The following is a 72089-nucleotide window of genomic DNA, read 5'->3' as shown; positions in this document are numbered from 1 at the left end:
AGGAATTTTTCCTATGTTGTTGAGCAAGCCATTCAAAAGAATACAAACATTAGGTTGGAGTGGATTATTTTTTCCTATGCTTTTCCTTCAAAAATGGAGGAATGGAAAACTTTCCTATAGTTTTCCTATGGTGCATTCCTATAAAACGAATGGTAGTTTAAAACCCATTCCTATTCCTATGATTTTCCTTTGCAATTCAAACGAATAAGCCCTTATCCAAATGTCCTTCTTAGGTTTGCACTAATTTTTTTTTGCCCCTTTTAAAAGGTGGTCCCTTAACTATTTGCCACTTTTGCCCATGTAGCATGCCAGCGTGGTAAACTCGGGTGAAAAATGTTGTGGGACCCACTCGTTAGTCTCTCACTACCCTTCATCTCCCCCCGCGTTCGTCGCCGGCTCACCACCGCCGCCCCTCTTCTCCACCGCATGGCTGCGGCCGCCCCATTGACGCTGGTGCTGCCTCTCGGGCAACCACCGCCAGCACCGCTCTGTAACCAACGCTAGGGCCCTCATCGCCGGGCGGCGTAGTGGAGCCAAAACCTCGGCGGCGGCGGCGGCAATGACGGTGGAGGCAGAGGGCAATAGGGTGGGCAAGGGCAGGGTAGTGGAGCCAGAACCTCGGCGGCGGCCACAGTGGAGGGCAGCAGGGTGGGCAAAGGCAGGGGCAAGGGCCGTCGGAGGGGAGGAGCCGAGGTGGGGGACTGGAGGCGGCAGTGGAGCCCGCGGCGAACGGCGGTAAGGGCGCAGGTGGCAGTGTGCGTGGGTGCTGGCGCTCTGGTTCAATGCCATGGCGGGGCTCTTCGCGTGGAAGTTCGTGCAGTACCGCTGCACGCCGGCGTTCTGGGTGATGGGGTACGCCGCGAAGGGCATCGCCGAGACGCTGAAGCTCAACATAGCGCTTGTCCTCCTCCCCGTTAACTGCAACAATGGGGCGGCGGCTGCGGGACGGTTTGTAAGTTCAAGTGCCTTAATTTGGTTTTGGTGATTAATGACAAATCTAATTATATGAGACTAACGTTTTTATGAGCCTTTCTTTGACTAGTCTCATTTGGATATGAAAATAAAAATGATGAGAGGTATGTATTAAACTTCACATATTCTAACTTGGTCTCTCTTGTGGATCCAAAATATAGTGTGAGCTCCCTCATTGATCTTGATTGATTATGTGCATATGTGTTCCTTTATATCCATATGTATGCACATCTTGATGGGGAGCTTATTCTATATTTTGTTTATTATAAGATTTCTATCTTGATTTGAAATCATCTTTCATCTCATCTCTCTATATTGTTTATATCGGGTTATTATCCATCACCAAAGAGAGAAAAGATTGAAAGATCTTGGATTAAACAATTTGTGTAATTGTTACTTTGGTGATAGATGATAAACCGATGTTTATGGGATTAACCTCTCTTTTGCATAAGTTGTCTACTAGGTTATTTCCCGATAATGAGATGTGGAAGACATGCATTCTTTTGTGATGGAACTTAATCATGACAAGGATGAAATGCATGAAGATAAAATGATATGTACCACTTCTCATCTCCTACTTTTTGATAGGTTCATATATATGATTTCCATGTTATTGATATATAAGTATGAGACTAATGTTTACTTGAGTCTTATCTTATTTAGTCTCATTTACATTGAGAACATGTAGATCATGAAGGTATATGTTTTATGTTGGTCTACATCATTCCTACATATGCCTTCTCTATGTCTATAGGATAAACCTCCATTGGTCATTCTCTAATTATGCATACACTTTCATCTCTTGTATATTTATTTGTATGCATATATTTAGGGGGAGCAAATCCTATACATTTATTGTGCATGTTCTAGATCCATGTTGTTCACCTATTATTTATATTGGATCTTTGTATTTGAGCTTGCATACGAGTATATGACACTTGTGATGTTAATGAATACTCAACAAACATATCCATATCTTTCATATGCAACCGGTTGGTCACCGAGTGGAGGATGACAACCGATTTGTTGGTACTAATGTTCTCCTTTGAGATGTGCAAAGGAATAGGTCTAATTGTGATGAGGCTAATGGATGACACCATGGGTTGATGATCACCAAGCCAAGGACATCGCCATGTCGACAAGAATGAAGTTAAGATTGTGATGAGAAGAAAGCCTTAACAAAGGATGGTCAAGACCTCGGCATAAACATGGTTCAAGTGAATGGTCACGAGTGTTGATCTTGGCTCAAGCATTGACCCCAAGTTGGATGGCACAAGGCAAAGGTATAATTGAACTAAGAATGTTTTCGTAGTCTTTTCCCGGTCTTGGTGTTTGGTGTAGACCGGATTTGCTAGATAGGCACCGTACTATCAAGAGGGGTCTATGAAGCGAGCACGTGGATGATCTTGTGCCATATTAGTTCATATGCATGTAGGTGCATTTGGTGGTCTTGTCTAGCCAAGTGTGATGAGTTTTCTCATGTCCCAAACAAAGAGAAGTGGGTATGTCCAATAGGAGTGAGTGACATCTTGTGGGTATGTCCGGTGGATATCCTTTGGAGAGTGAGCCCTTTCTCCCTGAATTAAGTTGTGTTTCTTGGATGAATTGTTCATGGGTTGGATAGCCCTTTGAATAAGCTTTCCATAGAGTCCAAGAATATCAAATTCCGAGACCCGAGTCAAGAGATATCGTCGTTTTACTAACGGCCAGTTGAGCTGAAAAGTGACCTGCGGTCTGACCGCAAACCTTATGGCGGTCTGACCGAAGTATGTTTTCCGGTCTGACCGCCCATCCCATGGCGGTCTGACCGCTCATCCTAATTTTGAAGGAGGTCTCGTCTTGGCGATCTAGAGCCGCTAGAGCCGCAACCGGTCAGATCAAGCCCCTGGCGGTCTGACCGAGCCGTGGACGGTCTGACCGGCCACTACACTGCGGTCAGACCGGCCAGGTTGAGTGGGCTCAATGATTGCCTTGTAACGGCAACTAGCCGTTACAAAGTAGTCCGGTCTGACCGGCCACACTATGGCAGTCTAACCGGAAGAGCACAGAGTTGGGGGATTTCAACCCCAACGGCTAGTTTTGGTGGTTGGGGGTATATATACCCACTCCCCAGCAGTAAGGGTAATGTTTTGGCACTCCATTGCATTATCTTGAACCCTTGCAAGAGCTCTCACACCCTTGTGTACTTAGTTTATCTCGTGAGGTGTTAGAGAGTGAGTTAAGCCAATCCAAGTGCATTATTTCATTGTTATAGCTAGTGTGGCACTTGATCATCCTCGGCAAGCATCCTAGACTTGTTACTCTTGGAGGTTGCCGCCTCCTAGAAGGCTTGTGGAGGTGTTGTCCGGTGACCTCTCCGAGGAGATTGTGGAGGAGGCCTGGCGCCGTTTGTGAGTGGTTTGGAGTTCACCACCTTCGCAGTGAAGGAAGAACTACCCTAGTGATCGAGGCTTGGATAGTCCTCTCCGTGGGCCGGCTCCCACCTTGCGGGACCCTTGACGAAGGGGGCGTGCGGTGGCTTTGTGGTTGAGCGGTAGAGTTGGGCTCGCCTCAACGGGAATTAGGAAACCGGCGAGTTTCCGAACCTCGGTGAAAAATTCCTTGTCTCTTGTCTCATTTATTTGTTGCATTTACATTTGAGCAAGTTTACATACTAGAGATTATTTGTGCTATTATCACCCTAGGCTTGCAAATCTTAACATAGGCTAGCTTCTTTGTGTACTTACTTGAGACTAGTTGTTTTAGGTTTTGAATTGTGCAAAACCGTTTTGATTTACGCTTCCACATACAAAACTCGGTTTTAGCCAAAAGTTTTAAAACCGCCTATTCATCTCCCCTCTAGTCGGCCTCCTTGATCCTACACGGTTCCCGGCGGTGGTCGGCCACGAGGCGGCGCCGGCGTGGATGGGGCACGGGTGACCGGGTGGTGCAGAAGAGGGGCGGCGGTGGCGAGCCGGCGACGAGCGCGGGGGAGATGAAGGGCAGTGAGAGATTAACAAGTGGGTCCCACAATGTTTTTACACGAGTTTGCCACGCTGGTATGCCATGTGAGTAAAAGTGGCAAATAGTTAAGGGACCACCTCTTAAGAGGAGAAAAAAAAAGTGCAAACCTAAGAAGGGTATTTGGATAATTACCAAACTTAAAAGTGGCAAATAGTTAAATTCCCCCTTCTTGTTCGGTGTCAAATCGGTAACGAGAACAGGTTATCGCGCGATTTCATGTCCTATTTCTCTGTTACTTTGGATCGGCGCGGAGGCCCGTATAGGGTGAACGAACACGTATAGGGTGAATGAACACGATTGCATACGAAAACGCTCTGGCTCAGGCACCAGATTGGAAAGAGAATATCGGGCTTTTTGCATCCCACTGCCCTTTTCTCTCCTCTCTCAATCTTATCCATTCCCCTTCTCTCTCTACACTGTTCTCTTCTCCTCTCACTCCTCATCCGTACGACGACATCGCCGAACAAGTCCGCCAGTGGTTGCAGCGACGATGACAACAACCAGATTCGTAGCCTTGACCCGACAGCCACCGTAGCAGCCATGGCCGCCACCCTCACGACGCGGCTCGGGACGACGATCTAGCTAACCACTGGAGAGAAGGAAGAAGTGTATATAGCTGGTATTTTTTGGGTGATTTTTCGATAATTCCAATCTATGTATATAGATGTTTTATTAGTTAGATCGAAGTGATTAAGGCCCGGTTTAGTTCCCAAAAAATTTTGTTTTGGGGTGTCACATTGGATATACGGACACACATTTGAAGTATTATACGTTATCTAATAATAAAACAAATTACAGATTCTGCCAGGAAACTGTGAGACGAATTTATTAAGCCTAATTAGTCCGTCAATAGCAAATGTTTACTGTAGCACAACATTGTCAAATCATGGTGCAATTAGACTTAAAAGATTCGTCTCGCAATTTACACGCAAATTATGTAATTGGTTTTTTGTCCATATTTAATACTCCATGCATGTGTCCGAACGTTCGATGTGATGGGTAAAAAGTTTTTGTTTTGGGAACTAAACAATGCCTAAGTGGAGTTTTTTTTATGGTGTTTCATTTTTTTTCTCAATTTCACTCGGATCTTGTTGATATTTCAATGACTTTAATCATTTGTTTCATAGGTTGAAGAAAATTATTTCATCTGGCGATCAAATTGTGTTTCACTATTTTCAAGAACTGAAATATTCTTTCACTAAGCGCTAAAACATTGTTTTACGAGGGGTGAAACGATGCCTGAGTTATTTTGGGAAAAATCGGGCGTCTGAGTCGTAGTTATTTCCCGATTGCATATGGGCAGGCTTTTTTACCTCGTCGCAGGCAGTCCCCCGCGGCCGCCAGCGCTGGTACACGCCATCAGGTTCATCCTCCGTTTCCCCTCTCTTTCTCTATCGCACAAATTTGAGCGAGCCCTCATCAGTTGATCTGAATTTCTGCTTGCCCACAAGTATACAAGTTTCAAGTATGACTTCAACAAAGACAAAGATGTGAATTTGCTTGTTCGAATAATTGCATCATCAGTACACGCAGTCTTGGGAATATATTGCTGGTCGTTTGCGTCATCAGTACTTACTGCGGTCTTATGAGATATTTTTAGTGATGCTGTTGTATTTGACACAACTACATCGATCGGTTGACTACTATGATATTCATGTGATTATTTGCTTCTTTGGTTGAGCCAACGGAGGAAAATCTGCAATATTGTCTATAAACCAGGTAGAGAACTCTTTTTAACTATTCAGTCTCATACCAAGTCTTTCTTTCCTTTTTTTCATGAAAAACATTAGCTGCAAGTCTTTCTTTTTTTCTAGGGTGTAAGTCATTTTTTTAACAAGTACTCCTACGTACTATTTCTCAAATTCATGAATAGAAAAGCTCCATATGCAATATTGACAGACGACAGTATGTATCTCTAGGAGGCAATTCAAAATGAGCTTTTAGGAAGTTCAGAGAAATTATCAGGTTGGCTTTCATTTATTCATGTTAAAGGGCAATGATGTTTGAACACTAAACCTTTTTTGAATTTTCAGTTCTACCAAAATAAAGACATTTAATCTTCATGTTCAAAGAGGCTAAACATGTTCGATGAAGAAAATATATTCGTTACAACAAGCAAGGCCAATGTAGTATGTATTGCCTTGCCCCTGTTTAGCTTCAAAATTCAATGCATAAGGTTAATCATGCCTACATTTTACCACCATAAAGTTCAACAGGGTAAAGAACATCTATACGTAGTGCTTGCGGGTGTAAAAGATGTTTTGCTAGATTTTACTCTGAATTTACAGGGTAACCTACTAACAGAAAGCATGCAATACAGTCTAGAAAATCCTCTGATTTTAGGATTATCCAAAATTGCCATTGTAGCAGTAAAACATGAGCACATATGTTCCGGATTAACCAATCAGAAAAAGAAAAATTAAAGCAACAGAAGATGCATGCTTGCAATGATTTGTAGATCGATTAAACTACTAATGCCATAAAATGCCATAACTGTGATACCATTGTTGTATAAGTTGTCTAAACAGATCTAGTCTTGAAAAATAGACAGGCTATTCACAGAATCAACTTGGCCTATATGGGATTCACATATTGATCTTAATTTCTACGAAGCTTATTACTAACCTTCTCCAACACATCTATCAAGACATAAGGACAATTTCTCTTGAGATTATCATAGCCTTCAGTTGCCATTACAGCATCCATCCCTTTTGAAGTAGCCATAAATTTAACGCAAACATCCTTAAGGTTGTTGCAGCTATGCTGATCAGCTAAAGCTAGCGTAGTTCCAACTGTCTCCGCATCAAGTAAATCATCGAGGACGCTTTCGCACAGCAACTTCATCCTATCCATGGCATATCTATCCGCGGCCACGAGTAGAAGCCTGATCATTTCAACATAGTCGGCATCTTCAACGTCGTCCATGTCGGGCAACGAGTCGGTGTACATGAAATATAGGAGAGCCCTGAAAACGTCAGGCTGCGTGTCATCCACGGTCACGCTACGGGCCTCCCTCTCCTTCATCCCTCCGTAGAGCTCCGCCTTGAAGACGGGCGAGCACGCTTTTATGCGCCGCAATCTTCGATCCCCCAACAATGAAATCCACGTCTGTGGTTTCCTCTTCCTCCAGCAATTTGCCGAAATGATCCGATAAATCGGACGGCGGCACCTCGATTTCGGATCGTCCCTTGGCGTTGGACACGATCGGTTTATGGACTACGGACAGGACACACTCGATTTTCAGGCAATCGTCCTTGATGTAGCCTGATTCTTCCTTCTCCAGACGATATCTTTGCATCGGATTTGAGCGCTGAGGCTTAGGGCATCTGGTGCTACTGAACATTCTTGGCTCTGATAGCGAAGAAACACTCTCTCGCTGACCGGTGGCGTGGCTAACGAATCGCAGGTCATAGGCGGCTTGCACCTTGCAATTCTTGGTCAAGAGCTCCAGGGAGAGGGAGGTGAGCCTTTGGATGGTCACCGTAACGCCGTTGGGGTAGAAGCGGATTGCCCAGTCGTAGCCGCCGACGGCGAAGGCCGGCGACCGGATGAACTCGCCGGCGGCCATGCCCTCGTTGAGGCTGTACCCAACGACGTCGAACTTGAGCGTGGCCTTCTCGTGCTTCTTGGCGTACCTTGACATCCTCTTCTTGGAACCCATCCTCTTCAGTTTCTGTCTTTCAAGTTCCAAGAACTGATCAAACCAGGTCGGAATCGAGCCAAATGAGGGGAAAAGAATTGAACCAGATTAATCGAGGAAAGAAATTAAATTCGTCGGGGGCAGAAACGAAACGATGGGCAATGTAAGCGGAGGATATGTTTTGTGATTTGTTCCTGCAAATGTTGAAAATCGTATTATTCCTTGATGAGGAGAAAAGATGGAAATAATTTTCACGTGGTAACCGCGGACTATGCCTATTTGAGAATTCAGAGTACGTACGCACTACAAATCGGATCAGATTATATTTTTTGGTCGTCAGGATGCAATTCCGTCGGGTACGGATATGGAAATTCGACCAACTTATTTATAGTTTTAGTTATAGCGTGCCCATCTCTATCGAAACCTCTAAGGGCATATACAAAGGTAGAGTCGGATATGAGCTCTGCGTTATCTAGAGACTAGCAACCTACAACAGTTAGAGACAATATGGTCTCTAATCATTAATATATCAAAATACTTTTTCTTACTTTTCTTTCCTTTCTTTCACCACCATGCAACAAAATTTGCTCTAATAAATGCTAAGAGTCGACTCTGAGCCGGTGTCATGCATAACAACCATACTCTTTTCTCTTTCCTCCATGTCACCAAATTTACTTGCATGGCAGTAGAGAGAGACCACTAATAAACACCGTTGTACATGCCCTAATGGGCGATCGATCGCCCAGCCCATGGGGTAGCGATCGGGTCCACCCCCTCCCTCCACCTGGTTTTCTTTTTTGGCACCGCATTATTTTCCTATCTTAGTAAATTTATGCACCTAAAGTTTATACACCTCAAGTTTACACATCTAAAGTTTAGAGACCAAAAGATTATAAGTCAAAAGTTTATATATCCGATTCAAATTTGAATTTGAATTCAAATATTTTCTATATATAGTATTTCTATACATCTAAAGTTTATAAACCCAAAGTTTATAAGTCAAAAGTTTACATACCCGATTCAAATTTGAATTTGAATTCAATTTTTTTATATATAGTATTTCTATACATAAATTTTTCTAAATTTTTGTTTTTTTAAATTTTTTTTATGGTTTACTGTAGTAAGAAGAGAAGAAGGGGAGGAGGAAGAGGGGAGAGAGAGGGGGAGTAGGGGGATGGACGGGTGATCGCTGGGAGCGATCACCCGCCCATTAGATATGCCCCATCTCTATCTCTATCTCTTCTCTATCTCTACTATTATAAAAATAGGTCCCTATAAAAATTGAAGATGTTTTTGTCGGTATTTTGGTACGTCATCCATGTATGAGTCGGTTTTTAAGTTCGTTTGCTTTTGGAAATACATATTCGTATTTGAGTCAGTTTTTAAGATCGTTCACTTTTGGTAATACATAGGGAATCATCAATTATATAAGGAATCTGTTTAAAAATACTCGCATGCTAACTTAAGACGATCGGACTCCTAACTACATCTCATGATTTTCTAAGAATATCTAAGCGAACTCCCACGGTGAATTTTATCTTAACTAAACCATATAACAATAATAATATTAAAATAGACTTCACCCGTTGTAACGCACGGGCATTTTTTCTAGTCACTATAAAAATTGAAGATGTTTTTACCGAGATTTTGGTATAAAGATATAGATTTATTGAATAAGTTATGGTATTAGGAAACACTCTATTTGTATTTAACTGAAACAGATGAAGCTAGCTGCAAGGTTTCTTCACGTTTGTCACGAGAACGTGCATGTATACAAGTCCGATTGTGTTCCGTGAGAGAAAAAGAAAGATGTACTGCTGATGAAAACCGAGTCAGTCTCAGTGTCAACACATATGCATGCATAATTCACTATAGATTACAATTGCAGAACACTTTAACGAAAACCGAGTCAGTCTCGATGTCAACACATATACATGCATACATACATACTGCGAGGAGTAATTTTTCAGTTGCTGCCAAAAATTTTTCTCTATTTAACTAAAAAAAATATTTGAGCGTGTTATTTATTTTGGATCGCAAATAAAAAAATTTTCTTCATGCTAAAATATAAAAAACTTTTGGATTTCAAACTTTGTTCCAAATATAGCTAAGAACCAACAAGTTCACTCCAGAGACTAGGAATTATTATACCACATTAATAAAAAAAAAAGAAAAAAAATATACACCATTAGTAGCACTCTTCCCGATTTTAATTTATCTACATCAAACATAAAAATTGAAGATGTTTCCGCCGATATTTTGGTACGTCATCTGTATTTGAGTCGGTTTTCAAGTTCGTTTGCTTTTAGAAATACATAAGGAGTGATATAAGAAGTTCTTTTAAAAAAACTCGCATGTTAACTTAGGAGAAGAGTCAGACTCCTAATTGCTTCATAACTCTTGCCAAGTCATAAGAAAGCAACGTACAAGATATGACCATCATCCCAATAAAAGTTTCAAACTAGATATCAATACTATCAAATTGTATAACACCGTTGTCTTTTCCCACAATATTTGACCATTCGTCTTATTCAAAAAATTAATATAAATATGTAAAAGTATATGTTAAGATTATATTTTATTTGATGATACAACAAGTCACAACAAAATAAATGATATCTATACAAAATTTTTAATAAGATTAATGGTCAAACGTTGTGAAAAAGTCAATGGCGTCATAATTTTGAAATGGAGGATGTACTTTTTAGAAAAAAATTAACAATAATATGATTAAAGTATCATTCACCCGTCGCAACGCACAAGCATTTTTTCTATTCAAAAGTAATACCTATTATAAGATATACACAAATATGAATAAGTATACAGGTAAAGAATGACATTAAAGGATTTGTAGTCCAATCCGAAGACGCGATAAACTTACTTTTTTTGACACGAGACGACAACCTTCCTTGAACGTATCCAAATGAGGTCAGAAGCTAGGGAGAACCGGGGGAGAGAAAGTAATCGAGCCATAAGTAGGGTGGAAACGGGTCGGGTTCGGTCAGATCTCACCCTTCCCATATCCTAACCCACCTTTTATAACCGGAATCGGGTTGGACACGGATAGTGCATATGGATACAAACTCGGATTATGTCGGGAAAAAATACGGAACGAATACGTATCAAAATGGATACATACACTATCGGTTACAAATATTTATTCGGATATCAAGTCGAAGCAACAATCTTATATATCACGTAGACAATAACCATTTAACAATTCATATACATAATACGATTATATTAGGCCATTAGGACCTTAGGAAATAAATAGGGTACAATACATCATGGTAGAACCAATACATAATACCAAAAAGTGCATCATAAAAACATAATACGAGTAATATCTGTATATTTATCCGGGTAATACCCGAATTTTTTACCGGATAACCTGTATCCGTCGGTTAATACGTTCCCGAATCCGGTCCCATATCCGCCATAAAATACCCATATTTGGACCCGTGAAAAGTCCCGGGTACCCGAATATTCGACCCGAATTTGTCCCGAAATAATGCGGGCGACCGGGCGAGCGAAAAATACCCGCCTCGAAATTAAAAGTTATATGACTTGTGGCTCATATAACTTTTTTTTAAAAGGTTTTTGAACTTTTTTAATTTTTAAATTTAAAAATAAACTATTTCAAAACTTATTTCCAAAATCAGAAACTTTTGACACGCCTGCTCGCCTTGCATGGTAAAACACCACTGACAAGCTGACGTCTTGCCATATCAGTGAGGTAGTGTGACCAAAAAAACGCCGTCAAGCTAGGCAGACCAGTATGACTATGGTTCATATCTTTAAAAAAAAAGTTTTAAAAGGGTTTATTTTTAAATTAAAAATATAAAATATCAAAAAATAAAAAAATCATCCATTTTTATCCTACATCCTTTTCGCTTTCCTAATTATTGTGGGCCAGTCAGTCCATACCAGTGAACTCTTCTAAGGCTGTGTTTGTAATCCTGGGTTCCCAACCCTCTCCCTCGTCTTCTGCTCGTACGCTTTTCAAACTGCTAAACGGTACGTTTTTTTTGCAAAAAAGGTTCTATACGAAAGTTGCTTAAAAAATCATATTGATTCATTTTTGAAAAATAATAGCTAATACTTGATTAATCACACGCTAACGGACCGCTCTGTTTTCCGTGTACAGGGCATGTGTTCCCAATCTCTATACATGAACACAGGCTAACTTCTCTCATCAGCCTCAATAGTCTATACCATCTAGAAATTACCGAAGGTAGAAAGAAAAAAGGAAAAGGACCGAAAGATCTCGAATTCATTCATTTCCCCGCATGCACCCCTAGCTAGGGATGCAAGTGGGCAAGCCCACTACCCGTATAAAAACCCGCTTGTTAGTTCATTTTCACATAGTAGTATAAATTTTAGGAGAAAAAATAAACTAAAAGCGGGATAAGTGGGCAAAATCCCGCTTGCCCGCCTCGGTTGCACCCCTACTGCCAGCGGACCGCTGCTTCTGCGGTGTCCATGCGCCATCATCACCGCGGCCATCCGGTTTCTCTCTAATTTGTGTTCTTTTCTTCTATCCATCTCCTTATGCTTGAGCTGCCATCGTTCTATTAAGAACGAGATCTACTAGTTATTGAGAAAGTACCTCGAGGTACCAAATTTGACACACAATCTATACAACCAACCAAAACAAAATTTTAATCCAACCATATCTCTCATACAAGTAACCAAACGAAATCTCATCCTAGCCAGGCTAAACTGATACAAACAACTAAACGGTTGTATGTGTATCTCCTCATCCAAGCCAAACTCAGCCTGGATGAGAGAGATTAGCCGGGCCAGAGGAATGCAAGCAACCAAATGTCACTTTGAGAGAAGATTTGGGGATTGAATTGATGCATTGACTTGGGGTCAATAGACCATATAAAAAGTATACAAGAGTATGAGAAAAGACCAAAATGCCCTTAGACACACTAACACACATACATACTTAACACCCCTACTCAAATGCAATGTGTATGCAATAACATTGCACTTGGAACTAAACACTAGAATAATGACACACTAGGATAATCTAAAGTCCATGCTTGAAGATGTCATCGGAACGTGTGCAATTCTTGGATGACGAAGAAGAAAAGAAATCCATCTCCTCCTCAATGAAGTGGATCTCGGAGCCTTCACAAACTGTTTTTCGGACCTTGGTACATTTGAAGCCTTCACGGACCGTTCTTCAACTCTTCATTGATTCGGAGATGTTGCTGTTGATGATGATGACAATGGACCTTCAGAAACTGTTCTTCGGTCCTTGACTGATGATGAGACATTGATGTTGATGAAGGCCCTTCAAAAACTGTTCTTCGGACCTTCACGGATTGATGATGGTTAACTCCGACAGGTCTTCCGACGTGAAGCTGGTGAGGATGAAGGCTAGCTCCAACATGGAACTAGTGAAGATGATGATGATATACTAGCAAGACTTCAACGAATCGAAGGATATGCAATGGACTTTGGTTGACTCGGTAGGAGACATTGGAAATTGATTAGTAGAGGCCATGGAATGATAGATATAGCAAAAGGAAATATTGATAGATGTGCAGCAAGCAGAGATGCATATTACTTATTAGCAAGAGATCCAAAGGATGCTACTAATGAACATGCTGACAGAAGCAAGGTGATGATTGATGAGTGGTTATCAGATGGCAGCGACCAGCAAGCACAAAAACTGACTGCACATGTGATGGAGTAAAGTTAAAAACATGTGAATTCTGCGAGTGAAATTAGGATTAGAACCGAACAAACTGCACAATCCTCAATTTGACACTGAAGGTGAAGCCGTCCTTGCCGGAGCCAACAGCAGCGAATGTGTCGACGGAGACGCAGGCGAGGCAACAATGAGTTGCTGGCTGCTATTGTTGGCTGTTGCTTGAAGATGGACAAAGAGGACGTCTTGCTGCTGTCACTGCTGGAACCGAACTGGAGGACGACAGGAGGATTGACGAGAGGCCACCACGAGCTGGACGATGGCTGCAAGCCTGCAATTACCGGATCTGACGCGGTGGGAAGACGACGAGCTTCAGCTGACGAGGATGGCAAGCACATGTGAAATCATTGTCATGATTAATATTTGTGATGAACAATTGGCTGTGCAAATAATTTAATCAATGAATTGGTTTGAAATGATGTGTGAATGTTGGCGTGAGTGCGTGTGACTAATGTGGGTCAGGTTGTGATATCTGTGCCTAGAAACAGTCGTTTTGTCTGATTGTATGCAGATGGCTTGAGATCAGCCTTGGTCAATGGTGAGGACCGGGACTATGCTCAGGGAAGAGCAAAGGTCTATTGCGGTCAGGATACCATGTGAGAAGGTGACTAGAGTCAGGATTCTTGGAGGTCAACTTCGGTCAACGGTGGGGATCAGGACTAAATCCAGGGAGGAGCTGAGGTCCAGACAGTCAAGGATACCAGGTGACGAAGTTGGATACGAGATGCCATACGGTGTATGGACATCGTGTGGGAGAGATCTTCGCAACGGGCTTTACGAGATGTGCGTGCAAGCATCGGTGTTCAAGGAGATCGGAAGAAATTGGATTGGAGTATATAGCGCTACAGTACGGCGAGGTACTGTAGCATGCATATGTGTGTACTGTGGCGAGCAGTACATGCGTGTGTACGTGATGTATGCATGCCCATGTGGGTTGGTTCTGGTCTGTTGGAAGGCCGAGCAGGCCCAGGCGTCGGCCCACGCTGGACGAGCGGGAGCCGTACGGAGGACATGTGTTGAAGACGGATTCGATCAGCAGATGGAGTCCGACATGGTGACGGCGATTTTCCATGGCTGGTACGGCTGTGGTTTTGGAGAAAAAGGAAAGTGAGGGATTGAGTTCTATTGGAAATAGGAGTTTTATACCTATTTTAAGTATAGGGTTTTCTATCTATAAATAAAGAGGGAGCGTGAGGCTTTCTAGTATCGATTTTAGAGAGACACAAGTTGAGAGAAAGTTAGGGTTTCGAGTTTAGTTCGAGATTTTGGTGAGGAGTGCTGTTGGTGCACTTTGTAAACACTAGTTGATGCAATAAAATCGAAAAGTTTCAATCTACATCTTCGAGTTTGTCATCTACCAGTGTTTCTGGGTCCCGACGGTCTAACCGCAGGTGTGCGCGCAGTCTGACCGGTGGGATAGCGGTGGTCTGACCGCAGGTGTACGGGCGGTCTGACTGGCGAGGCTTCGGCAGTCTGACCGGCGGCAGGTGGGCGGTTCGACCAGCAGCGACTGGACTTCGTTATCGACTTTGTTTGAGGGTAATCTTTAATTCCGCAAAAGATTTTTGGGTTTTTGGTCTTCCCTACCATTCACCCCCCTCTGGTAGATTTGTTCGGTCTTGTGCGATCCTACAGCACAAGCGAGGACTGATCCGGGGGAGAAAGACGTTGCTGCTGGTGCTACTCCAAGATGATGATGGTTGATTTTGTTGCTGATGGAAGATCAAGTGACGGACGAGCTTGCTGCTGGCTGTTGCTCGGAGACGAAGGCACTGACTGCTGCTGCTGGTGCTACTTGACAACAACGACGAAGAGTGACGAGATGCTTGACGCGATGATGGCCGGCGACGAGACTAGTGATGACCAATGCGGCTTCCTGCTAGCAGCGACCAAAAATATTTTTGCTATTGCTGTTGACGATTGTAGATGACAGACGACAACGACGATGGCCCGGCGCACGCCGGCTATGGGAGATTTGGTGGCTAGATTTTGGATCTAATGTCACTTTGAGAGAAGATTTGGGGATTGAATTTGTGCATTGACTTGGGATCAATAGACCATATAAAATATACACAAGAGTATGAGAAAAGACCAAAATGTCCTTAGACACACTAACACACCCTTAATACTTAGAGACATTTAATTTTATACTGAAAAATATGATACCTTCTCGAGAAGGATAGAATTATCCTTAGAAGAAGGTGGGTCAGATTTTTCCCAATGCACCATTTATTTTATTCTTTCTTATTTAACAAATCGTGATATTTTTTTTCAGAACGATTCCTAGCTAGATTTATTTGATTCGGCCAGACATTGATGGCTTGGGACATGACAGAGAGCTCTAGCCCGTAGTTGGCATAAACACTGAGCTTTGGCTTGTCAGTACGGTTGTGACCGTGAAGGACAGTGGTGATGCCGTGATGGTAGGAACAGTAAAATTTGTAGTTTATTATTATTATTTATTTTGCTTCTACCTTTTTAACTTTATTTTCATTTTCTTAAATAATTTCACAATTATTCTTTTTTTAACTTTTTCCCAGTTTGGTCTTCATTTTCTTTTATTTTTTGATGATTAATGGAAAATGAATTTCTTTAGTTGCAAAGGGGCAGGCCCTATGTTTTTCCTTTTAAAATCTACTGGTGTTTTCTGTATTTAGTTTTTCCCCGATGGATCTGCATTTTTATCAATTTTTTACCTCATTTTAATCGTCCTAGATGTATCTCAAAGTTTAAATATGCCACGTGGTTCAATGATACTAATTATTGAGGCCAAACTGTCGGCTTGAGAAGATTAGATTCGCAAAATGCACATACCCCTCATCTACAATATCTGGCTAACCAAAATCAAACTAAATAACCATAATGCACTTATATACTTAGATTGAACATTTCCCTTTCTTTTAAAAAAAATTCATATCAAATCACCTGTACATCCAATGCAATAATAATATGGCAAAATTTGCCACGTGACACTCAAAAAATATGGTATTGGCTACAAGACATCGTAATAATCTGATTTTGCTGCTGGACACTATAAAATTGTGGTATTTTGCTAATGGACATGCCTCTCATTAAAATAATATATTTGAGTGATTAAAAGAGAAACACACTAAAGAATGACCTCAGCACCCTTCTCATTTTCACTTAGGTTTTTAAAGAGCGAGCACAATCTCTTCATCCATAGCCCTATTTCCAATTTCCTTTCACCAGTGAGTTCTTATAATACTTAGTTACATTTCTATTCAAATGGATTTTTACTTCCTTTCACCGTCAACCATTTTTTTTTCTTGGCCTCCGTTCGAAACTTGCGCTACTGCCACCTTGCTTCTCCATTGGTGTTAAGGGGACAAAGAGGAGCACGGCCAATTGCTCTCCTGCAGCCTTTTCGGTCTCCTTGGCCACCGTGAGGTTGCGAACTTGAAAAACGACTAGTCGATCGCAAGCAGTGAGGAACCGAATCCTCCAGGTGGCGACATGGACGAGGAGGCCGGACGGAATTGCGTGAGGAACCGAATCCTGATGGCCCTCTCCAGTGGACACAAAGCAGCCATGCTTGCCCGTTGGGCAGTATGAGGAGAGGTCCATCGACCTGCTAGAGCCAGTGCCGCTGTGCCCCCATCAATCTACACAGGCTAAGCTGCTAAGCACACATATTTAGGGCATGTTTGATACAGCTCTAACTCCTAAATTTAGCTCCAAGAGTAGGGTCTGGAGTGGAGTTGTGGAGCTGCCTAAACCCAGCTCCACAACTCTTATTCATTTTGTGAGAGAGCTTCACCCAGCTCCACTCCCAGTTTTGGTGGAGCTGAAACTGTTTGGCTAAGCTCCAGCTCCAGGAGGGGTAGAGCTGGAGCTGGAGCTGTGCCAAACAGGCCCTTAGTTTGATCAGAAGGGTAAAACGGACATTTCATGAGGCTTTTCTCTCCTCAATCTGACGAAAATAATATAATAATGCTCACGGTGTCTAGTAGTAAAATACCACAGATTTACAGTGTCCAACAGCAAAACCATAATCTTACGATGTCTTGTAGCCAATATCATATTTTTCGAGTGTCCTGTAGCAAATTTTGCCATAATATGACAAAATTTGGCTGACATGCTCCCCATGGCACCACCATCAGTCCACCACCTATTCCAACCTCAACACGACAAGTAGACAATCACACAGTTTGAACAAAATTTTCACCCTACAAGCTGTCATACAAGCTAATGACACATCCTTTCAGCATGCAGATGGAATCTCTGGAAATGAGACAGGTTGATTTTTCTTCACCACAAAGATTGATTTCACTTGTCGTTATTTCACTTGTGCAAAATTCAAAATACATCTGAGTCGATGGATTGAAACAGTAAAATCTACAATGCTATATATCAAGTCCAAGTCCAGCCATGAGCCATTACATACCTTCTATGCGTAGCTAAATAGTAGCATTCAATCCAGATACGCTTTTGAATAAGGAATAATCATCAAATGCATTGTTTCTCAGAAATAAAAGAAGACCAGGAGGCTAATCAGGGTACATATAACATGATAACCATCAGGCAACAGGTCAGGATATGCATGCATTGGTTTCAGGTCGACAAGTTGGCAACAGCAGCAACCAACATCCTCCAGGAAGAACTCTAATAAGCCTTGCTTGTTTATACTAATATACTCCCAAGTCCCAACTACATATTTTTCTCAACAAACTAAAGAGCTAAAACCACACCACAGAATAAAAATGAGACATGCAGCATATAGGCCATCTGATGTTTCTAACACAATGCACACTACCATCTCAAGTTGACAAACTTTGTTATCCTTTTTTTAACATTTGTTATAACAAATATTTTTAAATTAGGATTCATCAAATCTTCTTTTCCTCATGTTCTGTCATGGGTGCTGCTTAAATAAGGAAAAGAATGAATTCAATACAGCTACATAGGACCATCTTTCCGCAGAACCATGTACTTATCAAAATGAAACAACTATATGGAGATAGCTGTCATGCTATTAAAATGTACAAGTATAGAACCTTGATATTATACTATGCACTAAAAGATGACCCTGAAGTTTGATCGCATAATAAAGCGTCGTCTCAAAGCTATCAGCATCACTGAATAACTGAACGACTCATACATAAGATAGATTACAGAGGAAAACAATACCTGATTCTCCTCTGGTTGAAACAACTAAGATGCAGTAGTTCCATCAGCTGCTAAACTATGCCGTCAGAAGCTTGATTCAAGACTTATGATTCTTATGCTCCTATATATGACGCTAGATATATTAGATCACTTCAATCTTATGAAGGATCTTGAACTTGAATATTGTTATGAATGCAGCAGAATTTCAGTAGGACGGTAGGACAATGATCATATCTTTACCTCTGAAGCTTCGTCCATACTGTTGTTTAGCTTTCCAAGCATACAACCTTGATAAACTTCACTATGAGAGAGGGTTTTATGTTGTGCTCGGCAATGTAAAAATAGAGCTATTATTCTGGTTGACTCATAACACAGGAATAAATCTCTTATATATATGCGGGGGCAGAGGCAAACCTACGGAAATTTGGGCTTGAGCTTGGCTTTAGGCTTATTATTAGTAGCTCTATTAAAATATTATGAAAATCCAGAGATATAAAATAGTTAGACATGAGCACATCAGAAAATAATCTGCTTGACCAATTTGTGGCTCTGCCCCTTCTTATATGCACTTAAAATACCTCGGTGACCTATTTATTGATGAGGACTTAGGGCTATAAAACCTGGTTTCACCTTTCATTTAAACCTCAGTATGATGTTAAATTGAAATTTGATAGTTTATCAGGTGACCAGATATACAAGAACTAATCTTACGGCTTTCCAGGCACAAAGTATAATTGAGCCTAATTGGCTGAGTAACTACATTCACGGATATATGAACAGAAAACATACCTCCAAAAATTATGTGCCAGATTGTACATTAACAGCTATCATCCAATTTTGAAGGTTGCATGATTAATATCATAATATCATCAAAATAATTGCTTTAGTCATCCATTCCTACCACAATGACATGCATTTGTTATCTGTATTCTGTAGTGGTTTCATTATCAAAGCACTATAAGCATAAGCAAGTTCTTTTTTATTTACTGGACAGCTGAAGACACTGATATTTGACAATTTATACAATAACCGTTCGACAAAAGGGTGCACAAAATTTAAGACATAAACTAATGACACATGGGTTACCAGGATATGAGCCACTCTATGAAAATTAGCTGCAGGCCATTCATTTAAATCAAAAATAAAGTGAATAACCTACCCATCAGCTCTGCTAACCTATCCATGAATTGGTCACCTAGATCTAAACTAACAGCCCATGGCTTAAAGTTTGGACAAGCTAATACTATAGGGAACTAAATTAACTAATCATAGAGTAAGCTTAATTAATCAAGAAGCACGGAACTTGCTTGTCTTCTCAAATAAATCTGCCAACACAGAAGGGCAACTTCTTTTGAGATTTGCATAACCTTTGGTCCTGAACATAGCATCAACCTCATCCAGAGAGCTAATGTACTGAATGCAAACATCCTTAAGCTTATCACAGTTATGCTGGTCAGCTAAAGCCAGCGTAGTCGCCACGTTCTTCACATCAACATACTTTCCAAGGATGCTTTGGCACATCAACTTCAACCTATCCATGGCATATCTATCCGCCGCCACGAGTAGATGCCGGATAAATTCGACATAATCATCTCCCTCAAGATCGCCAATGTCAGCAGGCAACACATCAGTGTAGATGAAATGCAGGAGAGCCCTGAAGACAGAAGGCTGCATGTCCTTGATATCTATGGAAAATGTGCCCCTTTCAATCATCTCCCCGTAAAACTCCGCCTTGAAGACGGGCGATCGCGCGGCGAGCACGAGCTTGTGCGCGGCGAAGGACTCTCCCTCGACACTGAAAACCACATCCCTCCCTACATCCTCTTCCTCCTCCAACAGCTTCCCAAAATGTTCAGATAGCTCTGAAGGTGGCACGCCGATTTCAGAGCAACCAATGGTTCTTGACACCTGCGGCCCCTTGGTGACAGTAACCTCGCATTCAACCGTGAGGCGATCATTCACAATGTAGCCAGATTCCTCCATCTCCAGATCACTTCTCGGTATGAAGAGTGGGATCTTGGCCCGAAACGGCTCGAATCGGAGGAATCGAACAGCCTCGGCGATGATCGGGACCAATTGCAGCGGATCCCTCCAGTGACCGGATCAACCAGGCCCAGCGTGTAGAACGCCATGGCCTTGGCGTTCTCGGTCATCAGCTCCAGATACACCGACACGTAGTCCATGGAATCCTCGGTGACTCCGTCGGGGTAGAGGCGGATGGCCCAATCGTGGCCGCCGACGGCGAAGGTGCCCGACCGGATGAAGGTCCCGACGCCGATGCCCTTGTTGAGGCTGTAGCCGACGATCTTGAACGCGTGCGTGCCCTCCGATACCTCCGTCGTGCACCACGACACCGTCTTCTTCTTCTTGGATCCCGTCCCCATCACGGCGACGGCGGCGGAGGAGGAGAGGAGGCGAGCGGAGGGGAGCCTGAGAAGACGAGGAGGAGGAGAAGCGGCGGAGGAGGAGGAAAAAGGTAATTGGGAGTTTGGAAGAGGAGACGGCCCGAGCGTTAGGGTAGAGGGAGATTAATTTCCTTCCTTCCAAAAATAAATAGAAGGCGTCCGTATTTTTGAAAACATAATATTTGTAAATTTTTAAAAATAAATAAAATAACAATGTATCTTACCCATATGGACGCGCGCGTATACCCTACCCCTACGAGCACATCCGGAAGATTGGGCTGACATATCTTCAGGGTCCGACATTTCAGATTGAAATCAAAATTTCGGTCATTTTGGACCCACTCCTATACGATATTATTTTGGCTGAAATTTTCAATATTTTTAATTTTTTGTGAATTTTGGTAATATGTGTTCAAATTTAACTAAATTTTGTTCCAAATTTCGAAAATTTCGCCATATCAGCACCGCCCGATACAAACACTGAAAACGAAAAATTGAAACCTACATATCTTGAGATTGGCAAAGTCACCACAGGAGTCTTGCTGTTGGCGTGTACGTCACCTACCACTCAAAAAATAATTAGCCGTAAATACGAGCACCCGTGTCAAATGTAGGATTTTTACCCGAGTAAAATAGTTCCACCACAAAAAAACCTAACCAGTATGCTCACTTCAAAATAACAATGTATTTGGCCTCATGCTATGAAACTACTTCCTTATGGTGTTAATTTTATATAGTACTTTGTAATATATTTTGAAGCAAATTAATTAGCGAATTAACCGTTGAAGTGCAATAACGAAGACTTTAAGTTTGTTAAGACTTAGTTTCTCTGTTTTAAAACTCATATAATAATCTAGGATCAAATTAGACACATTCTAATACTACCAATCTCGATGTCCATATCCAGATTTATAATACAAATAAATGTCTAATCCAATTGTATGTTATTATATATTTTAATGGAGGGAGTATATACTCTTGCCCCGTCATTTCCACTATATAGAATCGGTCACTGTAAAAAACTAAAATTTTATAACTTTCAAGTTTTTTCATCAAAGTTTATTTTTTACTGTGATATTTAAATCACTAAGACATATATATATATATATATATATATATATACAATTTTTATTCGCAAATATTTTTCGTTTTGCTAATACAACGTATGACATATTTCAGCATTTGGCCAACGGATAGGCGCCTCTATTGACCATTCTCTTTGACCTACTTTCTCTTTTCAACCAATCACACACTTTCTTCAATAATCATCTTAACATTCTTTCTTAATACCTCAAAAATATTGGGAACGAAGAAGTATTAGGATGGCGAATGACAAGTTGACGATCGAGCGACAGAGGAACCTCCACCCACGGGAGGGCGCAGATATATACAAACAGTGCATGGCATTGTCTGCTGGTCAGATCGAGAGTAGTGAAACGATCACCAAGAAATTAAAATGGCGTTCCTCTTCCCGTCCCTTCTTCTTCCATGGCTGCCATGGCTTCTGGGCTCTCTCCTCTCCGTCTACCTCCTTGACCTCCTCGCCCACTCTCGCCGCCGCCTCCCGCCGGGTCCCCGCCCTCTGCCGTTCATAGGCAGCCTCCACCTCCTCGGTGACCAGCCACACCGCTCTCTCGCCGCCCTAGCCATGGCCTACGGCCCACTCATGTCGCTCCGACTGGGCGCGGTCACCACGGTGGTCGCCTCCTCGCCGGCCGTCGCCCGCGAGCTCCTGCACAGGCACGACGCCGCCTTCGCGAGCCGCTCCTCGCCGGACTCCACCGGCGACCACGCCAGGAGCTCCGTCGCGTGGCTGCCCAGCAGCGCGCCGCGGTGGCGGGCGCTCCGCAGGATCATGGCGACGGAGCTGTTCGCGCCGCACCGGCTGGACGCGGCCGCGCCGCGGCGCCTCCGGCGAGAGAAGGTGCGGGAGCTGGTGGCGCACGTCGCGAGGCTGGCGGCCGGCGAGGGGGGCAAGCCGGCGGTGGTGGACGTGGGGCGCGTGGCGTTCGCGACGAGCCTGAACCTGCTGTCGCGGACCATCTTCTCCCGCGACCTGACGAGCCTGGACGACCATGGCGGGTCCAAGGGGTTCCAGGAGGCGGTGGCGAGGATCATGGAGGCCGGCGGGCGGCCCAACGTGTCCGACTTCTTCCCCGTCCTCGCCGCCGCCGACCTGCAGGGGTGGCGCCGCCGTCTGGCGCGCCTCTTCGCGCGGCTTCACCGGGTGTTCGACGCCGAGGTGGACGCCAGGCTACGCGAGCACGACGCCGGCGAGGCCAGGAAGGGCGACTTCCTTGACGTGCTCCTCGGCATCGCGGCGCGGCGGGATGATGCGGCGGAGCTCGACCGTGACACTCTCCGCTCATTATTCACGGTAATCCAATTAATACTATATTTCCCCCCTAATCCCTTTAATTAATTGAACGGAATGGCGGTGATTTCTTAAATTATACTCCGTAATATGTGTTACAGTGCAGTTACGTATACTGTAGTTACAATGTAATGTAACAATAGCATAATTAATTGCGACAATTTTTTTAGCAAATCTGTTTTCATGTATTCCTTGATGATGTTTTTTAATATCTGGACATCCACGCGAGAATATATTTTGGATAAATATGCTAGTAGAGATCACCGTAAATATATATACTTCTTTACCTTGAAAGGGTAAGAATCAATTATAAAGTTTAGAGACAATTCTTCTTTACCTTTATCTTTTTAACTTCAAATATTGTAATGTTACACCAATCTTTTCAATTTATTCATTTTCCCTTAATTATATACTAACATTACTACTATCTTTTTAACTTCGTGATTTAGCCCTTATTTGTCCCCTTACGCCCCAGTTTAGAGGACTTAATAGTTTTAAAATGTACGTATGCCCGGCCTTGCAGGTTTGCCGCTGTTTTTTTTAGTACTTTGTGATTTTTTTCCCTATTTTGACATCAACCACTTTGACATGAATTCTATCCCTTTATGGTTTTAAAACGTTTTAACATGAATTTTCACTTATGCGATTAAAAAAATGTTGCCAAGCATAACTGACATAACTTTTGTGTTCTTGTTTAATTTGACATGAATTATAACGCAATTTGTTAGTCCTCTTAGTGGATTGAGGACAAACATAAGTATTAGTTAAAAAATGAAGAGCAAAATCACATAGTTGGAAAAGTAAGCAATACTTGCACTGTTCACAGTTTGATTTTGTCCTTTTTCTTCCACTCGCTTTCTATGGTGAGTTTTTAGACTTGAATATTTATACTGGTATATATGAAGAAAGTGTATCGTGAAATGTTTTCGGATTTGGTTTTCACGAGTACGTTAGGCTGAGTTCGTTTGGTCACTTTCCTATTTTTTTTACACGAGAAAGTGTGTCGTGAAATGTTTTCGGATTTGGTTTTCACGAGTACGTTATGCTGAGTTCGTTTGGTCACTTTCCCAATTTTTTTATGTACATGCTTTTCAAACTGTTAAATGGTACGTTTTCTGTAAAAAAATTTTCTATGCGAAAATTACTTTAAAAATTCATATGGAAAATTTTCTGTAAATTTTTTTAAAGTTTTTTTAGTTAATACTTAATTAATCCTGTGTTAATGCATACATTGTTTTCAAATATAATATATGTATTGTAAGGTGTAATAATGTGAGTCAATGCATACCTTAAGTTTTTTAGTTAATACTTCCTCCGTTTTATATTATAAGACTTTCTACCATTGCCTATATTCATATATATGTTAATAAATTTAGACATATATATGTGCCTAGATTCATTAACATCTATATAAATGTGGGCAATTAATGCTAGAGAGTCTTATAACCTGAAACGGAGGGAGTCAATGCATACATTGTTTTTGAACAGAGACCCAGTGTATTTGATGAGAGGACACATCTCCTTAAGGTGTAAAATGCATATCCTAAGTCCTAAATATAATATATGTATTGTAACGATGGTATGGATTGTTTTAAGGTTGTAATAGTGATACTATATAGGTTAGTGCTGGCACACATTGAATTAAAAATATGATCGAGGCCATCACTAAAAAAATAGGTGCCATATGGTGCGACACGTAGGACATTGCATGGTGTTAATAATAGCTAAGTATCTCTTAGTATTAAAATAAATCAATTTAGAATTAAATGAGGCCCTAAAAAGTATAATGAATTTGGATAGAAGATTGTTTCATCTAATCTTCAATTGATTTATTTTGGTAAGGATATGGTAGCCGGTGTGGTAGATTGACCATGGAAATAGGCGCCCATAGTTTGTCCCATTTATATGTACAGTATACAAGCTAAGTATAACGCTGGAATAAAGTATTTTAAATAAAGTGTAACTAGCTAGAAGAGGCTAGAACTATAATTAATAATCATTGCCAAACCTATGACTTGTCGAATGAATTAATTATTACTCTCCGCTAGTACTCTCTCGATCTGGCCATTATCAATAGAGAATAGTACTGTACTAATGAAGATCAGAAAAATACCCAAACTCATCAGATCTGAGATAAAATACACACGGCATCTACCTAGAGCAAGTTTAATAGTATAGCCAACTAATAGCTCTAATTCATCTATAGCTAATCTAATAGCTCATTTATATAATAGTTACATACTACATTATTAATACCTGGTACCACCTGTCATACACACACTGTGTCTCGGAGTCTGTGCTACAGCTGGCTACAAATTTATAATCCGCTGCTCCTCTCTCATCATTTATCTTCTTAAAATATATTTATAACTGCCTTATAGCCTGCTATTGTACATACTCTTGACCAAACAATCTGTAGTCCCAAATTATCATATCAAACAGGGAGCAAGGCTAATCTATAGTACCACATCAATTGACTTGCACCCAATTGGTTGTTGTCTAGTCTAATATACTAGCTTATTAATTAAGCACCACAACCAACCATCACGCCCTACCGCATTAGAGCAAGTTTAATAGTATAGCCAACTACTATCTCTAAATCATATATAGCCAATGTAATAGCCAATTTATACAATAGTTGCTTACTATACTATTAATACCTGACCCTACCTGTCATACACACATTATATCTTGGAGTCCGTGCTGCAGCTGGCTACATATCTGTAGCCCGCTGCTCTTCTCTCTTCTTTTATCTTTTTAAAATATGTTTATAGCTGGCTTGTAGCCTACTATTGTATCTGCTCTTAGGGGAAAGAGAGAGGATAAACCCATACACAGGGCGTTGATGAGCTGCTAATCGGGTCTTCACTACTTTAAAAATTCACGTGGTATCTTTATTTTTTTTCAATCACATGGTGTTAGACATGTATGCACATACATCACTATACATATAACACCATACTCACACCGAGCAAATGCATCTCCTCACACATACCCTTAGAGATATAACTCAATGACATCCTTAATCTTACTAAATTCTTATTTAAAGCTCAACTACATATGTCTAATATTTGTGAGCACTTGGTGGGTGAAGTCATGCACCTACGACTCTATCACGCCCCGAACTAGTCCTGAGCGGAACTAGCCCGTGACGCTCCAAATTAACCTGTTAATCGATACCAGTCCCAGGAAACAGTGCTGGTATCACAGGAAGACAGAATATCACAGCAACAGATGTCTCTTTATTATAGAGTAGGAGTACAGTCATGTTGGGCTACGGACAGATCCCGAGCTCACAACTGCATTTCAAAAGGGAAGCGGAAGCCAAGAATTGGACCAAACATCACAGGCGCGACTTGGGAACTAGGCCGAAACCCTAAAACTCATCGTATCCGGCTTGCTCCTGGAAGAACTCCTCGTCAGCGGGATCCGCTTCATCTTCTTCAACAACTGGGGGAAATTATGTATATAGGGCAAGGGTGAGTACGGGAGTACTCAGCAAGCCATGGGAAATAAGTGTTTAATGCAGGCTTCAAAGGAAAGGCTGTTGTTTTTGCAATTGATTTTTATTTAAACTCCTTTTTGAAACAGCTAAGTGAGTGCTTCTCAAACGACACGGATGAGACAGTGCGTCGTGTCCGGTCGGAGTATGTGCAATGTATCAGTCTTTTGAATTGATCAAGTTTGGCACCCGGCCAACAGCTTTCAAACGGCCACCCGGGCCTGGCTGATCCCATCAGCCGCAGATTTTCCAAACATCAAACCCATTCCTCAACAGCAAATTTCACAAGGCAGTAGTCAAACAAAACTGCGCTAGGAATCACCTCACATGCACCCATGACCGTGGGCACGGCTGTTCGAACAGTTTAATAACCTCTGCAGAGGGGGTACACTTTACCCACACGACATTACTAACCCGGATCATCCAGCCCGTGCAGAACGGCCATGACTAGAGACCTTAAGGCTTTCATGACAAGGCATTTCGAAAGCCGACACAGGTTCACCATATGCCAACGAGAGGGGTCCCAGACCAACACCAGATTAGGTCCCAGACCATACTGTGCCAGGAAGCCCAGGGGTCCTCCCCGACACCACCCTGGCGAATCCACATGTCTCTTGGCATCAAGGCTCCCCCGATTAGCTAATTACTCAGCCAGGGGTGTCCCATTCCACCCATGTGGTCGTACTTGTCTTATGTTCGGATGAAATTCCAAAGAAACGGTCCTTAAGTGCAAGAGCGGGAAACCGTACTCCTGGTACGTTCCCCGGTCCGTGATTTTGGAAATTCATTTAGTTCGCAAGCACCGACCCAAGTGTCGGGTTTTCCAAGTCTTTTGTAAAACCCCAAGTTTTACCCAAGATGTTTCTCAGATTTTAAGTTTGAAGGCGACCGTCGATACCCGTGCAGAGTGCATGATTACCGAGGCGCAACTAGGTGGTTACAAGGGAACATGGTATAACAATTACAATGGAAGGATCAGATGCAGCAAGTTAGGTAGGCACACCGGTCTGCCTTGCAGACGGTGAAAACAGATTAAGTGCAATCCTACCTATGCATAATATTTTTCAAGCAACATAATTAAATTCAAATATAGACTCAAGATGTTCAAAGGTGGCTTGCCTTGCTCGAGATCTTGAGCCTGATCCTCGAAATCCTCGCACTGCGGGTCTTCGGGCTCCGAAACTACACGCGAAACGGGACAACTCAACAAACGGCGAAAATAAAGCCCTATTATTGACCTCTAAGCATGCCATTAGATAGATCTCGAGATTTGAGGAATTTTGGAAGTTGAACGGAGTCAGACGAACTTACGGTTGGGAAGATATTGAATTTCTAAGATTATTGGATTTTTGGTCTAAAGGAAAAGGATTTATTTAAACCCTTTTTGAAAAAGAAAGGAAAAGAAAAGAAAGAGGGAGGGAATTTAGACTTCCCTCGGGCGGCTAGGGCGCGGCCCGAGAGGAAGGGGCGGCTCGGCCGAGCTTAATGGGCCGGCCGGCCCAAGAGGGCGGCCCAAGGCGCGCGCGCGAGCGGGGAGGAGAGAGAGAGCCGGTGGGCCGGGTCCATCCCGCGTGGTCCCGGGTGGGACCCGCTTGTCAGCGACTCGGCTCACCGTGGGCGAGGTGCACGCGGGGCAAGTTAGGGTTTGGGGGGGGGGGAGGCGCGGCGCATGCGCGCGGTTCGCGGAGGGCGCGGTACGGCGGGCCCACGCGCAGCCTCACGGCTCGCGGTGGACCGCGCGCACGGGAGGGAAACGGAGGGGCGGCTGGCTTGGTCGGTGGGTCCGGTCGCGGCCGAGGTGGCGCCGTCGTGGCGCCTACGTGGCTGCCACGCGGACCGGCGGGAGGTAGACGACGACGCCGGCTGGAACGGACGGCGGACGACAGCGGCGAGCGGCGGAGCGAACCACGGCGATACAGGCGAAAGCGAGCACACCGGGGGGTTGCACGGGACGAGAGGAGACGAGCCAACGGCTCGGATTCGCCGGGGGATGCTCGCCGGCGGCGGATTGCGGCGGCGGCATACGGCGGCGGGAGAAGGGGGAAACGGCGATGAGGTCACGAGGGGTCGATTCCCGGCGGTGAGAGCATCTACGCGGCTACGGGAATCCGTTGCTAGCGTCGGATTGGGCAGAGCTACGCCGAGCGAGGCCGGCGACGAGCGGGTGCTACGGAGCACGGGCGGCGACGGCGGCGAGCACACGGCGGGCGGCGGCAACGGTTGGGGCGGGGCCAGCTAGCTACGGGGAGGCTACTCGTGCTACTACCCGAGTCTAAGGGGAGGAGATGGAACGAGAAGGGAGAACGGAGGGAGACACTACCGTGCGGGGAAGGGGCGCAGTGACGAGAATCGACGGCGCGGGAGCGATCTCTCCGGTCTCGGGCCGGGGAAGAGGAAGAAGACGAGCGCCCGGAGTCCCCTTCCGTGTCCTCGCTCGTGCCGGCTCCTCCGACACGCGCGACGGCGAACGGCGACGGCGAACAGAGCACGGGAGGCGGCGACAATGGAGTGGAGATGATGGGACAAAACGAGAGGAGAAGGGAGAGAGGGCACCTGGGCCTTAAAGGGCGGCAATGTCGGTTTGGAAACCGACCTTGGGCGGTCAAGGGAGCGAGCTGGCGCTCGGCGCTTGCGGCCAAAACGGCGACAGGAGGGGGAGGATGACGCCGGCGGGAGGGAAAAGGGGAAAAGGAGGAGAGGAAAGGGGGCTTGCCTCCTTGCCATTTCGGGAAAAGGAGGAGGGAGAGAGGGCGACGCGGCAGAGAGGGCGGGGGGGGGGGCTCTGCCTCCGTCCCTTGGAAGCTAGCGCGCGGAGAGGCGGGGCCGGGTTGTGACGACGGCGATGACGGCGGACCGGCTTGGATCGGAGCGGCGACACGGGCGGCAGGCGCGGGCAGGCGCGGCAGAGCCTGACGGCGGCGGCGACCAGGCGGTCGGCCACCACGGCGCGCGCGCGCGGGAAGCAACGGGCGGCGCGATGATTTGGGCGGCATCGGCGGGAGGCGGCAGCGAGGGCGGGGCGCTCGGCTCGGTGCGGCTTGCGCGCACGCGCGTGCAGCGCTCGGGCAGAGCGGGGGAGAGCGAGAGAGAGGGAGAGAGAGAGAGAGAGAGAGCCGGGGAGGGAGGGGGAGATGGGCCGAGAGGGATTCGGCCCATCGAACCCTAGGGAGGCGAAATAGACTTTTGCGGAGGGATTTGATTTGGGAAGGATTTGGATTCGGGATTGAACTCGACGATAGATCGGGGATTTGAGATCTGAGATGGCACGGACACTAGACAACAAGCAAAGAAACGGATTTCGCAATTAGGGTTTTTAAGAGATAGTTTTCCCGCTAGGCGCCACGACGGAACGGGCGCTACATACTCCACCACCACATCACCGGTGAAATGAGGGGAACTAGCTAGAGAACGTTATACCGTTGGTCCAGTAAAACTTTTTGATGTCTTGATAACACAGAACCTTAGATACTAGATGTGGTATGTATGTTATCAAATATGGTATAGGAGTACCATACATTGATACCCATAGGTATGTACCAATCATTCCAATACTTAGGTATCATGATGATGTGAGGAGTGTAAACTATTTCATCTTAGTTGGTATACTATGTTGTAGTATTTCTGTTATCACTACAACACAACACCAAAATAGAGACAATAGATTCATGGAAAAAATAGATGTCACTAAGTCTGTCGTGAAAGGTGCTATCACATGGTCGGTTGGGGTATATTTATCCATCGGAAATTATCTTATCTGTCATGAAAAATATTGAACAACCTACATATATACATCTCCTGCTAACAAAAAGAAAGTTTGTCGGCAAATATTTGTCTCTACTGCTAGACCCCTGGCAAGCACTTGTGGCAGACTTTGTCGGTAGCTAGAAGTGTTTCCCAAGTCCCAACAGGCAGTTTGACATTGGCCGTGTTTAGTTACTTTGCCAAGAAAATTTTGACGTATACGGATACACATTTGAAGTATTAAATGTAGACTAATAATAAAACAAATTACAGATTCCGCCTGTAAACTGCGAGATGAATCTATTAAGCCTAATATTACTCTATCATTAGCAAATGTTTACTGTAGCACCACATTATCAAATCATGGTGTAATTAGGCTTAAAAGATTCATCTCGTAATTTACATGTAAACTGTACAATTGGTTTTCTTTTATCCATATTTAATACTCCATGCATGTGTTCAAGCATTTGATGTGACGGAAAAGTTAGAAGTTGAAAAGAACTAAACACAGCCATTGATAGCTACTTATCCCAACAGATCAAGTCTTTATATACCTAAGTCGTGTTGTTCTGTATGGAATTTACATGGGATTAGGGATCGAGTTAAACCTAGGGCTTAATCTTTAACTGCGCTATGCCTAGCTAGCTTTGCCCCTGTGGCCTGTGCATGCAGCATGGAATAGGAGGTGGACATTGGTGAAAGTTCAGTGATGACTAAATTGGATCGGATGAAGTATTTTCCATAAAAAAAGCAATTAAATTGTAAGGTGTAATATTTTTTCTTATCTATAACGATATAACTGCTAGTAATGTAACTAATTTGACAATTATAATTCATGTTTTAGGATTTGTTTTGTGCGGGAAGTGACACAAGCTCTAGCACTGTCGAATGGGCAATGGCAGAGTTGATGCAAAATCCAAAGTCCATGTCTAGAGTTTGTGATGAGCTTTCACAAGTTATTGGCTTAGGAAGAAATATCAAGGAATCAGAGATTGGTCAGTTGCCTTACCTTCAAGCTGTGGTGAAAGAAACATTTCGGCTCCATCCTCCAGCTCCCTTATTATTACCACGCCAAGCTGAGATGACAATGAAGATAGCAGGTTATACAATACCCAAAGAGATACGGATTTTCGTAAATGTATGGGCGATGGGCAGAGATAAGGATATATGGCCCGAACCAGAAAAATTTATACCAGAAAGATTTTTGGGAAGTAAGATCGACTTCAAAGGAGTCCATTTTGAGCTTATTCCATTTGGTGCAGGTCGTCGGATATGCCCTGGAATGCCATTAGCAAATAGGATGGTACATCTAATTTTGGGATCATTGTTAAACCAATTCAAATGGAACCTACCAGTTGAGGTAGAAAGGAATGGGATAGATATGTCAGAGAAGTTTGGCTTGACACTTGCAAAGGCCACCCCTCTGTGTGCTCTAGTTACACCAATTTCAGTCAAGCCAGCCGATCATCAAGAATGATAACTTGAATTTTTCTTTTATATTGTCCCAGCATTGGGTTTATTTGGATTGCATTTCTGTGGCAACAAAATGACACATTTTCATCTGAATTTGGCGATCATATCGCATACTGTACTCTAATAACTTGATATTCATCTACAAAGCAATAAGTTTATAATTTCAATACTCTTGGTATATTTGTCAGTATTAGCAAGAATAATACCACTAGTTGTTATTTTTTTGTTTTGTTTTCTTAGACTACCTAGTGTTTTAAACAGACTTTTTAAGGCAACGGTTAATGTCTTTACTTGAGTTAATTAGATTCTCAACTTACAGATAAAAAGCCCAGTACGAAAAAAAAGTGATTATAGGTGACCAGCTAAAAGTGGCATCTAGTTATTAGCGGGCTCTAGATATCTTACTAGATCGTACTAGCCATTTTACTCAAGATTCATTGTAAACGTGAAAATAATCAAAAAGAGTACTAGCAAGCTATCACTATGTTTGTTTTAGTGAAGTGTGTGGGCGATTTATAAACTTGTTTATCTGTGTCATATAAATTTCTAAACTCTTAAAATGCATTTTTAGGTTTCTGAACTTATCCCGGTCTCCCGGCCGGATGCTATAGCTGGTCTAAACGGCCTCTAACCCGCTGTGCACGCTGACGTGGCATGCCACGATGCATCCCCATAGACTTCATTCATGGGGTCCCGTCCACAAGCCAGTCATATGAAAAAAATAGAAAAAAAAAGAATCTCTTCTCCCTCTCTTCTTTCTTTCTTCCCCTCAAGTGCAGGCCGTCGACGGTGGCCTCGCGCTGCTGTCTGTTTACACCCAAATTTGGCACCTAGGATTAAAGTAGGAAAGATTGCCAAAATTTGGAAGTCTACCGGTTTCCTCCGAGTGGGCCGGTCTGACCGCCGTGTGTTGGGTGGTCAGACCGCCGGTTAAGGGCCGGTCAGACCGGCGGTATGAGGCTGGTCTGACCGACAGGTCCGAGTCCGACTGTGTTTCGTCGGGTCTCAAGGTTTCCTTGCTCGGGAAGGCATGTTTCGGGTTTCGTTTGGTTTCTACCCTGAGTTGGACGTGGAGGAGGGCCTGTAGAGGGCAAGACCAACCCCTATATAAGGGACATGGCCGGTTCATTGTAAAAAATCAATCTACAATCAATCAATCGAATCGTTTTTCATATTGCTTTTAGTTTTCTCTTAGTTTGTCCATCTTTGTCAGTTTGCACCGTAAACCGTCCGCCGCCGCTGCGAGAGTGCGACACCTCTTTGTAGGTTTGTCCTGAAAACCTTCCGTTTTGCCCACGAGACGGGTAGTTATCTAGAAATTGGCTCCGCTAGCCGGTTTAGTTATCAAAACCCATCTAGGTTTAGCTCTTTGCTAGATCGAGGTGGTTGGCGACTCTAGGATCACCGCAAGGCTTAAGGTGCTATGATCATGCTTGTCAATTTGTCAAAAAAGTTGCCAACACGATTTTTTGGCGACTCCGCTGAGGAGGAGATCCGTTCATCGTCAACTCAACTTCGACTTCGCCATGACGAAGCCGCCATCCAAGACGGAGGTGGAGCCATCCAATGTGATACCGATCACATTGGATGACTTCGAAGGAGAAGATCGTAAAGCTATAGAGGAGTACATCAACGAGCTCACACGGGAGGCATTGATGAGAGCAAGTACTAGGACTCGTCAAGGCGTGACCATCAAGCCCGGGCCACATCCCAAGCTCACTCCCGACGTGGTAAGCAATGATGAGGTATCACAATCTATCCAACAACAAATTGCATCTACAATAGATTCATCTATAGTTGCTTTTAAAGATCAGTTAGATGCAATTTTTAAGGGTAAATTTGATGAGTTTTTAAGGATTAAATTCGGCTCTCTTATGGACGATTACACATTAAAGGATAAAGCCTCTACCACTGCTAACCAACCTCCTATAGATCAAACGGGTAGTAAAACCGATGGAGTGGCGCACACGGTCGGTCTGACCGGGCCTGACGGCCGGTCAGACCGCGATACAGCCGTCGGTCCGATCGGCCAGACGGCCGGTCAGACCGGATATCACCCCGTCTGTCAGACCGGGTCTCAGGCCGGTCCGACCGCACATCTGGACGCCGGTCAGACCGGGCCCTGGGCTGGTCGGACCGATGCAATTGTTCCGATACAGGGAATAGATCCGATGACTAATGCTAGTTCCGATACATTTGATCCTCTTGTATCTACTGCTACAAGTAATCCCCAAGTTCCCCCACATGTTCCTAATGCTTATAATGATGTTTCTAGGGGGTATCCTCCCGACACTAGACAAGGCCAATATAATCATATTGCGCCACAAACACAACCTATTAGGCCACCAAATCCACCACCAAATCAACATGGGCCTAATAATATGGAGGATATAATTAGTGATATTATTAAGAATAGATTCGGGATTGAAACTAGGAATCGTGCTAGAACTTACAAAAAGCCATATCCTGATTATTATGATAATGTGTCGTTTCCTCGCAATTATAGAGTTCCCGAATTTGCCAAGTTTAGTGGTGAGGATGGTAAGACCACATGGGAGCATGTAGGTCAATTTTTGGCGCAATGTGGTGAGGCTAATAGTGATACTTTTAAATTGCGCTTGTTTTCTTTATCTTTATCCGGTAATGCTTTCACATGATTTACTTCTTTACCGGCAAATTCTATTCATACTTGGGCTCAATTAGAAGAAAAATTTCATGATTATTTCTATACTGGAGAAACTGAGCTTAGGTTATGTGATTTGACATCGGTTAAGCAAAAGTATAATGAATCTGTCATTGATTATATTAAGAGATTTAGAGATGTTAGAAACCGATGTTATACTTTGAATATAACTGATAGAGATTTGGCTGGTCTTGCTTTTAATGGTTTAGTTGCTCCTCTTAGAGAAAGACTAGATGGCCAACAATTTCTTGATGTTAGTCAACTCATACAAAGGGCTTTGGCTCAAGAAAGCCAGGTTAAGGATAATAGAAAACTTGCTAGACTATTTGACAAAAAGCCAAATGTTAATGTGGTTGATTATCCTGAGGCTAGTGATAGTGAGGAGGAGGGTGATCATGATATTTATGTTGCCGAATAGTCATGGACTAATAAAAATAAGCCTTTTGTTTGCTCTAACCTAATGCCGACTCCTCGCAAGGATCGGCAAAGTGAGGTTAAATATAGTTTTGATGTGGCCAAGTGTGATAAGATTTTTGATTATCTTTTGCAAGAGAAACAAATTAGATTACCTAAAGGCCATGTCATACCTTCTCAAGAAGAGTTGAAACGTCGAGCATATTGTAAGTGGCATGATTCTCATTCTCACTCTACTAATGATTGCAATGTGTTTCGACGACATGTTCAATCGGCCATAGATGAAGGACGATTGAAGTTCACCGATGGTTCCAAGATGAAGCTTGATCATGATCCTTTTTCGGTGAATACAATTAATTTCAATGATAAGAAGGTGTTGATTCGGCCGGAGCAAGCCAAATCTACTAAGGGAAAAGAAGTAGTCATTGGTGAACCAAGGTCCAAGATGATAGTGCCAAAGAAGCCGGAGGTTGGCGTTTGGAAGGAGAATAGGAGTGGAGCTTCAACTTCTAAAGCCCCTAGGAAGACCAAGGTGACTTTTGATATGCTTTTGGAGAAATATGAGAAGCAAGGTGGTGAGAAATTCGCAAAAAAGGGAAGAGACCAAGATCACCTCCTAGGGAACGATTTGGTCATTCACCAAGACGGTCGCATTCACCTTCATATCATTGTCCACAAGACATGTCATGGGGTTCCTATCCAATGCCACCGCCGGGTTATCCTTATCCTTACTTCATGCCATGGGGGGCGACGCTGCCAATGTTCAATCATATGCCTCCAATGCAATTCAACCAAGGGTGGGGAGGACCACGGAAGCCAATTCATGAGCGTTTGTCTTCACCAAACAATAGTCGATTTTATGGTAAGAATCGGGCTAATGAAGAAAAGAGGGAAGGAAAGCGCGTCAAGGTGGAGGAGAGGACTTCGGAAGTGATTACTATCAAAGTGGGGTCTTATGATGTGCCAATACCTACTGGAGATGAAGTTGGAGTGTCCCCGAACAGAAAATCCGAAGCCGGTACTAGCTCCTCGCAGTCGGCCGGTCTGACCGCAGCCATGCGGCCGGTTTGACCGGGCCATCAGGCCGGTCTGACCGCCGACCCGATAGTGGTCCGACCAACACCTCAGGCCTGTCTGACCGTGCACCAAGTGTCGGTCTGACCGGCGCATCTGGCCGGTCTGACCGGTGGTCTATGACCGGTCTGACCGGGCTCCAGCGCCGGTTTGACAGGAGGGTTGCGAAAGGCGATGAGAGGGCTTCATCGTCTTCAAACAGGGTTAATAGAGGGCATTATGTACCTCCCGGAACAGAGCCGAATCCTAGGTGGATGCCTAAGGATTTGATGGCTACTCAAAAGAGAAGGTTGCAACGTCTTCGGGCCCAAGAGCTAAGAGAGAAAAAGGCCGAAGAGCAAAGGGATAAAAGGTTCAATGAGTTGCGACCCCTACCGGTATGGAGGCTTAAATCCATAAAGAAGGCAAAACCGATTGGTGTAGAGGAAAAGGAAGAACAATCGGTTGATAAAAGTGAATCATCTCCAAAAGAAGACATGTATATCAACATGGTATGTATGTTGCCTATGGAGTTTTGTGCTATGGATGAAGTCGAGGTTGCTCAATTCTCATTAGGTCCTAAAGACGCGGTTTTTGAGAAGCCTGATGAGTCGAACCGTCACATGAAGCCTCTCTATCTCAAAGGCCATGTTGATGGGAAGCCGGTCTCTAGGATGCTAGTGGATGGAGGTGCCGCCGTGAACTTGATGCCGTATTCGTTGTTCAAGAAGTTGGGGCGTGAGGATGATGAGTTGAAGAAGACCAACATGATTCTCAATGGCTTCAATGGTGAACCAACGGAGGCGAAGGGTATCTTTTCGGTGGAGCTCACCATGGGAAACAAGACGCTACCAACCGCTTTCTTCATCGTTGATGTGCAAGGTAACTACAATGTTATTTTGGGTCGTTGTTGGATTCATGCCAATTGTTGTGTGCCTTCTACCTTGCATCAATGTTTAATTCAATGGGACGGCGATGATGTCGAAATTGTTCAAGCGGATACATCGGCCGAGGTTGCAATGGCCGATGCTACTTTGAGTGGCATCATGGGAATATCCAATGCTTATCGGGGAGGGATCTTTCTAGCTATGATTTTATTAGTATCTCTGATGGCAAATTTGTACCTATCTCTGTAAAGCCGGCTAGTGTAGCACGGCTAAGCTATATAAATTTGTATAATGAGTAAAGAGGCTAATTTAGAGTGGTTACAAAAAAGGGTGCAAGAATATCGGTCTACAAAGAACGATATTGGTGAAACCGTTGAAGATTTTGATGAAGTGGAGAAGCTTGGACAAGGGTTTACATCAGCCGATCCATTGGAGGAAGTGGACATAGGTGATGGAACTAAACCAAGGCCGACTTTTGTAAACAAAAACATGAGAGCTGATTATAAGGTTAAGATAATCGAGCTACTTAAAGAGTATGTTGATTGCTTTGCATGGGAGTACCATGAGATGCCGGGTCTTAGCCGTGAGCTCGTTGAGCATCGGCTTCCAATTAAACCGGGTTTTAGGCCTTATAAGCAACCACCTCGTCGTTTTAATCCTTTGCTATATGACCGAGTCAAAGAGGAGATTGATCGGTTATTGAAGGCGGGGTTTATTAGGCCATGTCGTTATGCGGAGTGGGTTTCTAGCATAGTCTCGGTGGAGAAGAAGGGGAGTGGTAAAATTAGAGTTTGCATAGATTTTAGAGATTTAAATAAAGCCACTACCAAATATGGGTATCCTATGCCTATAGCCGACATGATGATTAATGATGCCTCGGGTCATAAGGTGATTAGCTTTCTAGATAGTAATGCCGGCTACAATCAAATCTTTATGGTGGAAGAGGATATGTACAAGACAACTTTTAGGTGCCCGGGGTTTGTTGGTTTAGTTGAGTGGGTTGTCATGACCTTTGGGTTGAAGAATGCCGGTGCAACATATCAAAGGGCAATGAATTTGATCTTCCATGATTTGCTAGGTATTATCTTAGAGATCTATATTGATGATATTGTTGTCAAATCGGATGGTATGGAAGGACACATAGCCGATTTGAGATTAGCTTTTGAGAGGATGCGCCGGTATGGTTTGAAGATGAACCCACTTAAATGTGCTTTTGGTGTGTCGGCGGGAAAGTTCTTAGGATTCATGGTGCATGAGAGAGGAGTTGAGATTGATCCTAAGAAGATAGAAAAGATTTGTGATTTCAAAGCGACGACATGCAAGAAGGAAGTACAAAAGTTGCTAGGTAAGGTGAATTATTTGAGAAGGTTTATTTCTAACCTAGCGGGTAAAATCGATGCTTTTGTTCCTATACTTCGCTTGAAAAAAGAAGCCGATTTTACTTGAGGGGCAAAACAACAAGAGGCGTTTGAAGAGTTGAAGAGGTATTTGTCTACTCCACCCGTTGTGCGTGCGCCTAAAGCCGGAAAGCCTTTTCGGTTATATATTGCCTCCGAGGACAAAGTCATTGGTGCCATTTTGACGCAAGAGGAAGATGGCAAGGAATATATCATTACATATTTGAGCCGCCGTCTTTTGGATGCCGAAACGAGGTATGTCTTTATAGAGAGACTTTGTTTATGCTTATACTATGCTTGTACCAAATTGAGGCATTACTTGATATCTAGTACATGCATAGTTGCTTGTCAAGCCGATGTTGTTAAACACATTTTGCAAAGGCCAATTCTAAGTGGGAGAATTGGCAAGTGGGCATATGCTTTGATAGAATATGATTTGGCTTATGAATCATTGAAATCTATGAAAGGCCAAATTGTATGTGATTTTATAGTGGACCATCATATAGATATTGCTTATGAGGGAGAGGTTTGCTTAGTTGAAGTTATACCTTGGAAGATTTATTTTGATGGTTCTTCTTGCAAAGAAGGTCAAGGCATAGGGGTAGTTTTGTTTTCACCTAATGACATGTGTTATGAAGCATCGGTTCGTTTGGAGTATTATTGTACAAATAATCAAGCCGAATACAATGCTTTATTGTTCGGCTTACAAGTTATGAAGATGGTTGGAGCTAAATACGTGGAGGCTTTTGGTGATTCGGAATTGGTGGTGCAACAAGTCGCCGGAGTCTACAAATGCTTGGACGGATCACTAAATAGGTACCTCGATTCATGTTTTGGATATTATTGCCAATTTTGATAATTTTGCTATTAGGCATATTGCTAGTCGTGATAATTCTAGAGTAAATGACTTGGCACAACAAGCATCTGGCTATAATGTGAAGAAGGGATTATTTCTGATATTAGAAGAGCCGGTGCTTGATTTTAAATCTTTGTGCGAAATTGGCAAAACTGGAGACCAGGGGTGGTCTGACCGGCATTGCACAGCCGGTCTGACCGGTGACCAGGGGCGGTCTGACCGGCTGCATGCCGCCGGTCTGACCGGTGACCCCGAGCGGTCTGACCGGCCTTGTGTGGCCGGTCTGACCGGTTCTGGGCTGGATGCTGGGGGGCACGTTGTGATCAATTTGGAGGCCGAGTTAACTGTAAATTCGGACATTTGTGCCCAGGAAGCAGAAGAAGATTGGTGAATTCCTTTGATTCGGTATTTGAAAGATCCCACACTTAAGGTTGATCGGAAAATTCGGCGGCAAGCGTTCAAATACACATTGCTTGATGGGGATTTATATCGCCGGAATATAGATGGTGTCTTGTTGAAGTGCTTAGATGAAGATCAATCTAAAGTAGCTATGGGAGAGGTACATGAAGGAATTTGTGGAACTCATCAATCGGCCCATAAGATGAATTGGTTGCTTAGGAGAGCGGGGTTCTATTAGCCGAGGATGATTGATGATTGCTTCAAATATTATAGAGGATGCGAGGCTTGTCAACGGTTCGGCAATGTTCAATTGGCGCCCGCCGCCGTGTTGAACCCCATAATCAAACCATGGCCGTTCCGAGGATGGGCTTTGGATTTCATTGGTCAAATTTATCCTTCGTCATTAAAAGGGCATAGGTTCGTGCTAGTTGCTAGGGATTACTTCACCAAGTGGGCTGAAGCCGTGCCTCTGAGGAATATGACTCATACGGAGGTAATTGACTTTATTTTGAAGCATATTATCCATAGATTCGGTATTCCACAAGCATTAACTACGGATCAAGGTGCTTCTTTTATGTCTAAGGAAGTGAAAAATTTTGCCGAATCTTATGGTATTAAATTGTTGAGTTCTTTTCCTTACTACGCTCAGGCTAATGGACAAGCCGAGTCGAGTAATAAAACATTGTTGAAGTTAGTGAAGAAGAAGATTGAGGAATACCCAAAGAGGTGGCATGAGGTGCTTTCTGAAGCATTGTGGGCACATAGGATATCTAAACATGGTGCCACTAAAGTCACTCCTTTTGAGTTGGTTTATGGTCAAGAAGTCGTTTTACCGGTAGAGGTAAATCTTGGTTCTCTTCGTTATATCAAGCAAGATGAATTGTCAAGTGAAGATTACAAGACGTTGATGGGAGACAACCTTGATGAAGTCATCGACAAGCGCTTGAAGGCATTGGAAGAAATAGAGAAAGAGAAGAAGAGGGTAGCCAAGGCATACAACAAGTGGGTGAAAGCAAAGTTGTTTCAAGTTGGAGACTTGGTTTGGAAGACAATTTTGCCTTTGGGTACTCGATCCAAGGAGTTCGGTAAGTGGTCTCCTAGTTGGGAGGGTCCTTATCGAGTGTGCGGCATTGTTTGAGGGAACGCATACTTTTTGGAGACACTTCAAGGGGAGCGTTTTCAGCGAGCAATCAACGGGAAATACTTGAAGAAATACTTCCCGAGTGTTTGGCAAGATGCTTAGGAGGTACTATATATGGCCGGTAATTGGATTATCGTCCTAAGACTAAAACATGTTCTATGCTTTTAGATTCACGTTGTTCATAAAAAAGGCAGGGGGGCATGTGTCTACACACAAATTTGGCACCTAGGATTAAAGTAGAAAAGATTGCCAAAATTTGGAAGTCTACCGGTTTCCTCCGAGTGGGCCGGTCTGACCGCCGTGTGTTGGGCGGTCAGACCGCCGGTTGAGGACTGGTCAGGCCGGCGGTATGAGGCCGGTCTGACCGACAGGTCCGAGTCCGACTGTGTTTCGTCGGGTCTCGAGGTTTCCTTGCTCGGGAAGGCATGTTTCGAGTTTCCTTTGGTTTCTACCCCGAGTTGGACGTGGAGGAGGGCCTGTAGAGGGCAAGACCAACCCCTATATAAGGGACATGGCCGGTTCATTGTAAAAAACCAATCTATAATAAATCAATCGAATCGTTTTTCATATTGCTTTTAGTTTTCTCTTAGTTTGTCCATCTTTGTCGGTTTGCGCCGTAAACCGTCCGCCGCCGCTGGAAGGGTGCAACACCTCTTTGTAGGTTTGTCCTGAAAACCTTCCGTTTTGCCCACGAGACGAGTAGTTATCTAGAAATCGGCTCCGCTAGCCGGTTTAGTTATCAAAAACCATTTAGATTTAGCTCTTTGCTAGATCGAGGTGGTTGGCGACTCTAGGATCACCGTAAGGCTTAAGGTGCTACGATCGTGCTTGTCAACTTGTCAAAAAAGTTGCCAACACCGTCGCCGCGGCATTCTTTGCCGACGACTCCTTCTCGGTCTCCTTGTCGTCCTGCCTCCTCGCATCGTCGGCGCCACCCTCCTTGACGCACAGGACAGGAGCATCACGGCTCTATCCCTCTCTTGCCTACCCCTTCTCCACCTTGACACCGGCGAGAGCAGGGTTTTAAATTTCGAAATCAACATTTCTGCCGTAGCTGAGCGATAGACGGAAATTTTTTGAATTTTTGACGGATTTTGAATAAAATTTGACCAAATTCATAAAGAATTGCAGAAAACCGAAATTTTCGGATGAGATGTTAGCATTTCGGTGGGGGGTGAAATTTCCGAACACTGGGCGAGAGCCGCCGTGCTGTTGGCTGCCGCGACGACATGGACCGACGATGACCTGCCTCATCGCGCTCGGCGAGGCCGTTCTCCCCGGCCAACCCGTCTGCGTATGAATATGAATTAAGCAATCAAGTTGTGTGCGCCGTGCGAATATATATAGCTCTCTGTTTCCGTTTTTCCGTACGTTTTCTCAGAACGGAATGGTGGTTTTCCTTTGAAATTAACCTTCCCGAATTGAGGTAACCCGAAATTAATATTAGTCCCCGATGCATACAGCATACATTACATTTCAAATACGAATTCTAGTTTACATTTTAACACTAAACTGAACAATCTGCTCATGGATAAAAAGAAAATTATATATAAAAAAAATGCCGTATCGCGGGCCAGCGCCACCGCCTTCTTCGCAGCTGTACGACCCGCTTGCCATCACCCCGTTTTTTTTTCCTGTTAGAGAATAATTATTATTATGGAGTGGATTAATGTTTGGATCAAGTTGAGAGAATGTTGGACCAACGTGGAACAGAAAAGTTGGGTTTAGGGTTTTAGTTTGTAATGGGCCGGGCTGCTGTTGGGCTGCTCGTTTACTTAATATAGGAGGGAGATATATAGGAGCTGATCAGAAAACCTAATTCTTCTCTTTAGGGTACGGTTTCAAGTGAGAATTAGGGTTAATCGCGTGCTTTTGTAGTTCAGTAAATTGATTCATAATTCGGTTTTTGTTCGAGGTGAGTTTTGATAATTTTGTCTATAATCTTAATTACATTACTTCCAGATCTTGATCCGAGCATTTTTGGTATTTCATGTAGCTTTTCTTCGGTTGGAACCATGTTAATGAAGTCTAGTTCTTACCAGTAATGTTTTGTGAAATTTTATATGTTAGATCAATCTTGTCTTTTTAGTTTACGTATGTTTACTTAATTTCGTTCAGATTAGAGCTAGTTTTATTAAATTCCATTCGATTTCATCCATTAATTGTTCTTTCTTTCTGTGTCTTTGGAAGAATAGAACCTACGGAATGTCTTGTACTGCTTTAATTAATTGTATTCTTTTACTATATGCGTAACTTTTGTGTACTGTAAAGTAGTTGCCTTTAATTAGTTCTGCTACGAGTCCTTAATTTGAGTGTGTTAGGACGATCAACATAGTGTTATATATAGTAACATATCAATAATTTTCAATGTTATTTGCTTTCATTTCCAAACTTTGTTTGCCACAATCATTTATTATTCTAAAGAACAAGCGATCATTAACCCCATCCGACGCGCTAGGCTGATCATGCACTGTCATTGATGTAACTGCACCGTCACTATATCTTGTGTCTGCCACCCCCTTGTCATCACGTTTTGTCACCGTTGTCGGTAGCCGGACCGCCTTACCGGTCTTTTCGTCATCATTTTCACCATCCATGCAGGCTCCACCACCTCCAGGGTGAGACTAGATCCAATCACTCCAATCCAATTGCCAATGGCGTGCACTAGCTACTACCTACCAGATCGGCATGAGGTGGAGATGGAGAAAGGTGACCATGGATGTCAGCAGAACAAGGCCAAGGACGAGCATAGACATGGAAGTGACGCTAGCATAGTGCCGTCATCATGGCCACCTTGCCATTACCGTCAACTCTGCCTGCAAGATCTGGGGGAGAAGGTGCAACGCATGGAGGGAAGTGGTGGCCTGAGGAGGCTCAATCCATTGGTTCCGGGAGTTGGGGTGATTGGATCTAGCACTCTGCACCGGTAATCATGTTTTGTAGCTTAAAAAGAAAAGTTATAGCTGTCATATTTCAATATCTTTCTTTTGGTATTTTTTCCAATTAACTCGAATAAGTGGTTGACATATCATCAAAACACTGCTGATGACCGTGTCGGAAAAAACAGAGAAGCAAACCATGGAAATTGTTGATAATTCTGTAGATGCTGCGATTTACTTAATTGATTTGCTAGGTTTGGTGGTTTAAAAGATATGCTCAAATTAATAATGGGATACCATGTTTTTGCTAGTTTGTTGGAGTTCTAGATTTCAGGCTTTATAATTTACATTTAGGATTTATTAGTGGTATTTATTTACTAGTCTTGGGTTATTTTTTTTTTCAGGTTTGGATGGTTCAGGTGCCACTGATTTATTTGCTGAGTTTGTTGCAATTGGTTCTTTATTTGTGTTCTTTTGGGCAAGCATTGCCCCCAATCGGCTCGGCTTTAACAGTAAATGGTAAGGACACATTCAAGATTGTCCACAATGGGAATTATTATTTTGGTGAATCATGTGATTTCAAAATAAATATTCAGTTTTATTCATTTTAGATGGAAATAATTGTTTAAATTCAAATTTATTTGGGATGGAAACTATTATTTCATAACCGTCGTGCTTTTTTTCAAAGAAAAATTGTTCACGATCATACCCCTTCTTCATTGCAAATCTCTATGTGTTCTTACAATTCCATATTGTGCTTTTTTAGTATTTTGTACTCACAGATGCGTTGGCATTTCGTGCATGGAAGATATTGCAATTTAACTTTACATTTGTTATTATATATACATGTTTAAATTATATATGCACCTTAGTTTCATATAAGTAGAAAATCAAACATAGATATCATATGTGGTTTGTCCTATTGTGGTAGCTCATTGGAATTAATCGTGATGATATATGTGATATCATGTGTGTGGATTATGCTGCGTTGGTATTCTTATAAATTGCTTGTCTTGTATGCCCATAAGAAGGCTCTATCAAAATCTTTGATAAATTTTGTAGTAGGCCTTTTTTGTGTGTGTTTTAATGGCACTTGAGGAATATAAATACATGTTTTTGACAAAGTAAACATAACTTCTGACATTTACACACACCAACTAAAGGTACACACAACCATATATGTGAAAATAAGGATTGAAATCTTGGTGTGCAAAGTCATACACCCACGACGTTGTGCAGCTCATAGATCCCATCTCATCTTCCACCACCCTCCACCCATAAAACTGAGATGAGCATCCTCCCTCTCTCTATATATGCTACCTCAACTTGCATACTGCCTTCTATCCTCCTAATTTATGCAAAGAAAAACGATTAATTTAAACAACTAATGCACCAAGGAAATCACAAATTATATGACGTTTGGATTGTACTACCAAAGTATGTAAAGAATTTCCAGCCACAAGCCTCGAGTGTGTGTGGTGGGTGTACATGCATGGCTTCAACATGTGGACAGGTGTCATTCTTCATACTACAAGAATACATAATTTTGTTGGCGCCCAAAATAAAAGCGCCAAGAAAAACTTTCCACATTGTTAGCCGCCAATAAAATGGACTTTCCCTTGCCCTCTAGACTTGGTGGGTATTCCTTGTTGGTTGGCTGGCAAAGCTTATTACTTTGGTAGTTTTATGTATTTCTTGGTGGTTTGTGCCCCTGAAGAAATATATATCTTGATTCTTGTCATGAGGTTCATGACAGGAAGAAAGAACAAAGAGGAAAAAAGTTCTAGCGCAAATGGATGCAAAGGAAAAACAAGGATTCAATAGGAAACAAATACACCATTCCCATCCATCCCACTTTAACCGAAGTCTTATTCATACCATTTTCCATCCATCTCACTTTAACCGAAGTCTTATCAAAACAATACCTATTCATTCATCTTCCTATTTAGGCATGCGTACTACTCCCCCCACAACCTATAGCTAACCATCAACCTCCATCCACTCCATAGCTGCCACTACCCCCACCTTGCCATGACATCAACACAATGGATCCAATCTGTCGAGTCTCTGCCGACCACCATGATGCGCCTTCATCAATCCTCTTTGGCGAGTCACTCATGACATGATCCTCTCCAGCATCTTTAGAGCGGGAACCGCTAGATTTGTCATCATCAAAAGCTAGTTGGCCTGCCACGACTAGATTCACCACAGGGTCCTTCTCTTACAGTCTTCTCCCAAGCTATATATCTCCACCACTAACTTATCTTGTTCACTTGATCTTCTTCCAGAAAAAATGTAAGTAAAGAGTATTACTGAAGTTTACACTAAGAAGTGGTTCTTATTGGCCATGTTATTATAACATGGTCTATCGTAGCACAACATAGTGTTCCAATTTATAGGAAAAAGTAATCATTCTTATTAACCATTTTACTGCCATGCATCAAGGAAATAATTGAAACAGAACCAGGTACTACCATACTAGAAATCAGTCTAGACAAACTAAAGACCATTGATGATATATAAATTGAACTTGTCATACCACCAATATCAATCACTATAGGCATCACTTCCACACATATGTAAAAGTGTCTTACACATTTTCTCATATTCAAATTTAGCTAAAAATTGTAAAATAGTGTAGTGCCTAAATTCAGCAGGGAACTTCGACCTTGAACAACCTCTGAGTGTTCCTGGTAACTATATTATATATCATGTTTACCTGTTGCTAAGTGTGAGTAGCTGAGCCCAAACTTGTTCTATTTTCATTTTATCTCAACTAATACAAAGATCGTTCCGATCAGCTCTCGGAACCATGCTTTCAGGGTTAACGCCAATCACCAAAGCCAAGACGATGGCATCAAGATGCACCACAGGGTCAGAGGTGGGTGGGCACATATTTGAGATCAACGGGTACAGATTCCAGAAGGGCATCGGTGTTGGCAAGTTTGTCCGGTCGAACATCTTCGCTGTTGGTAGCTTCGACTGGGCGATTCGCTTCTATCCTGATGGAGTTTGTGAGGCTTACAAAGAGTACATCTCAGTCTATCTTGAGCTTATGAGTGACAATGCTGAGGTCCAGGCATTGTATTCCCTCAGATTGGTTAATCAGGTACCTGGCTTGTCCAACTGGGAATTGACCCTGAACAAACAGCCAGTAGTGTTCAGCTCTAGGGGTAAAAATCGGTTTGGAACTGTCATTTCACATGCCTATTTCAAGCTAAGAAGCGATCTTGAGCTGCCAGAATCAGGCTTCATCAAGGACAATCGCCTCACAATTAAATGTCTACTTCTGGTTGCGAAGTGAGCATAGCTCAACTGGTTAGGTTCCTTGTGGTGGAACCAGCCCACCCGGGTTCAAATCCTAGATTTGACACGGGTGCTCACATTTACGGCTATTATTCTTTCAGTGGTAGGCGACGTACCCGTCGACAGCGAGGCGCCTGTGGTGACTTCGTCAATCTCAAGACATGCCGGCTCAGTCTTTCGGAGGTGCTCATAGGGGTAGGGTGTGTGTGTGCGTTCATAGGGGTGAGTGTGCGCACGTTGTGAGCGCCTGCGTACGTACTGTATTTCTCAAAATAAAATGTCTACTTCTGGTTATCAAAGAATCACATGTGTGTGAACCTTCAGGGAGGTGATAAGATTGAGATGATCCGGCATTTACTTGTGGCTGCGGATAGATATGCCATGGACAGTCTCAAGTTGATTTGCTTCCGCATCCTTGGCAAGAGTCTTCATGTGGACAATGTGGCAACTACATTGGCTTTGGCTGATCAGCATAGCTGTGACAAGCTTAAGAAGGTTTGCATTGAATTTATGGCCTCTTCAAATGCGATGGATGCTGTTGCGGCAACAGGAGGTTATGCAAATCTGAAAAGAACTAGCCCTTCTTTACTAGTAGATGTGTTTGAGGAGACAAGCAGATTGCGCAAAGCATAGATGAGCAGCTCATGTTAAGACATGTATGTGGCTACTTACAGATTATATGAATAACCTCCTAGAGCAACTCATTGTGATTGATATCCATCGGCTATAAGTTTTGGAATTATGTGCAACTTGGGAAAAAAAATATATCCTATATAATTGAAACAAAGATTTCGACATGCTTTGAGCCACACGCATCATCCTTAAAACCTTGATAGTTGGATCATTCTTAAAACGTGCACGTCACAACTACACACCTGATTTTTCCTAGACAAACACCTCAATAGGTTGCAGACGGATAAGTGTCTGTGTCTGCATAACTCGACCCTCATTTTTGCATACAGCTTCTTAAGAGACCCGCATGCGAAAATCTATTTTCATAGACATCCCTCTTAGGGAACCGTATGCAAAAATATAGCTATTTTTTCAGATGTGCCAATTAATTGGCCGCATGGAAAAATATATTTTCGTAGGCGGGCCTCTTAAAGTTCCACCTAGAAGTCTGAGTTACCTCCTCTTTCACTCTTTAGCACTTCGAATTTGTTCAAGTCATCCCCTCTCTATCTCCTTACCTCTTCCTTATCTCCTATCTTCCTCCTCCTCCTCTCCTCTCATACTCCTCTCTCTCTATCTCTCTCAAACTCTCTCCCGGGAACTCTCTCCTTTTCAATTCTCGGGCGCACAGCGGTGGATTGCGGACGGGAGCGCGGCGGCAGAGGCCAGTGGGTCCGTGGTGGCAGGCTCCCCATGCATCGAAGGAGGCAGCGGTGGTGGTGGTTGCATGGTGGCGCCCGGGTGGTAGTAGATCCAGTGTTGGGCGACGGAAGACAAAGGCGGTGAGGAGAGCGCGACAGTTGGCCAGCGGGAGGAACAAGGCAGCGGCGGTGGCGGTGGTGCGCGGTGGCTGGCGGTCGGCAGCGGATCCAGCGTAGGGCGACGGACATCGAAGGCAGCGAGGGGCGCGCGGCAGTCGGCCGGCAGGAGGAACAAGGTAGCAGCGGCGGCCATCCCCCTACTCGGATCCACGCGAATCCAGCGGCGGTGGCAGGAGGAGCACACCTGCGGTGGCGGGAGGAGCCCGACGGCGGTGAACGGGCCCAATGGCTAATGGGTTAGGGAAATGATTTCCCACCCACCAAAAGATATCTTTAAATCCTAACCATTCATTCTCCCACTTCCATTTAATCCCAACCCTTTATTCATTTCCCAATCTCAATCCCACCCCTTATTTTTCATTATCCAAACATACCTTAAAGGTAAGCAAATGTAAATACAAGCTAAGTGACACATCATCAACAGACAATGTCCTAACCATCCGTTTCAACAATAAAAGAACAAAGAAAGACTAAAACTGATCAACCATAAGCAATTCATCATTCAAACATTCTGGACAATTAATGATTTGGTTTTTCTAGAGTGTACTTTATATCCATTTAATTAATTAGTATTTTTTTTGAAATTAAATATTTTCTTCACTAGCGGCTTCTTAAAACCAGATTTATTAGTTTGCACTATTTCTTTCATACTGATGTTGGCATAACACATATATGAACAGGTTTACAAGATAGCATAATATCAAAATTTTAATGTAAGTCCTCTTAAAGTAAATCTTATTTTGTTGCTAACTACTAGACATTTTTTCCCTTTGTTCAGTTATTCTTTTTCTTTAGTGTGCACATCTTTTTAAAGTCATTAACATGTACATAATCATCCCGCAGCCATGTACGAGATGTGATTAGTATAACTATATAGTTCATCCACACTAAGTACAGTTAATGCTATTTATCTTCTATCTCATTAAGGCGCATCACCTCAACTATGTTAAGCCCTTCGATGATTACTCTATGGTCTAAATTGACTCCATTCTTTTTCTTCTCTTATAAAGTCACAGTCCTTAATTAGTTTTTGCCTTTGCATGATCAATCAATTGTTTGTAGCTTTTCGATTGATTAAAGATGTAAATTACGCAAAGTATATAAAGTTATGTCGTTTAGCTTAGATTAAAGTCATCATATGTTGTATTTCTACCATATTAGCATACAATACTCCTGTAGCAATGCAATTATGCAAAGAGTTTCATCTAGTATTATTGCACATTAGCTTGCCATTGTGTGGAGCTTATGGATGTAGCGCAGCATATGCCTTATGCTATCATAGTGTTGATTGCATTATCTTCAAAATGTGACACACATTTTTGGAGAACGTGTGTGTTGGATATTATATACTCCCTCCAGTCATTATTATATAATCCCTCCGTCACTAAAATTAGCGTTAAAACATCATATACTAATTACCGGAGGAAGTATATAAGTACTACACTCCCCTAAAATAATATTGGTGATTTGCTACTCTATAAATATTGCCACTTTTGATTACTTTGCACTCTGACAATACCATGTAAGACCATCTGAGTTCAAAGAATTGTGTGCTAGGATGGTAATTAATTGAAGCACATCCTATTTCTAGAGTAGAAAAATACCAAATCTAACAAAACCCAATGCTTATCTCCCCATTTTCTCTCCACCATGGTTCATCTCTCCTACATGGCAACCCTGCGAAGCTCAAATAAGCCTGTAACTGATCATAAATAAAAGAGTAAATTTCACAAAACTACAGGTACTTTGCACAATCTATCACAAAAACTACAATTTTAAAAAATTATCTCATAAAACTACATATTTAGGGACCCCGTTAGTACAAAACTACATGTTTTAGCTCTCCTCGTTAAATCTACCGTCACCTGACAGGGTGGCCCACTTGCAGCCTCAGGAACTTCCCCGTTAAATGACACGGTTCCTAGTTTTCCTAGCGTGAACCGAATAGGTTCCTGAGTCAGATGATGCAGCTATAGATGGCCATCTGGGCGGCACGGCTCGGCACGGCCTAGGCACGGCCCGACCAGTACACCGGACCATGCCGTGCCAGCCCACATGCTGAAGCATCGGCCCAGGCACTGCCCAATACGACTCGGGCCATGTTGGGCCAGCCCGAAGGCACGACAACCCATCATGCTTCTTCATACAAAAGGTATAATTTCCGTCCCTCATTTCTTTGGGTCATGTATGAATAATTGTAATAAGTCTATATGCATCCCTTCTCTCTTGGCCTGCGAATTATATGGCTGCACTAAGTCTAATTTTAGTCCCTAAACTATTTTTCTTCCCTCCTCATTGGATAGGGCCGTGCCGGGCTTGCCCACCGTGTTTGGGAATCAGCCCAGGACCTGGCCAATCGGGCCAGGCCGTACCTGGGCCGGGCCATCGGGCCTTATGGCCATCTATAGATGCAGCTTGGACGAATTGAAGAACCGAAACTAATGCAAACGGACGACGCGCACCAGACCAACCGATGCATCTTTAACCGTAAAACACTCTTATTTTCCATCATCTTAAAAAAGAAAAAGTTGGATATCCAATTGGAAGGGGCAAAATATAAAAATTCACTGCCTAGGGTTTGATGTAGGAGATCGAAGAGGCGTCTCCTCGCCGTCGTCGCTCATCATCTTCCGCCGCAACCGCCGCCGCCGATCGCCTCTGCCCTCGACGCACGCAAGGTTGGTATCCATCAGCTTCACCCCGCGCTTCCTCCTCCTCCGCCGCCGCAAGAAGAGCTAGCTTGCCCCTTTCCCGCCGATTTGATCCGATCCCCCCAACCTGCTCTGATCGATCGGTTCTTGGGAAATTTCGCAGCGGGGGATGGTGTCCAAGAAGAAGAAGACGGTGTCGAGGCACACCACGGAGTCGGAGGAAGGCAGGCACTCGTTCGAGATCGTCGGGTACAGCCTCAAGAAGGGCATCGGCGTGGACGAGTTCGTCGAATCCGCCACCTTCGCCGTCGGCGGCTACGACTGGTGCATCCGCTTCTACCCCGACGGCAAAGGCGATGGTGCCAAGGACTACATCTCGGTCTACCTCGAGCTCCTGACCAAGGACTGCGCCGTCCGGGCGGCCTACGACCTGAGATTGGTTAATCTTGCCACCGGGTTGCCAAAGAGTGTCTACTCTGAAACAACTCACAGGATGTTCAATTCTGAGGACAGTAGCAAATTTGCTCCGCATTACGCGACTTTCATGCACAGAAGTCAACTGGAGATGGAAGCGTCAGGCTACATCAAGGACGATCGCCTCACAATCGAATGCTTTGTTACCGTCGTCGTCCAGGAATCGATGGCGTCTAATACCGTGAAGGCCCATGAATTAATCAAGGTGCCGCCGTCAGATATATTGGAAAATTTTGGCGAATTGTTGGAGAAGGGGGAAGGGGCGGATGTGACTTTCGTTGTTGGGGGAGAGAAAATCGCCGCGCACAAGATCGTCCTTGCAGCACGGTCATCCGTCTTCAAGGCGGAGCTCTATGGGCAGATGAAGGAGAAGAGGGCCCGGCGGGTAACCGTGGAAGACATGCAGCCTGATGTTTTCAGGGGCCTCCTGCATTTCATCTACACCGATTCGTTGCCGGACATGGATGATCTCAGTGATGACGACTACTATGAGATGATCAGGCTTTTACTTGTGGCTGCTGATAGGTATGCCATGGACAGGATGAAGTTGCAGTGCGAGAGCATCCTTGGCGAGCATCTTGATGTGCAGACCGTCGCAACTACATTGGCTTTAGCTGATCAGCACAACTGCAACGACCTTAAAGATGTTTGCATTGAGTTTATCGCCACTCAAAACAAGATGGATGATGTGGTGGCAACTGAAGGCTATGCTGATCTCAAGAGGACTTGCCCTTCTGTCTTAGTTGATGTATTCGAGAAGGCAAGTAAGTTACGTAGAATTTAAATGCTAATGAACCCCCTTCTACTTAGGTGCTGTCTAGGAGTAGGTTCTAGTTCTTAAATTGTATGAATAGAATGTCTGTTTTGCAAGAGCAGCTCTGCTAACACCGGGGGTTATATGTGCTGTGTTAAATTATGATCTACTTTTAGGGAAAAGTGTTAGATGAACAATAGTTTGGATATCGATGTAAGGAGCTGTCATAGCCTCAAGTTCTCAACTGCTGAGTTGAACAACATTAGAAAAAAGTTCCATTCCACTGAGTGTGGGAATATAGCAGCATAACTAGCAACACACTGATGCTGTCATTTTAATATTCTGTTTCCCTGTTATACATTGCCTGCAGAGATATGGCATTTTGCGGCATGACAGCATGAGTAGTTTGATTGATCAATCAACATTGCAATAATTTTGTGTAGTTGAAATTTGTTTGGATGATCGTGTTCATGATTAATGCTTGGTTATCTGGTTAGCTGTCAGGCTTTTAAGTTTCATCTGACATTCGAGTCCAACAGCTAAACCTGGTTATATTGCCCCAAGTCTATATTAACGAATTTTATTCTATAGCTTTGCGTGCTCATGTTTTACTGCTGCAATGGGAACTTTGGATAGTTCATAATTATCAGAGGATTTTATCTACTGCATTGGTGTTCTATTAGTCATTTAGAATAAAAACTAATTATCTTTTACACCAGCAAGCACAATATAGAGAGATTATTTACCATGTTGAACCTTATGAAGGTGGTAAAATGTAGGCCTGAACAGCAGTACACTTGAGATTTTAGAGCTAAACAGGAGCAGTACACTTGAAATGCCGTAGGAAACTGTCGACATAATAAACAGCTAAGAGTTTAACTTGGACTTCCTAGTCATATACTTATCCAAGGATAAATTGCTCACCTATGCTATACGTGCCTTCTTCTTTAACACATCTATCAATACATAAGGGCAAGTCTTTCTGAGATTTGCATAACCTCTGGTTCCAGCCACAATGTCCATCGAATTTGAAGAGACCATAAAATCAATGCAAACCTGCTTAAGCTTGCTGCAGTTATGCTGATCTGCTAAAACCAAGGTAGTCGCTGGTAAGGACTTAAGGGTATAGATGTGAAGGGCATCTTGGTCTTTTCCTCTAGTCTTGTAATCTATATGTGCCTATTGGGCTAACTCCAATTGAAATGGTTCATTCCCCAAAACTGTTACATGGTATTAGACTATTAGAGCAAAAGATCCTAAAACCCTAGCCACCAAATTTTTTCATCGCCGCCGGCGAGCCATTTTCTCGTCATCCTATCATCAGTCGTCGTCAGTTGCAGCAGTTTTTGCCATCATTTGTCTTCATTCTCTTGCTTCAAAGCAGCAGCAGCAGCAGTTGTTTGGGCTTTTGTTCGTCAAGTAGCAGGAGCAGCAGCATCAATCGCCTCCTCTAGTTGCAGCCGTCTGCTGCCTCGTCCATCCGTCGTCCTATGCATCTCTTCTCTTCGTCCTCCGTCACGTCTTGTCGACTTGTCGTCCATCTCATATCTGCTCATCGTCGCGCCTCATTGCGACTCGCCGTCGTCGCCACGTTTCCCTTTGCCAGTTGCAGCCTCCGCCCATCGCGGAGCTGCGCCTGTCTTCACCACCGGCCGTTTTCGCCGATCTGCATCACCGGCCTCTTTCATGCTGTAGCCCCCCGGTCGGCCAGTGGCTCTATACTCAACTACTAAAGCACTTTACTGGTCTCCTCTTTTCCGTCCAGATTTGTGCAGGATGGCATCAACACCGGTGGTTATGTTTCAGTGATCCCCTGTTCTTTGCATATTCTCTCTTTCGACACTACTTTGCGCATTCTGTTGTGGCTTCGTGCTGCTACATTTTGAATTACTACTACGAAAACCATCTTTCGTGGCGGCCATTTTGGATTTCCGCTGGCGGAAATCGCAGCCGCCAGAAAGCAAAGGCCAGTGAAAATGTCGATTTTCGCTAGCGATTATTTACCGCTAGCCAAAATGCATCTTTGCTGGTGGCCGAGATGTCTTCGCTGGCGGTAGCCTTAGGACGGCCGCCAGCGAAGACATGTCTTTGCTGGCGGCGGACATAACGCAGCCGCCAGCAAAGAAGTATCTCCACTTGCGTTAGCCTTAGGTCGGCCGCCAGCGAAGATAATTCTTTGCTGGCGGCTCACAGTATTTTAGGCCACGTGGCACGTTAGGAAAAATGAAGTAAGGCTTCTGTGGATGGACACGTGGCCCGACAGCGAAGATATGGACCGTCCTAGTTCTGACACGTGGCCCGCTAGTGAAGATGCAATTTTTTTAAAAAAAAATTAAAACATTATTATATATACTATTTTTTCTTTTCTTCGTGCGCGTATTTCAGAGTCAGACGTGGTTGATATAACTAATCGAGCTATCGATAGAGTATGTTCTCTTTCGTGTATTTTAGAGCCACGCATTGAGTATATATGAAGCAGAATAATATACATATATATAAATATTCGGAAGCACCTATATATATGTACATTGACAAATTAAATTCGACCGACAATATAACATTTATAAGTATTTTGAATGAATTACAAAACTCTTGCTATATTATATGCCTGGTCCAGTTAGACCGGGATTCGTTCTCCGCTAGGGCTAAGACTCCTTCGTTGTCGAAAAACCGCCCAAGCTGATGTGCGCACTCACGGTGGATGAAGTAGCACATGTCCACCTGAATGTTCTGAATGGATGTATCATTGAGCTCTCTTTCAGACTTGGGGAATTTTGGAAGCTGCATCAGATCATGACAGAATTAAGGAAATTAACTATTCACAATAATACAAGTTAGCGACTAATTTAACAAGTGTGTATTACTTACCTCGTCGTAATTCGCACAATATTTCCCATTAACCCTTAGGAACTCACAACAGTAATATCCGCATAGTACTGTTCCCACCGGTTGCTTGTGACACTTTCAACATCAAAATAATTATAAGGTATAATAGGTTATTACATGGAAACACACAAGCATTTATGAAAATTAAGTAGTACTGTTTGGCATCCATATATATGTACTTACCGGCCACTTATTGCGGACGGATATGCGTTCTCTTGAGTTTTTGCGTTGTCCGCCTCGCTGGTAATACCTTTTAAATGCACTGTTTTGCGGATATAATTAATTTACGTTCATTAGAGGTTAAAACATGTCATGCTAATATCTTACTTATAGATCGATAATTCTTAGAAATTCGTAATAGGTGTTGCTATCTTTGTCGAGAGAATCCAAGACGATGACTTCATTGTACTTTGGATAGAGAAGAAAGACTATCCAATGGTCGCTGCAATCGAAATTGTTAGTCGAGCCATGATTATATGTATATATTCTTAGTGCATATATATTACAACTTACTCAAAGGCATATGGGGCATAAACACACTCCTTGTCCTGCGTAGATTCAAGCGCAATAGGTACGTATGTAGCGACATCGAGTACCTTTTCATGATGCCTTTGTGCTATGTAAGCTTTCCTCTCTTCGGGAGTCATCGCCTTGATGTGTTCCGGTAGCTTCTTCTCGTCTAGCATGTATGTGTGGTTCGGTTTACTTATCCTGCACGGGTTTAGGTAGGCGACAGGCTTTTTCATCGCTTTGGCTTCCACGTAATTTATCCTGCCAACAATGGATGATCAAATGAGCTACGCATATAGGTGTAGTGATCTATTAACACGTTCAAGTGTAGCACTTACAGACACCAGATGGCAATCAAATTGGCGTCCAGCCGCTTCCTACGGTAGAGGGAATGTATATCGGAGAAATGGACTTGGAGTAGACTAGGACCGCTCCAGAAGATGTTCTTCCCCACGGCAACTATGAATGAATCGATGCCTTTCATGGTGCTTGCCCTAATGTACCAATCGTGCCACCTTCTTAGTTGCCACGGTCCTTCTCTTAGTTGCCAGTCGTAAATGAATGGTTTGCCATTCTCAAACTCGTGTGGCATGTCTGGGGAATTGATATAGTTGAGATAGTCATCGAAGGTTTGTTTGAACCCTTTTAATTTTCTGTTATCAAATTCGGCATTTATGATATCTTTGTCCCTTCCTCGGAATGCCGTTACCATATAATGTTTCTTGGACGCACTTTTTGCTTTATGCTTGTGCGTCCTTACCATCATTGGCACATCGGCACCCTTAGGTTCCTCTGGTTGTGATGGCTCTGGTTGCGATTGCTCTGGTTGATCGGGCATTGGCTGATCAGGCACCGCTTCAATTTCACCCGCCGCTAGCTTTGTAGGCTCTGATGGTTCTTCTGCATCCTTTTCTGTCTGAGGTGATGCAACGGGAGGCTCCGGTACTGGAGGTGATGCAACTGGTGGCTCTGGTACTAGAGGTGATGCAACTTGTGGCTCTGGTCCTGGAGGTGATGCAACTGGTGGCTCTGGTCCTGGAGATGATGCAATTGTGGCTCTGGTCTAGGGGGTGAAGCAATAGGACTATCCCTCGGACTGGCTACGACTGGTGGACGCGACGGTGACACCGGTATCCTTGGTGGACGATCAGTTCCATCCGTTCACCCTAGTTCAATATCATTCTTGTGCCATAGTATGAATTGGTCGACGGTATCTCCAAGGTACACAATCTGCTCAGTAGTTGGAAAGTCGAGCTCGTGCATCCGGTAAGCCTCAATGACTGTCCGGACCTCTACCTTGGCATAGTCATCCGGAATGTCTTGGCAATGAAACCTGCGGCCTGGTATGAACCTCCCAGTTGCAACGAGTATTTTCTTTCCCGCCCTGCCGACCGGATCAAGAGCTTGCACGGAGTATCCTCCGTTACATCATCGAAAGGATAGCTCGGCTCAGGCTCTAAAACAGCAGCACCGTGCATCATTTTCTGACTCTAGTATATATTGCATTCGTCACGAGCTGCTGCCCTAGCTTGAGAGTCAATCTCTTCCTTGTAGCGATCACGCTTCTTGTAGGTATGAGCATCCTGTTTGAATCCATCCTTCCAGTTAGTCTTCGAGGAAACTCCCTGTACACGGCCAGAGTGCTCCGGTTTGCCCAAGGCATAGGTCAGCTCGTCCTGGTCTCTATCTGGCACAAATGTCCCGGCTTGTTGCTGCGTGACGATGTTCTTCATCTTGACAGCTACCTCCTAGAGCTTCCGATCCTTGAATACTACATCCCCCTCAGGGGTGAAGGCCGGTGTTCTTGCACGCACACAGTTCCTGCTTCGTGGGTTGTGATTTTTCATAGGAACGGGTTTCCCAGCCTTCTCCATCTCTTCATCTTGTTTTGCCCATTTCTTCACCGCTTGCCGGTAACCAGTCGATCCCAAATGATGTGGATATTCATTCCTTCTTGCTAGCTCAGCCATCTTCTGGCTCTTCTCCTTTTCTTCCGCCGATGTCTTAAGGGCAACGAACTCATCCCACTGGGCCTGTGTTATCCTTCCATAGTCCTTAAACGGCGTGAGTCCCTTCTGGACATATTTCTTATTCAGGTCCGTTTTTCAGTTTCGCCACAGCTTCCCCATTGTCTTCAACGCATAATCCTTGGCTTTATTGTCGTCTGTCCCCTCTGGATATTCAAACTTGCTTTGCAGCGACGTCCAACAGCTATTCTTTCGACTATCTGGAACTTTCTTCCAATCCTTCCATGTGATCTCCACGATATCCCTGACCACCGCCCCATATTGGTTGCTATACTTAGAACATGAGTCTTCCGGTGACAGGGGTTCCCCTGTCTCACTCATCCGCGTCAGCACGCTTACTTCCTTCAACAACAAGTTCTTCCCTTGCTTGCCCCTCCTTTTCTTGGGTTTGCTTAAAACTATTGTGCACACGACAGCTGTAGCTTCAGCTTCAGATTCAGTTGCGGCTTGGGGTTTCCTTTTGGAGCGACGTGGAGCATTCAACTATTGTTTACAATTAACATGACTTTAATTAAAATCCATAGTTCGCAGTTAATATGATTGGAACTAAACATATATTATATGCTACGTACCACCGGTTCGGGGGGAACGTAGTTGGAGTCAACTTCATTGTCGCTACCGCCCTTTCTCTTCTTTGCAGGAGAAGGATGAGGGTCACTCAGCGAGTGATACGATCCACTGCCTGGTTCACTTGAGCTAGACGACGAAGATTCCTCCGCGACTACTTGCGTGCAAATATCTTCCTCCATGACTAGCTGAGTTTCCTTTCCCTAGTCACCCGTGGGTTGCTCTTGGATGGGTTTGTCTATTGATATCGTTTGAAGGTGAATTTATGTTAGTTGCGAGGTATCATTTTCTTATCGTAAATCCGAAAAGAAGGCAAAATTTAGATACTAATTTTGTACAACAACTATAAATATTTTTATCGCCAGCAAACTCCTTGATCGCTTAAAGCAACCAATGAGATTGGTAATGACATCAATATTACAATCCACCAACCCTGACCATTTCAAACTACCTAATTAATTTCCTTAATTATCAAAGAATGACAGAATACAAAATGCATGGAGAATTATGGTGTCTATGTCGGTTCCGTCCATGGACTACACTGACCAATCCACCATAATTCCCCATGCATTTTGTATTATGTGATGGTTTGATAACCTAGGAACTACATTACATCTGCGGCCAATCTATCAATTCTTCCATTTGAACTAAATTTGAAACCCTAAACCTAATTAAGTTCCTTACCTAGACACCAAAATTCTCTATGCATTTTGTATTCTATGATGGTTTGATAACCTAGGAACTACATTAAATCTGCGGCCAATCTATCAATTCATCCATTTCAGCTAAATTTCAAACAACACATTATGATCGCGATAGTATCAAACTAACAAATTTGTGCATCTAAATATTCACCCAACAGTCATCTCAATGCATCATATTCTGATCAGCATATATATATATATATGTATATATATATATATATATATATATATATATATATATATATATATATATATATATATATATATATATATATATATACACATATACAAATTGCAGAAACTATGCATGCTTTCAGATCAGCAATGGCTAGCAACAGCATAGGCCTGAACCAAAGAAAGTGCATTTCATTTTGGAAAAAAAGTGCAGCAGCAGAACAATTCCTTTTCTTAATATGTTGAGCACAAGATCAATTTTGATTGTACAATTTAAATCACATTTGCAACAAGAAAACAAAGGACAGTACTCATACATGCCTCTATCATCGATAAAATTCAGTGGCTGCACATCTATTTTAGTTGGTGCACAAAAAATTCAGTGGCTGCACAAACTCATACATGCCTCTATCAACACAAAAAAAACTGCATCCACCCAAATTTTCACCACCAATTAACATTCATCAAAAATTCATCCCAATTCAGCCATCAATTCATCTCACATCACATTCATCATCCATCAATTTTCATCACATTCATCATGCATCAATTCATCTCACATCACATTCATCATGCATCAATTCATCATTTATATTTTATAGAATGTTGAGGAGGAGCAGAGGAGGGGGTGTACCTCGGCTTCTCGGCACGGCTCACCGTGGAGTCCCAACGCGGCGGCGACGGCGGTGGTGCGGAAGAGGAAGAGGCGGCAGAGCTGGTCCCGGCGTCGACGACGAGTCCCGGTGGCGGCGGCGTCGATGACGAGGACCCGGCGGCGGCGGCGTCTACGACGAGGACCCGGCGGCGGCAATGACTCCCGAGGTGGAGGCGGCGTCGACGATGAGGAACCGGCGGAGGAAGAAGAGGTCCCGGCGGCGGTCTTGGTGGCAGCAGTCTTGGCGGCGGCGGTGGGAGGAGGAGGTGGCGGCGGCGGCGGAGAAGAGGAGCCGGCGGACGAGTCCTAGTGGCGGCGACAACTCCCGAGGTGGAGGAAGGAGGAGCCGGGGGAGAGGTGGAGCTCGATCTGGCGGCGGCGGTGGTGGAACGGTGGGCCGATCGAGGAGGAGGCGGCGGAGAGGAGGAGGATGCGGCGGCCGTCGGTCGGAGAGGAGCTGGATCTAGCGGCGGCGGTGGAGAGGAGGCGCGAATGGATCTAGCAGCGGCGGCGGCGGGCCGAGAGGAGGAGGAGCCGGCAGCGGCGGTGGAGCCGCGAATGGAGGAGCTGTGTCCGAAAAGTGGATGGCGCGAATGGAGGAGGAGGCGGCGGCGGTGGTGGGTGCTAGGGTTATCGGTGGCAGCGACACAAAATTTTGGCAGCCTAGCGGCACAAATTTTAGGGTTCACGCGCCTCCGGGACTTAGGAAATTTTCAGCCGCGCGCGCTAGCTACTTATAGGCGAAGACATCTTCGTTGGCGAACGAACGCGCCGACCTCTAGCGAAAACATTTTCGCTGGTGGAGGATTCCGTGGGCCGCTAGCGAAAAGGGTTTTCGTTGGCGGCAAGCTTATGTGGGCCACTAGCGAAAACAGTTTTCGCTGGTGGTAGCTTATGTGGGCCGCTAGCAAAAACAGTTTTCGCTAGCGGTGGGCAAAGCCGGCCGCCAGCAAAAACCCTTTGGCCCCACATGTCATTCTCAACTGAAAAAATATTTTTATTTATTTTTACACAGATATGATTAATTTATCAAAAAAAATAAAATATGATTTTTTAATGTTTGCGCCTGATATTTTTTTAATGCATGCATACAAATAAATTTATACCAAACTATTTGTTGATCCAACAATTATCATGTCACCATATTCCATATACAAAAATTCATCTCATCCATCATTGTCACGCATTATAATACATTAAAATTCATCGATACGTCCAACATGATATACATAATGAATTAGCATCTAACACTTTTCCCTACACCTTCATTTCTCATGTATGGCTTCGGCGATTCATCAATTGATTCTTCGACGTGTAATATCTTGTTTCGAAAATCTGTGAATAGTGTCATGTTCTTATATTGATTGTATGCCTCGACATCTGTGACATCATCAACTCCCAAAATCCTTTGTTTTCCTGAAATAACTATGTCTTTCTTCAAATGAGATGGGTCTGTCACATAGAAAACTTGAGCGACCCGATCGGCAAGTACCCATGGGTCATCCTTGTGGCCTACGTTGTTAAAGTCGACAATTGTCAGCCCAAAGTTGTCCATAGACACGCCGGCTGGGTGTTTCACCCATTGGCACCGAAACAGTGGAATCTGCATATTTGGCCCGTAGTCTAGTTCGTAGATTTCTTCTATGAATCCATAGTATGTGCTCTTTTGCCCAGTTGTGTCGATTGCTTCTACTCGAACACCACTGTTTTGGCATGCACTCCTTTTGTCTTTCGCTTTTGTGTAAAACGTGTATCCATTCAGATCATATGCTTGCCACGAGGTATACACACTTGATGGCCCATTAGCTAGCATTTTAATTGTTCTTTCTTCCATAGTATGGCCATCTGGTAGATCAAGGTTCTTGAACCATTCAATAAAATGATGCTTGTGTTTCTTCATGATCCATCTATTAGATCGACCCACATTTGTTGCTTGTAATTCATGCAGGTGTTGCTCTATGTACAGCTCCACTATTGCGAGTTGCTGCAGCACAGCGAAATGAGCATCTTTCACTTTTTTGTAGTGATTGTCGTGGATTCTTTTCTTCCCTTTTGTTCCTTTCCCAAATAATCTACCTTCATGTCGAGGTACCGGTACACCAATTGCTTTCCCATCTTTTAGGTAATCAATGCAACACTCAACGACCTCCTAACTCCTCGGTTGTGTATCCCTCTATCATGGATCCCTCTAGGTAGGCGCGGTTCCGTACGTAGCCTTTTAGAATGGACATGTATCGTTCGAAAGGCCACATCTGATGCAGGTACAGGGGCCCAAGTGCAATTATTTGAGGCACGATATGAACTATGAGGTGTTGCATCATATCGAAAAATGATGGAGGGAAACACATCTCAAGCTCGCACACTGTCTGTATAGCGAAAGCCCGGAGAGGACCTAACTCTTCAGGATCAATTACTTTCTGAGATATGGAATTGAAGAAATAACACAGCTTTGTCATGACCAGCTTTACGTGAACTGGTTCGATTGCTCTAATTGCAATGGCGAGGAATACTGTGAGCATTACATGATAGTCATGGGAATTGTAGCCTGAAAGCGACAGATCCTTCATCGACACTAGTCACTTAATGTTTGAGGAGAAGCCAGTAGGCACTCTCACCCCATGTAGGGATTTGCACAATGCCATTTTCTCCTCTCTTATCAAGGTGTAGCAAGCAGGTGGTAGGTACACTTTTCCATTATTACCTTCATCCACAGGATGAAGCTCTTTCCTTATTTGCATATCCACGAGGTCCTTACGTGATTTCAGCCCATCCTTGGTCTTAATTGGTATGTCCAGTATAGTCCCAATGGTGCTATCGAAGATATTTTTCTCTAGGTGCATGACATCGATAGATTGGTGTATGTCTAAATCTTTCCAGTACGGAAGGTACTTAAAGAAAATGGAGTGCTTCTTGAATGGCACGCTAGGGCTTGCTGGCACTTCGGCATCATTTCTCTTCAGCTTATTTGTTTCCTTCTTTTTTACCTTCCCAAAAACAACCTTCCGGTTTTTGGTCATTCTGAACACTTTATCACCCTTCCATGGTTCTGGTGCTACACCTTTCTCAATAGTACCGTCGAAATATTCTGCTTGGGAGCGGTACGAGTGATTCTTTCTTAAGAAACGCCGGTTCCGCATGTACACTAGCTTATTCGATCCCTTAAGATACCTGTACACGGTACCATCCACAGAAATAATGTAACCCGTCTTTCCCTTGATCTGTCCCAATAGGGAAAACAATGCGGGCAAGTCATTGACGGTGACAAAGATAATTGCATGTAGCGTGAAGTACTCCCGCAGGAATTCGTCCCAAACTCGGATCCCGTGTTCCCACAAATCACGCATATCCTCCAACAAAGGCTCCAGAAACACATCTATGTCATTGCCAGGTTGTCGTGGTCCCTGTATAAGGATGGTCAACAAGATATACTTCCTTTTCTAAAACAGACACGTTGGGAGGTTGTACATGGTTAGGAGAACTGGCCACGTGCTGTGTGAGCTGCTCAAGTCACCGAATGGATTCATTCTATCGATGCTCAATGCAAACCTTACGTTTCTTGGGTCCTCTGCAAACTTATGATACTTTCTGTCAAATTCCTTCCACTGTCTTGCATCTGCAGGATGTCGAATCATCCCATCCTTTTTTCGCTTTTCATGATGCCAGCGCATCAATTCGGCATCCCTCGGGTTTGAGAACAAACGCTTCAAACGATCTTTCACCGGAAGGTACCACATGACAAGCTGGGGAATCTTCTTTTTGTTACTGTCTTTGCATGGATCGGACTCTTCTACATCGTCAAGGGCAACATCCAGACCCTCGGACTGGCTACGGCTTGTTTTGTGTTGACTACTCTTGCATGTTGGACATCTGTCCAAATCATCGTACTCTTTACGGAATAGGATACAGTGGTTAACACATGCGTGTATCTTTTGCACACCCAGTGACAAAGGGCATATAAGCTTCTTCGCTTCATAGGTGCTTATTGGCAGGGAGTTGGGTTGCGGAAAATGTTTCTTCAAGAGAACCAACAAGTCGTTAAAACTACTGTCGGACCAACCATTTCTGGCCTTCAATCTCATAAGCTCAAGCACCGTCCGCAACAATGTGAAATCCTTCTCACAGCCCTTTGCCTCATCGTACAAAAGATCATTCGCTGCCTTTTTCAATACATCAAAGTTATCCAACCCACGAGCGGACCCAACAACAACCTCAGGTTCAGCATGACGCAACATCTCTTCCAAATCTGCAAAATTACCATCATCTATGCTGACATTACCATCATCGGCATCATCAACTGTATTGTGCTGACCATTGCCACCAACAACATCATCATCATCGATGGGTTCTACTGCACTTCTTCTTCTTCTTCTTCTTCTTCTTCTTCTTCTTCTTCTTCTTTAGCTACTACAATGACATCCTCGTCCCAGCTCAACACTTCGTCGCTACTGTAGCCTGGTTCGGAACTTGCTTGCTTGGGATCTCTCCATGATGTGACCAGTTTGTGTATCCCTCAACAAATCCATGTGTCACCAAGTGTTGCTCGATTACAGATGGATCGTTCCAACTTTTCTGATTTTTGCAGTGCACGCATGGACATATAATATCTTTGGTCTTCTTAGATGCAACATTCTTCTTAGCTGCTTTCATGAATATGTCGACTCCTTCAATGTATGATGCACGATATATCTCTTTATTCATCCATGCCCTGTCCTCCATCTATGCATTAATTAATTAATTGTGGAAAAAATAATACAACTTATAGTTAGTTCAAATATTTTGAACAAGATAATTAAAGCTAGCCAAAAATCTGCATATATAAAACATACATCCCTCGGACGAATTACCAAACTACCCTTCTTTCTCTTCTTCTCTTCCTAGCTAGCTCATTCTTTTGTAGTTAACTAATATATAAATCTGCTAAAAATAAACCTATCGAAAACTAGATATATATATGGAACATCGATCATGCACAATATTTCTTGCAAAGTTTGCCATTTTGAGCTCCAAATAACAAATAAAAAATGTTTTTCTTCCTCCATGTCAAGTATTTTTTGCGATTGAAAATCTCAACATACAACCAATAAAAATGAAAAAAAAGTTGACAAAAAGAGTAGGACAAAGTACAACTAACCTCTGGTACAATAAATCTTTCAAAAGATTCGAGATCAAAACCTTCCCCCCTATGTATGTGTTCTTAAGAGAGAGAAAATCGTGCTCCTAATGGTGCTCGAGGTTACTGTAGCTGGTTCATATAGTTCAGTGTATTTTCCCTGGCGGTCGTCATATATCGGTTCGATTGAACCGCCATTGAAAATTATTTGAGATGTCGGAGGGTTAAGGACGCCGCCAGAGAAGATGCAGGTATCTTCACTGGTGGTCCACGTCATCACACCACCAGCGAAGATATGGTATCTTCGCTGGCGTTAAGTTAAGAGAGCCACTAGCGAAGACACCTACATCTTTGCTGGCGGGCCGCATCCCCTTACCGCCAGCGAAGATACAATACCTTCACTGGCGTGAGCTTAAGAGAGCCGCCAGAGAAGATATCCTATCTTCGCTGGCGGCCTTCTTAAGTAGACCGCTAGCGAAGATGTGTTTCCGCTGGCGGCCCTTGACCCCCCACCCCCACGATTTTCTGCGCTAGCGGTTTTTCCACGTGGCCGCCATGAAAAATATTTTCCAAACGCCATGAAAAATTGATTTTCTAGTAGTAATTAGGGGAAGAATGGATGAGCGGAATATATGTCGTGTCATGATATAATGTTTGATTCATCATCACAATTATCATCTTGTGCAGTAGTTAGCTCTCTTGATTGGCGTCCTAATTTCAGATTGCCTTCAAGCTTGTGCTCCATATGCCTCCATCATAAATGCAATTCGTTGTTGCTCTTACTGGTTGCTACCATCTATTACTGTTATGGACTCATGCATTTATCAAAGCACCTACCTTGCTTATTCCATAGCAGTCACCAAGTTCATTGCCTATAAATGTCCTGTTTTGTTTATTCATTGCTGCTTCTGTCAACCATCTAGTATTATCTATCCTTGTGTCTTTTGCTAGTATATCAATGTCATCCACAAATCAACTTCTATGTTTACTATATCAAGTCCACTAAAGACCATTATCTATCCTTCAATTCGTTGAAGTCTTGTCAGTCTATCTCCATCATCATTGGTTCCACGTCGGAGCTAGCCTTCATCATCAGTTCATCACCAGCTCCATGTTGGAGCTGGTCATCTCCAACTTCCCCAACTCCCCATCGGAGTTGGTCTCTCAAGTCAGCAGCTCCCTGTTGGAGCTAACATCATCATCAATCTTGAAGGAGTTTGTGAAGGTCCTTCATCGTCATCGTCACCATCTCTAATTCAATGAAGAGCCGAAGAACAGTTTGTGAAGGCTTAAGGTACCAAGGGCTGAAGAACGATTCGTGAAGGTTCTGAGGTCCGCTTCATTGAAGAGGAGATGGATCATCTCTTCTTCTTCATTTCAAGAATTGCATGCTTTGATGACATCATCAAACATGGACTTTGGATTTAGTAATTAGTTTAGTGTTTAGTTGTAGCTTTCAAATGCAACGTTATTGCATACACGTTGCATTTGAGTGGGGGTGTTAAGGGTATAGATGTGAAGGGCATTTTAGTCTTTTCCTCTAGTCCTGTAATCTATATGGGCCTATTGGGCTTACTCCAATTGATATGGTTCATTCCCCAAATTTCTCAAATTGTGACAGCAATAACTTGATAAATGAGTGTCCTAGTGCAATAACTTGATATGTAGGTGTGATTTAGTATAAGAACTTTATAAGTGATCATATAAATGCAACAAAGATACGATTTTGATACACTAAATTAGAAAGCTATGCGACGACTTGATTATTTAAGACATTTTATTATATAAATTCAATTTTTAAGTACTTATTTTGACAATATACTAGTGCGGATTTGTATAAGTATATCTATATTTTTATCCTAATAACTAATAACTGAAAGTCAATTAAATTGGATGTAGAAATTATTTTATTTGAGAAGGTGAAGAAAAAAAATAAAGGTAACTGGGTGTAAATTGTACTATCATGTGCAGCATAATTCTTAAAGATTAAATTCAATATTATAAGGTAATATCCGTATGTATGCAATGGCATATTGATATCGTGAAAAAAAACTCACCTAGCATATAAGTTGGTGCACCAAAACACTAAATTGTCACGTTCTTGTACTAGAACGCACCAATTTATCAAGTTGTTGCACTTGGACATTCAATTCTCAAGTTCTTGTACTATATTGGACCTACATATTAAGTTGTTGTTCCGCTGGTGCACTTTTTCCATAGCATTTGTTGTTGGACGTGTGTGTGTTGTAGCAACCGGTTGACGTAAAATACCATCGGTTGTATGACGGCAGCATGAGCGCCGTGTGTCGACGCTCTGCCTCGCCTGTCCTTGCCAGGCCATTCAGCCGGAAAGGCCATCGTACTTCCACCGTTACATAACCAATAATATAAAACGGCTTGATATATATCGATTTTAAAAAAAACGTATATATAACATATTTTTTTCTCCTGATCACTTTACTTATAAAAAATTATAAACCGAATCTATAAATATATAAATATATATATGCCGGTTCTTAGTGAAACCAATACATATGAGATTGTCGCCTCATATATGCTAGGCTTTTATAAAAAATAAGTATACTATATGTATCAGTTCTGTGCAGTTATAAAAAATGGAAAAAAAAAACGACTTAACCGGGGCAAGACGAAGAGGCCAAAACTATATTTTGCGGAGCGAGTGGAGAAGCCTAGCCGACTTCGTTCATCTTGATCCTATCCGTTCCCATTCTATCCTCACTAACCTCCCAGCCTCCTAACGATGACTGCCTCCTCTCCCTCAACAGCTGTCTCCTCTCCCTTGGCGGTGACCACAACAGCGTCCTGTGGCTGCAACACAGCGGCTCCAGCGATGGGTGCTCCTCAACGATGGCGTCAACCCGGGTAGTGGCAGAGCTAAACAAAATGTAGGTGGTGCACCACTATACCTGTCGATGTTTGATGTCACGATTTCGATATTTGCATAGTATGGGGATCATCGGTACTAAGATATACGCGAGACTGAGATAAAAGAGACAGAGACAGGGATTTTTATACAGGTTCGGGCCCCTGAATTATCAGGTAATAACCCTACATCCTGTTGGCCGAAGCCGGTATTGCTCTTATTCACCATAATCACACCAGTACAATATTTGGGATAGCCTATCTAACTGTTGTCGATATGACAGTCTGAAGGTCCGACTCGTAGTCGACAACAGGGTAGTCTTCCTCCTCGAATCTGTGCTCGGCGAGATCAGAGACAGCGCAATGTCTCTCCTATTAGTATCCAGAGACATCATAGGGGACTAGCCGTGCCTATCTCTGAAGTCGATATCCGGCGTCTTGTCTTGACATATGTTGGCTTATATGTTGATCTTGTGTCTTGATCTATGGTGGGTGTTGATTGTCCGTGTCCCCTCTCCTCCTAGGGGGCCTTGTATTTATACCCATAAATGTCCCTTGTCCAAGTAGAACCAATATGGATATAATCCGAGTAGTCATTGTCGTTTCCATGTAGAACACTGGTTGTCTTTCCTTATCCGGAACTCCTTCCTATGTCTGAGGGGTTATTTCCGTATAGGACATGGTATGTGGTGGGTCCTGCCGAGATTTAGTCAACTACTATTAGGTATGTGGTATCCATAACCCTGACAATACCGTATATAGGTGCACATTACTCATCTAATGTTATTTTCCCGTATATAGTGTCACGTTATTCAAACTAAGGGCACTTTTGTTGTATATAAACATTCCTCTAGTTAATCGTATTTATCGATAACTTTTGAAAAAAAGATATAAGTGAGAAGTGAGCAAAAATGCTTACTCAAATAAACAGTTAAAAGGAGCAATACAATCAAAAGTCCCTAAATACATCCTCAAAGTGGCCGATCAAACTGTCCTAATAGTCAATAACCAACAACACAACCAGAATAGAAATGTCTTAATCTTCAACTGAAAATATATAAAATAAACATCTGAGGTAAATACATTACCATTTATTTTAAAATGTAGTCAGGTTAAAAAAATCATAAAAATACAATAACTATGGAAGTCAAATAGTCAATGAGCATACTGTTTAACTAGTGTAGGCTGAAGGAGTCCCTAAGTGGATGCCTTGGTTTGTTATCCTATTCCATTTATGTAAATCCCAATTTGAATGTTCAATCTTTCAAACCCTAACCTTTAATCACGGAAAATGAAAAGGCACTATCAACAATCGCATAATTCAAATCGGAGTAATTGGATAACTAGAAGAAAGGATAGATCGATACCTTTCTTAGAATTCCTGTAGCTTGTCGGATGAAACTATAAGATGCTTACGACGAGTAACAGGGCAAGGAATTAAGGATTCTCAAGCAGTGTGGGCTGAGCTGCGTCTACCAGTGAGGAGCGATCAATTCCGGCTAGTCAACAGATTGACCCGAGCGGTTCTAGCTATATAAGGTCAGGAATGTGGAGATTATGGGTACCTCATACCCACACGGCATGGTTATCCGACTAATTATAGGGGATAACTTATATTTATGGAATATGTAACAGATCATGACTTGGTTATTACATTTCCTTGTATATTACGGAACGGCCTCCTGATTTGATAATATTGTAAAGTAGATTTAGTAAACCGATACCGTATTGGTTAAGGTTTCTATCTTGTAATCCTGCCCCCCATCCTATATAAGGTGGTCAGGAAGCCCTCTAGGGGGCATGAGCACATATGATCGTTAGATCTATACTACACCCGGCAGATTCAAATCCCCAAACAGGAGTAGGGTATTACCTCTCATCGAGAGGGCTTGAACCTGTCTAAATCCTTGTCTCCGCATCCATCCACTTTTAGGTCTCGTGCGCTACCCCTTTCATTATTGCTGAATTCTTGTTTCGACAGTTAGCACACCAGGTAGGGGTGCGTCGAGTTTGCCATCAACGAGTGTGATGGAACTAATCTTCAACATCGCCGGCTTCGTAAAGCATGTCTTTTTCGTCTTAGATTCAATCCAGCCGATGGGATCAATCTCGGCGATTTCATCGATTCAATCTTCAATATCATTGGTTAATTTTGTCGTTTCACTGGTTAGATTGTCATCTAACTATGGATTAATCTCCTATTACTTTTTCTTGATTTTGCATGCCGACTGAGATCAAGCAACGTGGAACGGCAGTGCGCACAGCTCGCGCATGAGATCGCCAAGCCACCAGGAGTAATCCACATGCATCTGTTGACTAATCGACATGCATGATTTGATCACGCAGGACACCTCGCCGGAATCATGCATCAATTAATTAATTAAGCATGCCTTTATGTTCCACACATACGTAGACAAGCTTATACAAATATTTATGTTTATGATACTCAACGGATTGATCTGTTATTGATCTATTTTGCATGTACTCGTGCCGGCCTGCCTCTGCCGCCGACTGGTGTCCTCGCCTATATGGTTGGTTAGTCACACCACCGTTTATGGGCGTCCACGTCTTCACCGCCGGCTTGCCTTCGTCGCCGCCGACTGGTGTCCCCGCCTGCACGGCTGGCCTATTTTCCCGCCGTTGATGGGTATCTGTCTTCACCGACCGGCCTGCCTTCGTCGCCGTCGACTGGTGTCCTCGCCTATACGGTTGATTGGTCACATCACCGTTGATGGGCGTTATCCTCTTCACCGACCAGCCGCCTCGTCCGCCGCCGACTGGTGTCCTCGCCTATACGATTGGATGGTCACACCACCGTTGTTGGGCATTTACATCTTCACCGCCGGCCTACCTCAGTCGCCGCCGACTGGTGTCCTCCCCTATACGGTTGGTTGGTCACACAACCGTTTATGGGCGTCCACGTCTTCACCGACCGGCTTGCCTTCACCGCCGCCGACTAGAGTCTCCGTCTACACGGCTGGCCTATTATGCCGCCGTTGTTGGACGTCTACGACTTCACCGCCGGCATGCCTTCGTCGCTGCCGGCTGGTGTCCTCGCCTATACGGTTGGCGGACTCCGCCACCATTGATGGGCCTCGTCATCTACACCACCGGCTCGCTTCCGCCGCTGCCGACTGGTGTTTTCATTGCCATTTACGGACAACTTTGTTCCCACATCGGCCACCTCTGTCGTCACCATGGGAAAAACCAAAAAGCTAAGTCATCATTAATTTTCTTTATATGATATTTTCCTTTTCCTCTGCCTCACTATGTCAACTGGTTCACCGTTGACTAGTGAGTTGGGGGCTACAGATGTTATATCATATTTTTTAAACAATTTTCATAATATCTATCTTGATTGCTTGCGAAATAATCCGGGTAAACATAAAGTGCCTATCGAGTTATGGAGTTCTATCTTCCTATACTTTTCGTTTGGTTTGTCAATGGATAGTTGCCTTTAGGCCGATTCCTAGCACCCAGGGGCTCATTGGATGGACCGAGTAACGCAAGGTGCTAAGTATTATTCGGAATAAATCAAAAGCATAGAGATAAGATAAATTTATTTTCTGCTCTTTACAATTGCAAAAGTACCCGAGTAGTAAATTCTGATTCGTGAAACTTTGTTCCATTAATGACGAACTCATGTCACTCATATGCATGTTTGGGAAGTGCCTAGGCCGACTCCCGATGCTTGGGGGCTATGACTAGTCGGACAAAGTGTTTAAATGTACAGAATCATCTGCTCGGGAAAATCAAAATTGACTAGAGGAGAAATACATATTTATAAATATTTTAAAATACTTGAATTTTTCTCGAGTATTATATTTACATCAGATACTACTCATCCTATATGTTTGTTCTGCAGGATCCAGATCCAAATATGCATAATAGGGATTCATGGCTTTAAGCTTATCTCCTACGCTTCAGGAATGGATCAGTCAGAATATCACCACCGGCTTGCCTTCGTTTGCCTCCAACTAGTGTCTCCGCCTGCAAGGCTGGCCTATTATGCCGCCGTTGTTGGACGTCTACGTCTTCACCGACCGGCCACCTTGTCCGTCGCCGACTGGTGTCTCCGCCTGCACGGCTGGCCTATTATGCCGCCGTTGTTGGGTGACTACGTCTTCACCGACCGGCCGCCTTGTCCGCCGCCGACTGGTGTCTCCGCCTGCACGGCTGGCCTATTCTGCCGCCGTTGTTGGGCGACTACGTCTTCACCGACCG

At 43.5% G+C, this 72089-nt stretch overlaps 3 protein-coding genes and 2 pseudogenes across 3 annotated transcripts; 3 read left to right on the top strand and 2 right to left on the bottom strand.

Moving 5' to 3' along the window:
- Positions 1-6573: 6573 nt before the first annotated feature.
- Positions 6574-7636, bottom strand: LOC127782089 (BTB/POZ and MATH domain-containing protein 2-like; annotated as a pseudogene).
- An 11929-nt stretch (positions 7637-19565) lies between these two features.
- Positions 19566-20936, bottom strand: LOC127783180 (BTB/POZ and MATH domain-containing protein 1-like; annotated as a pseudogene).
- Positions 20937-22328: 1392 nt separating this feature from the next.
- On the top strand, positions 22329-31966 carry LOC127782088 (geraniol 8-hydroxylase-like). Its single transcript, XM_052309154.1, has 2 exons — positions 22329-23249; positions 31334-31966. Exons 1-2 carry the CDS (start codon positions 22329-22331, stop codon positions 31964-31966), a joined length of 1554 nt encoding a protein of 517 aa, XP_052165114.1.
- Positions 31967-46483: 14517 nt separating this feature from the next.
- On the top strand, positions 46484-47610 carry LOC127782085 (BTB/POZ and MATH domain-containing protein 1-like). The gene is made up of 2 exons (XM_052309150.1): positions 46484-46963; positions 47278-47610. Exons 1-2 carry the CDS (start codon positions 46484-46486, stop codon positions 47608-47610), a joined length of 813 nt encoding a protein of 270 aa, XP_052165110.1.
- Positions 47611-51026: 3416 nt separating this feature from the next.
- On the top strand, positions 51027-52722 carry LOC127782841 (BTB/POZ and MATH domain-containing protein 2-like). The gene is made up of 2 exons (XM_052310114.1): positions 51027-51148; positions 51285-52722. Exon 2 carries the CDS (start codon positions 51291-51293, stop codon positions 52377-52379), a length of 1089 nt encoding a protein of 362 aa, XP_052166074.1. The 5' UTR covers positions 51027-51148; positions 51285-51290; the 3' UTR covers positions 52380-52722.
- Positions 52723-72089: the final 19367 nt, after the last annotated feature.

Source organism: Oryza glaberrima, chromosome 8, assembly GCF_000147395.1.
Source record: "Oryza glaberrima chromosome 8, OglaRS2, whole genome shotgun sequence".
Classification (NCBI taxonomy): domain Eukaryota; kingdom Viridiplantae; phylum Streptophyta; class Magnoliopsida; order Poales; family Poaceae; genus Oryza; species Oryza glaberrima.
The sequence above is the reverse complement of the archived record's forward strand: the minus strand, read 5'-3'. Positions and strand labels throughout refer to the sequence as shown.

Coding starts and splice junctions, on each gene's coding strand:
- LOC127782088 (XM_052309154.1), top strand. CDS start 22,329: ATGGCGTTCCTCTTCCCGTCCCTTCTTCTTCCATGGCTGCCATGGCTT. Junction 23,250..31,333: donor CTCTCCGCTCATTATTCACG/GTAATCCAATTA, acceptor TTCATGTTTTAG/GATTTGTTTTGTGCGGGAAG.
- LOC127782085 (XM_052309150.1), top strand. CDS start 46,484: ATGCTTTCAGGGTTAACGCCAATCACCAAAGCCAAGACGATGGCATCA. Junction 46,964..47,277: donor CAATTAAATGTCTACTTCTG/GTTGCGAAGTGA, acceptor TGGTTATCAAAG/AATCACATGTGTGTGAACCT.
- LOC127782841 (XM_052310114.1), top strand. CDS start 51,291: ATGGTGTCCAAGAAGAAGAAGACGGTGTCGAGGCACACCACGGAGTCG.